Source organism: Rhinoraja longicauda, chromosome 34 (assembly GCF_053455715.1).
Source record: "Rhinoraja longicauda isolate Sanriku21f chromosome 34, sRhiLon1.1, whole genome shotgun sequence".
NCBI lineage: Eukaryota > Metazoa > Chordata > Chondrichthyes > Rajiformes > Arhynchobatidae > Rhinoraja > Rhinoraja longicauda.
The window spans coordinates 23,465,137-23,521,333 of NC_135986.1; the positions used below are offsets into that span (position 1 = coordinate 23,465,137).

Here is a 56,197-nt window from a genome sequence, read left to right on the forward strand (position 1 = left end):
TAAATCCCACCCCCCCCCCCCCCCACCCTGCCCCCCCCGAGAAAAAATGGTGCCTAGTCCATCCGGGTGATGCAGCCGATGTTATGAACTGGCACCGGGGGGTGGATAGACGATAGACAATAGACAACAGGTGCAGGAGGAGGCCATTCGGCCCTTCGAGCCTGTACGCACCGCCATTCAATGTGATCATGGCTGATCATTCTCAATCAGTACCCCGTTCCTGCCTTCTCCCCATACCCCGTGACTCCGCTATCCTTAAGAGCTCTATCTAGCTCTCTCTTGAATGCATTCAGAGACTTGGCCTCCACTGCCTTCTGAGGCAGAGAATTCCACAGATTTACAACTCTGTCTTCTCCTCATCTCCGTTCTAAATGGCCTACCCCTTATTTGTAAAATGTGGCCCCTGGTTCTGGATTCCCCCAACATTGGGAACATGTTTCCTGCCTCTAACGTGTCCAACCCCTTAATAATCCTATATGTTTTGATAAGATCCCCTCTCATCCGTCTAAATTCCAGTGTATACAAGCCTAGCCGCTCCAGTCTTTCAACATACGACAGTCCCGCCATTCCGGGAATTAACCTAGTAAACCTACGCTGCACGCCCTCAAAAGCAAGAATATCCTTCCTCAAATTTGGAGACCAAAACTGCACACAGCACTCCAGGTGCGGTCTCACTAGGGCTCTGTACAACTGCAGAAGGACCTCTTTGCTCCTATACTCAACTCCTCTTGTTATGAAGGTCAACATTCCATTGGCTTTCTTCACTGCCTGCTGTACCTGCATGCTTCCTTTCAGTGACGGATGCACTAGGACACCCAGATCTCGTTGTATGTCCCCTTTTCCTAACTTGACACCATTCAGATAATACTCTGCCTTCCTATTCTTACCACCAAAGTGGATAACCTCACACTTATCCACATTAAACCATGCGCCCACTCACACAACCTGTCCAAGTCACCCTGCAACCTCATAGCAACTTCCTCACAGTTCACACTGCCACCCAGCTTTGTATCATCTACAAATTTGCTAATGGTACTTTTAATCCCTTCATCCAAGTCATTAATGTATATTGTAAATAGCTGCGGTCCCAGCACCGAGCCTTGCGGTACCCCACAAGGTCATTTCGAACGGAGATGAGGAAAAACGTTTTCACTCAGAGAGTTGTAAATCTGTGGAATTCACTGCCTCAGAAGGCAGTGGAGGCCAACTCTCTGGATGCCTTCAAGAGAGAGCTAGATAGAGCTCTTAGGGGTAGCAGAGTTAGGGGGTATGGGGAGAAGGCAGGAACGGGGTACTGATTGTGGATGATCAGCCATGATCACGGTGAATGGCGGTGCGTACATGCTCGAAGGGCCGAACGGCCTCCTCCTGCACCTATTGTCTATTGTCAGTCTTACCGTCTCCGACTACATTTTATCTCTGTACTGCCCACTCCCCTGACATCAGTCTGAAGGCACGGTGGCGCAGCGGTAGAGTTGCTGCCTTACAGCGAATGCAGCGCCGGAGACTCAGGTTCCATCCTGACTACGGGCGCCGTCTGTACGGAGTTTGTACGTTCTCCCCGTGACCTGCGTGGGTTTTCTCCGAGATCTTCGGTTTCCTCCCACACTCCAAAGACGTGCAGGTTTGTAGGTTAATTGGCTGGGCAAATGTAAAAATTGTCCCTAGTGGGTGTAGGATAGTGTTAATGTGCGGGGATCGCTGGGCGGCGCGGACCCGGTGGGCCGAAGGGCCTGTTTCTGCGCTGTATCTCTAAAAAAATCTAGAAGGGTCTCGACCCAGAACGTCACCCGTTCCTTCTCTCCCGAGAGATGCTGCCTGACCCGCTGAGTTACTCCAGCACTTCGTATCTGTCCACGTTCTCCAGAGACGCTGCCCGACCCGCTGAGTTACTCTGTGACTGTCTTTGCTTTGAACCGCACTGTGTGATTGTCCCTCAGGTGAAGGAGCTGGGTGTGATCCTGTCCAATTGCAGCTGTCTGGCCCAAGACGTGGAGCGGATCTTCGGGACCTACTGGCACCTGGGTTCGGAGGGGGCCTCCATCCCGGCCTACTGGCCCAGCGCCTACACAGCCCTGTCCAGCAGGCAGAACCCGCTCAGGCTGAAGCTGAACGGCCTTGACGCCAGTGTCTACGTATCGGTGAGTTCCCGAGTCCTGTTCTCCGGGTTTTCCCTCTCCCCCCACCCCCTTCCCTTGTTACAGCAGGGGCTATCTACTCTATTCTATCTATCCACACACTCTCATTTGTTTGTTTGTTTGTTCCTGAACTACAGCCAACACGGTACACGATAGCGCGGCAATATTAGCCCCACCTTACTCACCGTCGTCCCTCTGGTGCTAATGGAAGAAGTTTCATTGAAATCGGGGTTATATTTTTAAAGTTATTCACATTTTAAAGTTTAAATCTATCTCCTAGGGAGGGAGGGGGGATGGATGGAGGTGGGGGGGGGAGGGAAGGGGGATGAGGGGGTGGAGTGGGGAGGGGGAGGACGGAGGATGATGGGGGGAAGGGGGGAGGGAGGTGGGGGAGGCGATGGAGGGAGGAAGGGGGATAAGGGGGGGTTTGAAGGGGGTGGAGTGGGGGAGAAGGAGGGAGGGGGAGGGAAGGGGATAAGGGGGGTTGAGGGGGATGAAGTGGGAAGGAGGGAGGGGGAGGAGGGTAGGAGATGGGGGGGAAAGGGAGGAGGGAGGAGTGGGGGAGGGAGGAGTGGGGGAGGGAGGAGGGGGGGAGGGAGGAGGGGGGGAGGGAGGTGGGGAAGGCGATGGAGGGAGGGAAGGGGGATAAGGGGGGTGGAGGGGGGAGAAGGAGGGAGGGGGGAGGGAAGGGGATAAGGGGGGTGGAGTGGGGGAGAAGGAGGGAGGGGGGGGAGGGAAGGGGATAAGGGGGGTTGAGGGGGATGGAGTGGGGAGTGGGGAGGAGGGAGGGGGGAGGGTAGGAGGGTAGGAGGAGCGGGGGAAAGGGAGGAGTAGGGGGGAGGGAGGAGTAGGAGGGGGGGAGGAGGGTAGGAGGATGGGGGGAAGGGAGGAGTGGGGGAGGGAAGGGGGTAAGGGGGGTTGAGGGGGATGGAGTGGGGAGGAGGGAGGAGGATGGGAAGGGAGGAGGAGGGGGGAGGGAGGTGGGGGAGGCGATGGAGGGAGGGAGGGAAGGGGGATAAGGGGGGTGGAGTGGGGGAGAAGGAGGGAGGAGGGAGGGAGGGGGAGGAAAGGGGTTGAGGGGGATGGAGTGGGGGAGAAGGAGGGAGGGGGAGGGTAGGAGGAGGGGAAGGGTAGTAGGGAGGAGGAGGGAGGGGGGGAGGGAGGTTGAGGGGAGGGGGAGAGGAGAGGGTGCTGCACCAATGCAGGAGAGTTTTGGGCCCAACGGCTCCACTTGGTCTAGTATCTATATACCAAAACTCTTGTTTGTTATCTTGTTTGTGACTGAACTTCAGCCAAAACGGTACACGTTTGCGTGACAATTTTAGGCCCACCTTACTCACCAATGTCACTTTAGTGATAATGCAAGTAGTTTCATTGAAATCGGTGTTATATTTTTAAAGTTATTCACATTTTTAAGTTTAAAAGGAGGGGGACGGGGAGGGGAGGGGGGAGTGGGGGAGAGGGGAGGGGGGAGTGGGGGAGAAGGGAGAGGGGGAGGGTGGGAGGAGGAGAGGGTGGGAGTGGGAGGGAGAGTGGGACTGGGAAGGGGGACAGCGGGGGTGGAGGGGAGGGGGATTGGTGGTGGGGGGAAAGGGGGGTTGGGGCAGAGTGAGAGTGGCGGTGGGGGAGGAGAGAATGGGGGTGGTGGGGGGAGGAGAGAGGGGAAAAGGGAGGTCGTGGGGACTTCAGTAAGGCATTTGACAAGGTTCCACATGGAAGGTTGATTAAGAAGGTTAAATCGTTGGGTATTAATAGTGAGGTTGCAAGATGGCTGAATGGGAGATACCAGAGGGTAATGGTTGACAACTGTATGTTAGGTTGGAGGCCAGTGTCTAGTGGAGTACCCCAAGGATCTGTGTTGGTTGGGTCCACTGTTGTTTGTCATTTACATTAATGATCTGGATGATGGTGTGGCAAATTGGATTAGTAAGTATCCAATTCCTTGTATACACTGGAATTTAGAAGGATGAGGGGGGATCTTATTGAAACATATAAGATAATTAGGGGATTGGACACATTAGAGGCAGGAAACATGTTCCCAATGTTGGGGGAGTCCAGAACAAGGGGCCACAGTTTAAGAATAAGGGGTAGGCCATTTAGAACGGAGATGAGGAAGAACTTTTTCAGTCAGAGAGTGGTGAAGGTGTGGAATTCTCTGCCTCAGAAGGCAGTGGAGGCCAGTTCGTTGGATGCTTTCAAGAGAGAGCTGGATAGAGCTCTTAAGGATAGCGGAGTGAGGCAGGAACTGGGTACTGATTGAGAGTGATCAGCCATGATCGCATTGAATGGCGGTGCTGGCTCGAAGGGCTGAATGGCCTACTCCTGCACCTATTGTCTATTGTCTATTGTCTATTGTATGCAGATGATACTAAGATAGATGGTGTAGTTAATAATGAAGTAGATTTTCAAAGTCTACAGAGAGACTTGGGCTTTTTGGAAGGGTGGGCTGAAAGATGGCAGATGGAGTTTAATGCTGATAAGTGTGAGGTGCTGCATTTTGGTAGGACAAATCAAAATAGGACGTACAGGGTAAATGGTAGGGAATTGAGGAATGCAGTGGAATAGAGGGATCTGGGAATAACTGTGCATTGTTCCCTGAAGGTGGAATCTCATGTGGATAGGGTGGTGAAGAAGGCGTTTGGTATGCTTGCCTTTATAAATCAGAGCATCGAGTATAGAAGTTGGGATGTAAAGTTGAAATTGTACAGGGCATTGGTGAGGCCGAATCTGGAGTATGGTGTGCAGTTCTGGTCGCCAAATTATAGGAAGGATGTCGACAAAATGGAGAGGGTGCAGAGGAGATTTACTAGAATGTTGCCTGGGTTTCAGCACTTAAGCTACAGAGAGAGGTTGAACAGGTTGGGTCTTTATTCTTTGGAGCGTAGAAGGTTGAGGGGGGACTTGATAGAGGTTTTTTAAATTTTAAGAGGGACGGACAGAGTTGACGTGGGTAGGCTTTTCCCTTCGAGAGTGGGGAAGATTCCAACAAGGGGACATAGCTTCAGAATTAAGGGACAAAAGTTTAGGGGTAACATGAGGGGTAACTTCTTTACTCAGAGGGTGGTGGCTGTGCGGAATGAGCTTCCGGTGGAAGTGGTGGAGGCAGGCTCGATTTTATTATTTAAGAGTAAATTGGATAGGTATATGGATGGGAGGGAATTGGAGGGTTATGGTCTGAGAGCAGGTAGCTGAGACTAGGTCAGAGAAAGTGGTCGGCGTGGACTGGTAGGGCCGAACGGGCCTGTTTCCGTGCTGTAATTGTTATATGGTTATATTATATGGAAAGGGGAGGTGGGGGAGAGTGGGGGTGGGGAGTGTGGGCTCGTCAGTCACACCCTCTCCCCTTCCCTGTCCCCCCCCCTCTACGAGGAATGGGCCCCACTTTGTCTAGTATATTACCAAAACTCTCATCTTGTTTGTTTGTTTGTTAGTTTGATTGTACGTACCCGAAATACAGATAGCGCGACCATTTTAGGCCCACCTTACTCGCCTTTGGCTTGCGGTTCAAATGGTTGTTATATTTTAACAGCGATTCACTTTTTAAACTTTAAAAATCACTTTTTAAACTTCAATAAATGCCTTGCCCTGCCCGTCAGCCGCACCTGCGCAGTAATACCTCCGTGTTCGACGTCACAATGGGAGCCCAATGGGTCCGCTGGGCCGACGCAGTTGGGGCCCGTTGATCTAACACAGATGCTCCCCGACTTGCGATGTTTCCACTTTGCGATAGTTAAATGCATTTCGACTCACGATATATTTTTCTCCGGTTTCCGATGGGTTTCCCGGAACGTAACCACATCGTAAGTTGAGGAGACAATAGACAATAGACAACGGGTGCAGGAGGAGGCCATTCGGCCCTTCGGGCCAGCACCGCCATTCAATGTGATCATGGCTGCTCATTCTCAATCAGTACCCCGTTCCTGCCTTCTCCCCATACCCCCTGACTCCGCTATCCTTAAGAGCTCTATCTAGCTCTCTCTTGAATGCATTCAGAGAATTGGCCTCCACTGCCCTCTGAGGCAGGGAATGCCACAGACTCACAACTCTCTGACTAAAAAAGTTTTTCCTCATCTCTGTTCTAAATGGCCGACCCCTTATTCTTAAACTGTGGCCCCTGGTTCTGGACTCCCCCAACATTGGGAACATGTTTCCTGCCTCTAACGTGTCCAACCACTTAATAATCTTATAAGTTTCGATAAGATCACATCTCATCCTTCTAAATTCCAGTGTATACAAACCTAGTCGCTCCAGTCTATCAACATATGACAGTCCCGCCATTCCGGGAATTAACCTAGTAAACCTACGCTGCACGCCCTCAATAGCAAGAATATCCTTCCTCAAATTTGGAGACCAAAACTGCACACAGTACTCCAGGTGCGGTCTCACTAGGGCCCTGTACAACTGCAGAAGGACCTCTTTGCTCCTATACTCAACTCCTCTTGTTATGAAGGCCAACATTCCATTGGCTTTCTTCACTGCCTGCTGTACCTGCATGCTTCTTTTCAGTGACTGGAGGACCTGTACTTACGTGTTGATGAGGGGGGGTGGAGTGGTGGAGGGGAGGGTGCTACACCAATGCAGGAGAGGGGTACACAGCATCTCGTTTATTTACCAAAGTTACTAAACATACATACAAACATACCACCCTCTGTGTAAAATAAGACAATAACAGCAGATGCTGGTACAAATCGAAAGGTATTTATTCACAAAATGCTGGAGTAACTCAGCAGGTCAGGCAGCATCTCAGGAGAGAGGGAATGGGTGACGTTTCGGGTCGAGACCCTTCTTCAGACTGTTGTCAGGGGGGCGGGACAAAGGAAGGATATAGGTGGAGACAGGAAGATAGAGGGAGATCTGGGAAGGGGGAGGGGAAGAGAGGGACAGAGGAACTATCTAAAGTTGGAGAAGTCAATGTTCATACCGCTGGGCTGCAAGCTGCCCAGGCGAAATATGAGGTGCTGTTCCTCCAATTTCCGGTGGGCCTCACTATGGCACTGGAGGAGGCCCATGACAGGAAGGTCAGACTGGGAGTGGGAGGGGGAGTTGAAGTGCTCAGCCACCGGGAGATCAGTTTGGCCAATGCGGACCGAGCGCAGGTGTTGAGCGAAGCGATCGCCGAGCCTGCGCTTGGTTTCGCCGATTTAAATAAGATGACATCTAGAGCAGCGGATGCAATAGATGAGGTTGGAGGAGGTGCAGGTGAACCTCTGTCTCACCTGGAAAGACTGTTTGGGTCCTTGGATGGAGTTGAGGGGGGGAGGTAAAGGGACAGGTGTTGCATCTCGTGCGGTTGCAGGGGAAAGTGCCCGGGGTTGGGGTGGTTTGGGTGGGAAGGGACGAGTGGACCAGGGAGTTACGGAGGGAACGGTCTCTGCGGAACGCAGAAAGGGGAGGGGATGGGAAGATGTGGCCGGTGGTGGGGTCCCGTTGTAGGTGACGGGAATGTTGGCGGATGATATGTTGGATCCGCTGGCTGGTGGGGTGGAAGGTGAGAACGAGGGGGATTCTGTCCTTGTTGCGAGTGGGGGGAGGGGAGCAAGAGCGGAGCTGCGGGATGTAGAAGAGACCCTAGTGAGAGCCTCATCTATAATGGAAGGGCAAGAGACTCTGTGCATCTTGGCTTGGCTTGGTGTCGGTGTGTAAATTGTCCCTAGTGTGTGTAGGAGAGCGTTAGTGTGCGGGGATCGCTGATTGGTGCGGACTCGAAGGGCCTGTTTCCACGCTGTATCTCTAAACTTTAAAAAAAATTAAACTTGTGTCTTCCCCCCTTCCCTCCCCCCCCCCCCCCCCCCAGAGTGCCCCTCCCCCGCTCTGCGCGACGGGCCGGACCAGCGACCTAGACGCCATCTTGCACGTGATCGAGGACGCCCGGGAGTTCGTCTACATCTCCGTCATGGACTTCCTCCCGCTCTGCAAGTTCTGCCACCCCAAGAGGTTGGTGTCATGGGTGGGGCTGAAGATGTCCTGGTCGGCTTGCTCCTGGGCCTGGCCAAGCTGGACGTCCGCGCCCGGGTGGCGTTAGAGAGGGACCGCGCGCTGCCCACGGGCACCCTGGGGGATTTCCGGGACCGCTGGGCACCGCGGGGGGGGGGGGGGGGGGTTGAATGGACCCCCGACAAGGATTGTAAGATAGTTGTATAACTGTTAATTGTTTGTCTTGTACTATGGTGATGGGCTCTGTTTTGGTTTTATTGTATTGCATATATTATTTTAATATTTGAATAAGTATTTTTGATAATTAAAAAAAAAAGAGGAGTGTGGGAGGAGACCGGAGCACCCGGAGAAAACCCACACGACCATGGGGACAACACACATGACCATGGGGACAACACACATGACCATGGGGACAACACACATGACCATGGGGAGAACGTGCAAACTTCATGCAGACAGCACACACGCATATACACAGACGGATGCACACGCATGGACACACACATATACACACACACACACACACACACACACACACACAGTCACACAGAGTCACACACACACACACAGTCACACGGACACACACAGTCACACACACACACATATACACACACAGTCACACACACACACATATACACACACAGTCACACATATACACACACAGACACAGACAGACACACACACACACATATACACACACACACACATATACACACACAGACACAGACAGACACACACAGTCACACATATACACACACAGACACAGACAGACACACACACACACATATACACACACACACATATACACACACAGACACAGACAGACACACACACACACATATACACACACAGTCACACGGACACACACATATACACACACAGTCACACATATACACACACGGACACAGACAGACACACACACACAGACACACATATACACACACAGTCACACCGACACACACACACACACACACATATACACCGACGCACGCACACCCAGAGTCACACATATACACAGACACGCACACACACACAGTCACATATACACACACAAAGTCACAGACACACATACACACACGCACACACACATATATACACACAGTCGCACACACACACACACATATACACACACAGTCACACACACAGATCACATACACACACACGCACACACACATACACACATACGCACACAGTCACGCACACACACATATACACACACACACACACACACACACACACACACACACAGTGCCGGCGGTCGGGATGGAACCGGGGTTTCTGGAGCTGTGAGGCAGCAGCTCTACCCGCCGCGTGAAGGACGTGCTGACCCGTGCGGCTCTCGTTGCCTCTCCCCCACCGCAGGTTCTGGCCGGCGATCGAGGACGGACTGCGTGCGGCCGCCTGTGAGCGCAAGGTGGCGGTTCGCCTGTTGATCAGCTGTTGGCAGCACACCTACCCCCCCATGCTGGTCTTCCTGGAGTCTCTCAGTGTCCTCGCCAAGCAACCGCTGGGCTGCCCCATCCACGTGGTGAGTCCAGTGCCCTTTGCCCCCTGCTCAGTAAGTTCATACACACCGATCAGCCAAAACATTCTGACCACTGCCAGGCACAGAGAATAACATTGATTATCTTGTTACAATGGCACCTGTCAAGGGGTGGGATATATTAGGCAGCAAGTGAACAGTCAGTTCTTGAAGTTGACGTGTTGGATGCAGGAGAAATGGGCAGGAGTAAAGACCTGAGTGACTTTGACAAGGGCCAAATTGTTATGGCCAGACGACTGGGTCAGAGCATCTGTGAAACGGCAAGGCTTGTGGGGTGCTCCCGGTCAGCAGTGGTGAGTACCGACCGACCGACCGAGGTCCGAGGAGGGACAAACCACAAACCGGCGACAGGCAGGGTGTTGGGCGCCCGAGGCTCATCGATGCGCGAGGGGCAACGAAGGCTGTCCCGCCTGGTCCGAACCGACGGAAGGTCGACTGTGGCACAAGTCACGGGAAATGTTAAAATGGTGGTGACGGGAGGAATGTGTCACAATACACAGTGCATCGCACCCTGCTGCGTATGGGGCTGCACACGGAGGACCAACAACATGTTAGGAAGGTGGGCGTAATGTTTTGGCAGATGGTCGGCGTATGTTCTAGGAGCAGAATTCGGCCATTCTGCCCATTTAGTTTAGTTTAGAGATACAGCGCGGAAACAGGCCCTTCGGCCCACCGGGTCCGTGCCGCCCAGCGATCCCCGCACCCTAACACTATCCTACACACACTAGGGACAATTTTTACATTTGCCCAGCCAATTAACCTACATACCTGTACGTCTTTGGAGTGTGGGAGGAAAGCGAAGATCTCGGAGAAAACCCACGCAGGTCACGGGGAGAACGTACAAACTCCGTACAGACGGCGCCCGTGGTCGGGATCGAACCCGGGTCTTGGTGCTGCAAGCACCTGAAGGCAGCAACTCTACCGCTGCGCCACCGTGCCGCCCTGAAGTCTACTCCCCCATTCAATCGCGGCTGATCTCCCTTTCCCGCTCGACCCCATTCTCCTGCCTTCTCCCCATAACCCCTGACATTCACTAGCAGGGAGAGTCTAGGACCAGAGGTCACAGCCTCAGAATTAAAGGGCACACTTTTTGAAAAATGGGGTGAGGAGAAATTTACCTTGTCAGAGGGTGGTGAATCTGTGGGATTGGTTGCCACAGAAGGCTGAGGAGGCCAAGTCAGTGGGTATTTTTAACACGGAGATTTGTCGGCTCTTGGTTATTAAGGGCGTCAAGGGTTACGAGGGGAAGGCAGGAGAATGGGTTTGAGATGTTCGGAAGCTGTAGGGGCAGAATTAGGCCATTCGGCCCATCACATCCGCCCCGTCATTCAGTCATGGCCGATCTATCTTTCCCTCTCAACCCCTGACACCCGCACTAATCAAGAACCTATCGATCTCTGCCTCCACGGCCTTCTGTGCCAATGAATTCCGCAGATTCACCGCCCTCTGACGAAAGCAGGTCAGGCAGGAGAGAAGGAATGGGTGACGTTTCGGGTCGAGACCCTCCTTCAGACTTTCTCTCCTGTCTCCCATCCCTTCTCTCCTGAGATGCTGCCTGACCTGCTGAGTTACTCCAGCATTTTGTGACACCCTGCACACTGGAGGTAAATTTACCTCCATATGTCCATAAGTTATAGGAGCAGTTATAGACCATTAGGTCTACTCTGCCATTCAATCATGGCTGATCTATCTTTCACTACCCCCCATTCTCCTGCCTTCTCCCTGAAATCTTTGATCCCCTCACGAATCAAGAATTTGTCATCTCTGCCTTAAAAATATCCATTAACTTGGCCTCCAAAGCCATCTCTGGCAATGAATTTCACAGACTCACCACCACCCGACTAAAGATCTCCTTTCTAAAGGTACGTCCTTTAATTCTGAGGCTGTGCCCTCTGGTCCTAGACTCTCCCACTGGTGGAAACATCCTCTCCACATCCACTCTATCCAGGCCGCTCACTGTTGGGTAAGATTCAATCAGGTCTCCCCTCGTCCGTTAGGAGGGAGAGATAGATCAGCCATGATGGAATAGAAAACATAGAAACATAGAAAATTGGTGCAGGAGTAGGCCATTCGGCCCTTCGAGCCTGTACGCACCGCCATTCAATGTGATCATGGCTGATCATCCAACTCAGTATCCCGTACCTGCCTACTCTCCATACCCCCTGATCCCTTTAGCCACAATGGCCACATCAATCTCCCTCTTAAATATAGCCAATGAACTGGCCTCAACTACCTTCTGTGGCAGAGAATTCCACAGATTCACCACTCTGTGTGAAGAAATGTTTCTCATCTCGGTCCTAAAAGACTTCCCCCTTATCCTTAAACTGTGACCCCTGGTTCTGGACTTCCCCAACATCGGGAACAATCTTCCCGCATCTAGCCTATACCAATCCCTTAAGTTTTTTATATGTTTCAATAAGATCCCCCCTCAGTCTTCTAAATTCCAGCGAGTATAAGCCTAGTCTATCCAGTCTTTCTTCATATGAAAATCCTGCCATCCCAGGGATCAATCTGGTGAACCTTCTCTGTACTCCCTCTAAGGCTAGAATGTCTTTCCTCAGATTAGGAGACCAAAACTGTACACAATACTCCAGGTGTGGTCTCACCAATGCCCTGTACAACTGCAGCAGAACCTCCCTGCTCCTATATTCAAATCCTCTTGCTATGAATGCTTACATACCATTGGCTTTCTTCACTGCCTGCTGCACCTGCATGCCTGCTTTCAATGACTGGTGCACCACGACACCCAGGTCACGTTGCATCTCCCCTTTTCCTAATCGGCCACCATTCAGGTAATACTCTGCTTTCCTGTTCTTGCCGCCAAAGTGGATAACCTCACATTTATCCACATTAATGGCGGAGTGGACTCGATTGGCCGAATGGCCTAAATCTGCTCCTAGAACTTATGAACGTCCCGCCCACCTGCCTTGTCCCCGTAACCTTTGACGCCCTTGCCGACCAAATCTCCGTGTTAAACAAAACTTGGGGAAATATTCCTCGGGAACTGTTTTGGGAGTTATCCATCCACCCACACGTTGTTTTCATGTCCTCTATTGCAGAAAATCTTTCAGATTTCATCCACAGAGGAGCAGCTGAGAATCCCCTACAGCAGGGTGAACCACAACAAGTACATGGTGACTGACCGCGTGGCCTACATCGGTGAGTCGGTAGGGGGCGTGGGCTGGTGGGGGGCAATAGAAACCAGAGATACTAGAGGAGCAAGATAGACCACTCGACCCTAAAAACCGTGGTACTTCACGGCGGCCATTTTAGTGAGCAGAAACTTGCAGAAACGTTTGAAAAGAAAAATAACAAAAATCTGTGAGTTGATAGATGGGATATATTCTGCATTTTAATGGTATCATCAAACATATTGTTCCCTCAAAACACTGATTACACTGCGAGAGGCAGGTTCTGCTTACTAAAATGGTGGACATTATGCTCCTTTGCGTACTACACTTCAGTATGGGCGATTTTCCCACCTCAGTTCTAAATGGCCTCCCCTTTATTCTAAGACTGTATGTGGCCCCTGATTCTGGACTCCCCCAACATTGGGAACATTCCCACTTGTTCCTCTAGTATCTTTGATAGAAACATAGAAAATAGGTGCAGGAGGAGGCCATCTGGCCCCTCGAGCCAGCACCGCCATTCACTGTGATCATGGCTGATCATCCACAATCAGTAACCCGTGCCTGCCTTCTCCCCATATCCCTTGATTCCGCTAGCCCCTAGAGCTCTATCTAACTCTCTCTTAAATTCATCCAGTGAATTGGCCTCCACTGCCCTCTGTGGCAGAGAATTCCACAAAATTCACAACTCTCTGGGTGAAAAGGTTTTTTCCCACCTCAGTTTTAAATGGCCTCCCCTTTATTCTTAGACTGTGTGTGTGTGGCCCCTGGTTCTGGGCTCCCCCAACATTGGGAACATTTTTTCTGCATCTAGCTTTTGTAATTTTGTACGTTTCTGTCAGATCCCCTCTCATCCTTCTAAATTCCAGTGAACACAAGCCCAGTCTTTCCAATCTTTCCTCAAATGACAGTCCCGCCATCCCGGGGATTAACCTGGTGAACTTACGCTGCACTGCCTCAATAGCAAGGACATCCTTCCTCAAATTGGGAGACCAAAACTGCACACAATACTCCAGGTGTGGTCTTGCCGGGGTCCTGTACAACTGCAGAAGGACCTCTTTATTCCCTTGACTCAAATCCTCAAATAATCTTTCCCCTACACTCTCTTATCCTGCCTCTCCTCTCCCCCCCCCCCCCCCCCCACTCCCTGCGTTATTATGCAGGAACGGGGTACTGATTGTGGATGATCAGTCATGATCACATTCAATGGCGCTGCTGGCTCGGAGGGCCGAATGGCCTCCTCCTGCACCTGCTTTCTATGTGTCTATGTTATACCTGGAGTACTGTGTGCAGTTTTGGTCTCCAAATTTGAGGAAGGATGTTCTTGCTATTGAGGGCGTGCAGCGTAGGTTTACTAGGTTAATTCCCGGAATGGCGGGACTGTCGTATGTTGAAAGACTGGAGCGGCTAGGCTTGTATACACTGGAATTTAGAAGGATGAGAGGGGATCTTATCGAAACATATAAGATTATTAAGGGGTTGGACACGTTAGAGGCAGGAAACATGTTCCCAATGTTGGGGGAGGCCAGAACCAGGGGGCCACACAGTTTAAGAATAAGGGGTCGGCCATTTAGAACGGAGATGAGGAAAAACTTTTTTCAGTCAGAGAGTTGTGAATCTGTGGAATTCTCTGCCTAAGAAGGCAGTGGAGGCCAATTCTCTGAATGCATTCAAGAGAGAGCTAGATAGAGCTCTTAAGGATAGCGGAGTCAGGGGGTATGGGGAGAAGGCAGGAACGGGGTACTGATTGAGAATGATCAGCCATGATCACATTAAATGGCGGTGCTGGCTCAGTAGACAATAGGTGAAGGAGGAGGCCATTCGGTCGTTCGAGCCACCACCGCCATTCAATGTGATCATTGCTGATCATTCCCAATCGGCTCGAAAGGCCGAATGGCCTACTCCTGCACCTATTGTCTAAAATGCTGGAGTAACTCAGCGGGACAGGCAGCGTCTCTGGAGAGAAGGAATGGGCGACGTTTCGGCTCGCCCGTTCCTTCTCTTCAGAGAGGCTGCCTGTCCCGCTGAGTTACTCCAGCATTTTGTGTCTACGTTAAGCTAAACCTCTATCAGAGGGCGGTCACGGTGGCGCAGCGGTAGAGTTGCCGCCTTACAGCGAATGCAGCGCCGGAGACTCGGGTTCCATCCCGACCACGGGCGCCGTCTGTGCGGAGTTTGTACGTTCTCCCCGTGACCTGCGTGGGTTTTCTCCGGGCGCTCCGGTTTCCTCCCACGCTCCAAAGACGTGCGGGTCTGTAGGTTAATTGACTGGGTGTGTGTATGTAGGATAGTGTTAGTGCGCGGGGATCGCTGGGCGGCGCGGACCCGGTGGGCCGAAGGGGCCTGTTTCCGCGCTGTATCTCTAAATCTAAAATCAGCGTCCTTCCCCCCTCCTCTCCCTCCGTGTTCTTTGTTCGACGCAGGCACCTCCAATTGGTCTGAGGACTACTTTATCCGGACCGCCGGCGTGGGGCTTGTGGTGAATCAGACGGGGAGCGGAGCCGGTGAGACCGGCACGTTGCAGAGCCAGCTACGGGCCGTGTTCCTGCGAGACTGGAACTCCAACCGCACTCTGGAGCTGGGCGGCAAAGGCATCGACAAGTGCCTGCACCCCCAGGGGCTGGGCGCGTAGGGAAAGCAGCCGGATGAGAGTGTGTGGGTGGGGGGGGGGGGGGGGGGGGGGGGGGTGGAGAAGGAGCCGAGAGAGCCCTTATTCGGGAGATTGGGGTTAGGAGGGAGGGATAGATCGAACGCGCGGGAAAGGAATCTGCAGAATCGAAACGTCGCCCGTTCCTTCTCTCCAGAGATGCTGCCCGTCCCGCTGAGTTGCCCCAGCGTTTCGTGTCGGCCATCATTGAATGGCGGAGTAGCCGAATGTCCTCCTTAAGCTCCTTTCACTTACGAACTTTATTCTCCTTCAGAATTGCCCCCTTTTTTTCCCCCCGACATTTACTCTTTTTTTTTAGACGGATTCCTGATCAGTGCGGGTGTCAGGGGTTATGGGGAGAAGGCAGGAGAATGGAGATGGGCGGGAGAGATAGACCAGGGGTTAGGAGGGAGAGATAGACCAGCCATGATTGAATGTCGGAGACCTGATGGGCCGAATGGCATATTTCTGTTCCTATCACTTATGACCTCTCCCTCTCCCTCTCCCCTCCCCTTCCCCCTCTCCCTCTCCCCCCCTCCCCCTCTCCCTCCCTTTCCATCCCCCTCTCTCCCTTTCCCTCCCCCCTCCCCTTCCCCCTCCCCCCTCCCTCTCTCGCCCTCTCTCCCTCTCCCCCTCCCCTTCCCCCTCTCCCTCTCCCCCCCTCCCCCTCTCCCTCCCTTTCCATCCCCCTCTCTCCCTTTACCTCCCCCCTCCCCTTCCCCCCTCCCTCTCTCGCCCTCTCCCCCTCTCTCCCTCTCCCCCTCCCCTTCCCCCTCTCCCTCTCTCCCTCTCCCCCCCTCCCCTTCTCCCTCCCTTTCCATCCCCCTCTCTCCCTTTCCCTCCCCTTCCCCCTCCCCCCTCCCTCTCTCGCCCTCTCCCCCTCCCCCTCTCTCTCTCTCTCTCTCCCCCCCTCTCCCTGTCAGGGGTTACAGGGAGAAGGCAGGAGATTGGGGTTAGGAGGGAGAGATAGATCAGCCATGATTGAATGTCTGAGACTTGATGGGCCGAATGGCATATTTCTGTTCCTATCACTCTCCCTTTCCCGCTTCCCCTCTCCCTCTCCCTCCCCCTCTCCCCCTCCCCTCCCCCTCCCCCTCTCCCCCTTTCCCACCACCTCCCCCTCTCCCACCCTTTCCATCGCCCTCTCTCCCTCTCTCCCTCCCCCCCTCCCCCTCTCTCCCACTCTCTCCCTCTCTCTCACCCCCTCTCCCACTCCCTCTCCCACTCCCTCTCCCCATTCTCCCTCAATACCTTCCTTAAAGGACGTTCTTTTAGCAAGGAGATGAGGAGGAATTTCTTTAGTCAGTGGTGAACCTGTGGGATTCTTTGCCACAGACGGCTGTGGAGGCCACAAGTCAGTGGACATTTTTAAGGCAGAGACAGACAGATTCTTGATCAGTGCGGGTGTCAGGGGTTATGGGGAGAAGGCAGGAGAACGGGGTTGGGAGGGAGAGATAGATCGGCCACGATTGAATGGCGGAGTTGACTGGATGGGCCGAATAGCCCGATTCTGCTCCTTGAACTCATGAACTGAAAGGAAAAGTTGTTGTTGGTCTCCCCGCCGACCTCTAAACACACGATTCTGACAATCGGGTTGACAACAATGAAAGGTTTCGAGTCAGCAGAAGTGGATTTGAGCGTAGTGTCACAACACAATAATCTGCCTGAGTCAACTCTTCACATTGATTGCTGAATGCGTGTCGTTTTTTATTTGGTCTTTGAAGCCTGACTGCAACGGCAGTGTTGAGGATTTAGTAATGCAGATGCTGGTTTACCAAAGAAAGACACAAAGTGCTGGAGTAACTCAGCGGGTCAGGCAGCGTCTCTGGAGAGCGTGGATAGGTGACGTTTTGGGTCGGGACCCTTCATCCATCTGCCGATCGAAAATCTCCCACCCTCGCCTGAATCCACCTATCACTCGCCAGGCTTTGCCCTGCCCTCTCCTCTCTTCCCACCCCACGCACCCCCCCCACATTCAGTCTGAAGAAGGGGTGGCGTAGCAATAGAGTTGCTGCCTCACAGTGACAGAGACCCTGGATCGATCCTGACTACGGGCGCTGTCCGTACGGAGTTTGTACGTTCTCCCCCGTGACCCGCGTGGGTTTTCTCCGGGCACTCCGGTTTCCTCCCACACTCCAAAGACGTGCAGGTTTGTAGGTTAATTGGCTTCGGCAAAGATCGCAAATTGTCCCCCAGTGTGTGCTGGGATAGTGTTAGTGTGCGGGGATCGCTGGTCGGCGCGGACTCGGTGGGCCGAAGGGCCTGTTTCCGCGCTGTATCTCTAAAATAAACTGAACTAAGGGTCCCGATCCGAAACGTCACCTCTCCGAGTTCTCCAGAGATGCTGCCTGTCCCTCAGAGTTACTCTACCCACGTTCTCCAGAGATGCTGCCTGTCCCTCTGAGTTACTCTACCCACGTTCTCCAGAGATGCTGCCCGTCCCGCTGAGTTACTACAACACTTTGTGTCTTTCTTTACCATTGAGGAGTGCTCTCGGCTGCCATCTTAACAGAGGCAGTAACCTGCTTCAACATGGTACCTAGTTCACTCAATGCATTTCCACTTGTAGATAGCTACACAACTCGCCCATGCCGACCAACATGCCCCATCTACACCCGGAGAGTTGTGAATCCGTGGAATTCTCTGCCACAGAAGGCAGTGGAGGCCGATTCACTGGATGTTTTTAAGAGAGAGTTAGATGTAGCTCTCAGGGCTAGCGGAATCAAGGGATGTGGGGAGAAAGCAGGAACGGGGCACTGATTCTGGATGATCAGCCATGATCATATTGAATGGCGGTGCTGGCTCGAATGGCCGACTCCTGCACCTATTTTCCACGTTTACGCTAGTTCCACCTGCCTACGTTTGGCCCATTATAAGAATCTTAGGGGGTTAGGAAATCATCCAGGATTGATTGCTACCTTGTCTCGACGTGTCGCTAAGTCTGCAGTTTGCTAACTTCTAGCACCTTTAACAACACATGTGCAGGAAGGAATTGCAGATGCTGGTTTATACTGTAACTCAGTGGGACAGGCAGCATCTCTGGAGAGAAGGAATGGGTGACGTTTCGGGTCGAGATCCTTTTTCAGACTGACCCATTCCTTCTCTCCAGAGATGCTGCCTGTCCCGCTGAGTTACTCCAGCATTTTGTGGGTCTGTCAGCTTTTACAACACCTCATGTCTCTCTGCCCGTCTGACTACTAATTCTCTGACTTTGAGGACAGGCCATTATGACGTTCAATGATAAAGTGTCACCAGAAGGAATACTTTTTGAAATGTATAAATATATTTTCTTATTCTATTTTTGAAGTTTTTTTTTAACCGAAATGTAGGATTTATTTAGCTTGCTTAAGTCATTTCTATGCGCCTTGAATTTTTATGAATATTGAGTAGCACTTAGAGAGTAGAAACAAGGAACTGCAGATGCTGGTTTACCCAAGAAAAAAGCGCAAAGTGCAGGAGTAACTCAGCGGGTCAGGCAGCGACTCTGGAGAACATGGAAAGGCGATTTTGTTGGGGGTCGGGACCCTTCTTCAGACTGATTGCGGGGGGGGCTTGTATACACTGGAATTTAGAAGGATGAGGGGGGATCTTATTGAAACATATAAGATAATTAGGGGATTGGACACATTAGAGGCAGGAAACATGTTCCCAATGTTGGGGGAGTCCAGAACAAGGGGCCACAGTTTAAGAATAAGGGGTAGGCCATTTAGAACGGAGATGAGGAAGAACTTTTTCAGTCAGAGAGTGGTGAAGGTGTGGAATTCTCTGCCTCAGAGGGCAGTGGAGGCCAGTTCGTTGGATGCTTTCAAGAGAGAGCTGGATAGAGCTCTTAAGGATAGCGGAGTGAGGGGGTATGGGGAGAAGGCAGGAACGGGGTACTGATTGAGAGTGATCAGCCATGATCGCATTGAATGGCGGTGCTGGCTCGAAGGGCTGAATGGCCTCCTCCTGCACCTATTGTCTATTGAAAGGCAGGTCAAAGCCTGGCAGGTAATGTTAAACAGGTGGGATTTTCTTTTTGAAAGTCAGATGGTTGGCTGACAAAGGCCAGAGATGAAAAGACAGAAAGTGTGAGATAACAGGATTGAAGAGCTGTGAAATGTGAAGCTAGAGGAAGGAATGCAGGTGGAAGGGAAAGGAGGGGTAGAGGAGGGGAGGAGAGAGATTGGTGTGAGTTCAGATGGGGCAGGGAGAAGGGAATGAAGGGGGGAGATGTGAAAGAAAGAAGGGGTGGGAGTTTTATAGTCACCTAAATTATCCACCTATCGCTCACCAGGCTTTGTCCTTCCCTCTCTCTTCCAGCTTTCTTTCTCTTACCCTCCCCACCCACAACAATCAGTCCCGACCTGAAACGTCACCCATCCACGTCCTCCAGAGATGCTGCCTGACCCGCTGAGTTACTCCAGCACTTTGTACCTGTCTACGTTCTCCACAGATGCTGCCTGACCCACTGAGTTACTCCAGCACTTTGTACCTGTCCACGTTCTCCACAGATGCTGCCTGACCCGCTGAGTTACTCCAGCACTTTGTACCTGCCCACGTTCTCCAGAGATGCTGCCCGACCCGCTGAGTTACTCCAGCACTTTGCGCTTTCTTTTGTAGAGCAAGAATCAGTCGGACCCTTGTTTATCGAACGCAAAGATCTACGCTTGGTCACGTGATTTGGAGTGGAGAATTTAAGAGCACTTGCATAATTGAAGCATTATTTCATGAAGCTTATTTCCAATATAAATTTTAATCCAGTAAATCAGATTATTATCGACGTTGGCATCCTGCAAGGGGTTGGTGACTTCTATACTCCATTTCACACAACTGGAGTCTCATTTACTGAACTTGAGACAAAATTGTGGAGTACAGAGGCAAATAAATGAATGATGGGTCTTTGTCCCAAACATTATGAAGGCACCACTTGGGGCTAAAGGAAACAAGGGATATGGGGAAAAAACAGGAATGGGGCACTGATTTTAGATGATCAGCCATGATCGTATTGTATGGTGGTGCTGGCTCGAAGGGCTGAATGGCCTACTCCTGCACCTATTAGCTATGTTTCTATGCTCTATCCCCGGGCCTCAGTTCCTCTGCTCAGTTCCCGCATTAAAGGAGCTTTACTGTAGAGAGGACAAAACAGGAGACCGGGTTCGATCCTGACCACAGGCGCTGTCTGTACGGAGTTTGTACGTTCTCCCCGTGACCCGCGCGGGTTTTCTCCGGGTGCTCCGGTTTCCTCCCACACTCCACCAACGTACACGTTTATAGGTTAATTGGCTTCGTTAAGAATTGTAAATTGTCCCGTGTGTGTGTGTGTGTGTGGGATAGTGCTTTTGTGTGGGGATCGCTGGTCGGCACAGACTCGATGCGCCGAAGGGCCTGTTTCTGCGCTGTATTTCAAAAGCCTGAGGCCTAGTTTCTGGCCCAGTTGAATGGGGATGGGTTGCCAACTTTCTCACTTCCGGCTACTTATTCAAGCTTGTTTAAAGTTTTGTGACATTTATAAAATGATTTGATTTTCCAGTTCTTGCCTAACAGCCTCCACCACCGTCCCCATCCACACTGACCACACTCAGTGTGTAAAAAAATATTGACCCGCACATCTCCTTTAAACTTTTCCCCTCGCACTTTCGACTATACCTGTACGTTTCTGTAGATGTTCAGTTTAGAGATACAGTGCGGAAACAGGCCCACCGAGTCCACCTACCCTATGTATTCCCCTCATGATCCTACACCCCTTTATCAGATCACACCTCGTCCTCCTGCACGCCGGGGAATAAAATCCCAGCCCTGCCCAACCTCTCCCCGTAGCTCAGGCCCTCAAGTACCGGCCAACATTCCCCTAAATCCCTGCATTGATTCCAGTTTAACCAGATTGCAATCGAGTTTGAAACACGTTGCACTCAAATCTTGACTGAAAAATATCTCTGCTCTTATTTCATCGGAGATTGTCCATGATAGATTTGGAAAGTAATGTGAATGTTGTTTTGCTCATTTGCCGAACTGGAAAAGTTCTCGTGGGCTGGATCGTATGCTTGGGGATCCTGCACTGATCCAAATACTTCCCACATAAGGGGCAGCCCCGTTAGTAGCTGCAGAGGTTAAGTGCGCCCTAGCTCTTTGTTTGAGCATGGCAGGACCTAGTACTCTGTACTATGGCTCAGAGATGCAGCTCGGAAGCAGGCTCAACGAGTCCGCACCGACCAGTGTAGTTGCCCTGTACACCAGCACTATCCACACCAGCGATAATTTGCCTATTTTACTGAAGCCAATTAACCTACAAACGTGTACGTCTTTGGAGGGTGGGAGAAACCGGAGATAACCCATGCAGTCTCAGGGAGAATGTGCAAACTCCGTACAGACAGCACTCAGGATTAGGGTTGCCAACTGTCCCGTATTAGCCAGGACGTCCCGCATTTTGGGCTAAATTGTTTCGTCCCGTACGGGACTGCTCTTGTCTCGTATTAGGCCCAGGGGGCCCAGACACTATAGGCCCTGATGCTGTAGGTCCCGACAGTTTAGGTCCAGACACTCTAGGTTTCTGACATTTTAGCTCTGGACAGTGTAGGCCCGGGCGCTGCCTAACAGAGGTTGCGTAGCAACCCGCCTCCCGGCCCAGGCGGCCGCCATTGGTGGAGCACGTGGCCGCTGGCTGGCTGAGGTCACGTGGGGCGCGCGCGGTGACGTCACCTTGTCCCGTATTTGGGAGTGAGATAGTTGGCACCCCTACTCAGGATCAAACCCGGGTCTCTGGCATTGCGAGGCAGCAACTCTACCGCTGCGCCACTGTTATTAAGGGGTTGGACACGTTAGAGGCAGGAAACATGTTCCCAATGTTGGGGGAGTCCAGAACAAGGGGCCACACAGTTTAAGAATAAGTGGTAGGCCATTTAGAACGGAGATGAGGAAAAACTTTTTCAGTCAGAGTTGGGAATCTGTGGAATTCTCTGCCTCGGAAGGCAGTGGAGGCCAATTCTCTGAATGCATTCAAGAGAGAGCTAGATCGAGCTCTTAAGGATAGCGGAGTCAGGGGGTATGGGGAGAAGGAAGGAACGGGATTGAGAATGATCAGCATGATCACATTGAATGGCGGTGCTGGCTCGAAGGGCCGAATGGCCTCCTCCTGCATCTATTGTTATATAGGACGTCCAAACCTTTGGGGGAGGAAAGACAATAATCCTGTTTTTAAGGGCTGGCAGAGCAGCTGCCCCACAGCGCCAGAGACCCTGATCACGTGTGCTGTCAGTACAGAGTTTGCACGTTCTTCCTGTGACTGCGTGGGTTTTCTCCAGGTGCTCCGGTTTCCTCCCACGTCCCAAGGACGTGCAGGCTTGTAGGTTAATTGGCTTCTGTAAATTGCCCCGAGTGGATGAGAAAGTGGGATAACATAGAACCAGTGTTAAGGTGAGCGATGGTCAGGTCTGATTCCACGCTGTATCTCTAAACTAACCAAACCTAAACGGCAGAGTTAGCTGCTGCAAAATTCTTTTGTTACAATAAATTATGTGAATTTGTTGTCCAAATGCTGTTTAGAATGCTTCCGAGTGAAAGATTAGAAATGCTTGTGTGAAATAAAGTGATTTTTGCATCTTTCTTGAGATTACCTGCATGTTTTTTTTGGATGATGAAATATTTAATTACTATGAATATATCCTCAGGGCTGAAAGGACAGAGGCTATAGGTTTTCATGCCAACATGTTGCGATATGGGAAAGGTATATCCAACACCACTGATTCCTCAGCACTGCAAACTACACCCTAATCTGTCAGGCAGTGTTAGTGATTGTCCTATATCCACAATAGTGTTAGAATGGCAGCAGAATTATCTTCTTTTAGTTCAGAGACCCGGGTTCGATCTTGACTACGGGTGCTGTCTACAGAGTTTGCACGTTCTCCCCGTGACCTGCGTGAGTTTTCTCCGGGAGCTCTGGTTACCCCCCACACTCCAAAGAGGTACAGATTTGTAGGCTAATTGGCTTTGGTAAAATTATAATTTGTCCCTAGTGCATGTAGGATAGCGTTAGTGGACAGGGTGATCGCTGGTCAGCACAGACTCGGTGGACGGAACAGCCTGTATCTAAACTAAACTCTATTGGGAACAGCAATGCCTGGTGTTTAATTTCCTGCAGCAGCATCCAAAGGCTGGCAGCATGGTGTTCAGTGAACAATCTTGTCCTGAACTCCTCCAAAACAAAGGAACTTATAATTGACTTCAGGAAAACCAGTGTAGAATACGACCCACTCTACATCAATGGGGTCTGTGTGGAAAGGGTACCCGCTTTCAGGTTCCTGGGTACGCACATCGCAGAGGATCTTACCTGGTCTACCATCACCACAGTGAAGAAGGCACAGCAGAGATTCCACTTCCTGAGGATCCTCAGGAAGAACAACCTGCAGGAGAAGCTCATGATGTCCTTCTATCGCTGCTCCATCGAGTGTGCTGGCATACTGTATAACCACATGGTATGCCAGCTGCTCAGAAAAGGACAGGAAGGCCCTTCAGAAGGTCATCACGACGGCCCAGAAGATCATCGGCTGCTCACTGCCCTCCCTGGAGCACCTGTTCAGCCTACGCTGCCTCAGTAGAGCAGGCAAAATAATAAAAGATCCATCCCACCCCGGCCACCGTCCGTTTGTTCATCTGCCCTCTGGTCGACATTTCAGGTCGATCAAATCCCGAACAAACAGACTTAAGAACAGTTTTTACCCCAGGGCCATACGAGAACTGAACACTACCTTCTGCAATAGGCAACACTGTTAAAAAATCTTTTGTACTTAATATAATTGTGTTTATTTGTTTTTGCATTTATTGCATATATGTTTGTACGCACCGTCAGGATTGGCTATTTTTTAATTTCGTTGTACTCGTTGCAATGACAATAAATGAATATTATTATTATTATTATTATGACAGTATTAAAGCTTAGGAAAAAAAACTGCAGATGCTGGTTAAAATCGAAGGTAGACACAAAAAGCTGGAGTAACTCAGCGGGTAAGGGAGCATCTCAGGAGAGAAGGGATGGGTGACATTTCGGGGGGAGACCCTTCTTCAGTCTGAACTACACCCTGGTTGCTTAATGGTAATCTGTCAGGCAGTATTAGTGATTGTCCTATATCCACAATAGTGTTAGAATGGCAGCAGAATTATCTTCTTTTAGTTTAGGGTGACGGGGGATAAGGGGGAAGTCTTTTAGGACCGAGATGAGAAAGTTTTTTTTCACACAGAGTGGTGAGTCTGTGGAATTCTCTGCCACAGAAGGTAGATGAGGTCAGTTCATTGGCTATATTTAAGAGGGAGTTAGATATGGCCCTTGTGGCAAAAGGGATCAGGGGGTATGGAGAGAAGGCAAGTACAGGATACTGAGTTGGATGATCAGCTATGATTATATTGAATGGCAGTGCAGGCTCGATGGGCCGAATGGCCTACTCCTGCACCTATTTTCTATGTTTAGGGTGACATGATGGCGCGGCAGTAGAGCTGTTGCCTCACAGCGCCAGGGCCCCGGGTTCGAATCTGAAGAAGGGTTTCAACCCGAAACGTCACCCATTCCTTCTCACCCGAGATGCTGCCTGACCCGCTGAGTTACTCCAGCTTTTTGTGTCTGCCTTCAGTCTGAAAGCTTTGTATATCTTGCTATTCACTCTGAATTGTGGGGACAACCCAATGCACCAGAGAAACCAACAGTTCAGAGTGTTGGCTGGATCTTAATCCAGTTCAGAGTTAAACTTTCTATAGTTAAAACAACGGGCTCAGGACAACACCCTGCCTTTTCTCGAGCATACTTCAACAGTAGGGACAGGCTGCAATCTGATCCAAGGCCACATTCCTTTTCTGAACATTTTAATTCTTTTTTTAAAAAACGTTGGCAGCAGACCAATTCATATCTTGTGCTTCATTCCGCTTCTAATCCGTTTACTCAAACCGATGAGTAAACAGTGGAAAACCTAAACAGTTTTCATCTCCACGCATAAGACATTAAGTCGCATCTTTTTACAGCGTTTGTCGTCCAAATTAAAACATCAGCACAATTCTAGAGCAAAGGTTTTTTTATTTTTTATTAAACAGGAAACACAAAGGGATCGTGTGGCTTACAATTCCTTTAAAAATAGAGAAAAAAAGCAAAATCCATTCGAGGACCAGCAAGTCAAAGATATTTTGAAACTGGGGAATTAGAAATTGTTTTAACAATTGGTCTTGTCATGGAGGCATCTGATTCATTTAAGAGCCAGCCAACACCCTAAACCTCAATTAGTTCTGAATTTAATCAAACGACCACCAGGAGGAGCCAAAGAGCTCAAAATGGAATTATCACCGCGGTGGATATTGGAAAGATCAGTCTTTCCTTCGAATGTTCCACAGGACTTGGATAGGACTGACAACGATTACGTGCTTCCACGCATGCACAGAGAGCAGGGCTGGGCTGCTTTGAGTTTGGAGCAGGCCCAATCGAGGTTTGTAGGGCAGTGAGGTGCAGGACAATTAGAAAGGAGATGAGGAATTTCTGAATTTCTTAGTCAGAGGGGCGGGGAATCTGTGGAATTCATTGCCACTGACGGATTGGGTGGCCAAGTCAATGGGTATTTTTAAGGCGGACATTGACAGATTCTTCATTAGTACGAGTGTCAGAGGTTATGGGGAGAAAACAGGAGAATAGAGGCAGCGATGATGGAATGGCGGGATAGACTTGATGGGCCGAATGGTCAAATTCTGCTCCCAGCACTTCTGATATTTGCATTGCACACCATTGATATAAAAAATATACAAACAGGTTCAAGACTCCAGTGAAACCCCTCTCTCTGTTGAACCACTAACGCCTGCCTTTGGGCCGAGAAGGATCACCGTGGCTAATCCAGGGAAGTTAACTCGAGGATATCGTAGCTGCAGCCGACACGGCCGTTTTAAACCAGGTCTTTTGGCTTGGTCCTGGGAACGGATCCGCACCCACAGGCTCGGGGCCCAGGAGGAGGTGTGCCGACATTGAGCGGGTTGGGAGAGGTGGTGTGAGGCCGTTGCACTGGGGAAGGCGAGCGGTCACCTTCAGAGTCCGTATCCGCTCCCCCCCCCCCCAGGTGGCTCAGCGCGGCCTGTGGTAGCTTTAGCTCACAAGTCCTGCGGAGAGAGAGATAAAAAAAGATGGGGTGTTTAACCATTAAGCAAGTGAGATCCGCCCATATGTTCTATATTGTTCTATAATACTTGGTGGGTGCACAATAAATGAGAGGGCTAGAATACAAAAAGAGAGATGTAATGCCGAGGCTCTACAAGGCGCTGGTCAGGCCACACTTGGAGCACTGTGAGCAATTTTATGCACCATATCTGAGGAAGGACGTGCTGGCTCTGGAGAGGGTCCAGAGGTGGTTCACGAGAACGATCCCAGGAATGAGTGGGTTAACGTATGATTGTCAGCACTGGGCCTGTACTCGCTGGAGTTTAGAAGAATGAGAGGGGGGGGGGGGACCTCATTGAAACATACAGATACTGAAAGGCCTGGATAGAGTGGATGTGGAGAGGATGTTTCCACTAGTGGGAGAGTCGAGGACCAGAGGTCACAGCCTCAGGATTAAAGGACGTTCTTTTAGGAAGGAGATGAGAAATTTCTTTAGTCAGAGGGTGGTGAATCTGTGGAATTTTTTGCCACAGACGGCTGTGGAGGCCAAGTTAGTGGATATTTTTAAGGCAGAGATAGATCGATTCTTGATTAGTGCGGGTGTCAGGGGTTTTGGGGAGAAGGCAGGAGAATGGAGATGGGAGGGAGAGATAGATCAGCCATGATTGAATGGCGGAGTGGACTTGATGGGCCAAATGGCCTCATTGCGCTTCTATCGCTTATGAGCTTATGACAATATCTCCTGCCTCCCAAGCTGATGGCTCCGAGACGTTGCAGGGGCTTTGACTGTCAGCACAAATCCTGCTGAGTCTCTGGTTAGGAAAGATTCATAGAATCATACAGGCCCTTCGGCCCAACTCGCCCCCGACCAACATCTACACGAGTCCCACTTGCCCGCATTTGGCCCATATCCCTTGAAACATATCCTATCCATGTACCTGTTTTTTAAACAATTAAAACCTGCCTCAACTACCTCCTCTGGAAGCTTGTTCCATACACCCACCACCCTGTGTGGAAAAAGTTACTCCTCAGGTTCCCATTAAATCTTCCCCCCCCCCACACTTAAACCTATGTCCTCTGGTTCTCGGTTCCCCTACTCTGGGCAAGAGACTCTGTGCGTCCACCCTGGTCTTGGGTTAAACTAGTTCATATTTACCCCCACCCCTTCCCACACTGACCTTTCTGTCCTGGGCCTCCTCCACTGTCAGAGTGAGGCCCAGCGCAAATTGGAGGAACAGCACCTCATATTTCGCTTGGGCAGCTCACACCCCAGCGGTATGAACATTGACTTCTCTAACTTCAAGTAACCCTTGCTTTCCCTCTCTCTCCATCCCTCCCCTTCCCAGTTCTCCGACCAGTCTTATGGTCTCCGACTACATTTTATCTCTGTTTACTTTTTTACCTTCTCACATCTATTCTACATTTTCCTTGATCTCCACCCCCTTTGTCCTGTTTCCACACTTCCTTATCTATGTCTCCCTCTCCCCTGACATCAGTCTGAAGAAGGGTCCCACCCCAAAACGTCACCCATTCTTTCTCTCCAGAGATGCTGCCTGTCCCGCCAGGTTACTCCGGCATTTTGTGTCTACCTTCGTTTTAAATCAGCATCTGCAGTTCCTTCCTACACAATATTTACCCCCGCCCACTCGATTACAGCAAACAATCCTCCCCACTTCCCCCTTCCCCTCATGGTCTGTTATAGCAAGGGTTTTACTGTATTTGGAACGGAGATGAGGAAGGGATTTTTCAGTCAGAGAGTTGTGAATCTTTGGAATTCTCTGCCTCGGAGGGCAGTGGAGGCCGGTTCTCTGGGTGCATTCAGGAGAGAGCAAGATGGAGCTCTTGGGGATGGCGAAGTCAGGGGGTGTGGGGGGAGGGCAGGAACGGGGTACTGATTGAGAATGATCAGCCAATGACACATTGAATGGTGGTGCTGGCTCGAGGGGCCGAATGGCCTCCTCCTGCACCTATTGTCTATAGTAGGTTCAAGGGGAAGGGGAAATGATTCAATAGGAATTTGAGGGGTAACTTTTTCACACAAAAGGTGGTGGGTGTAAGGAACGAGCTGCCGGAGGAGGTAGTTGTGGTAGGGACTATCCCAACATTTAAGAAATAGTTGGACATGTACATGGATAGGACAGGTTTGGAACTTGGACTCTTACTTGCTGGAATTTAGAAGATTGAGGGGGGATCTTATAGAAACTCACAAAATTCTTAAGGGGTTGGACAGGCTAGATGCAGGAAGATTGTTCCCGATGTTGGGGAAGTCTAGAACAAGGGGTCACAGTTTAAGGATAAGGGGGAAGTCTTTTAGGACCGAGATGAGAAACGTTTTTTTCCACACAGAGAGTGGTGAATCTGTGGAATTCTCTGCCACAGAAGGTAGTTGAGGCCAGTTCATTGGCTATATTTAAGAGGGAGTTAGATGTGGCCCTTGTGGCTAAAGGGATCAGGGGGTATGGAGAGAAGGCAGGTACGGGATACTGAGTTGGATGATCACATTGAATGGTGGTGCAGGCTCGAAGGGCCGAATGGTCTACTCCTGCACCTACTTTCTATGTTTCTATGTCTATGTATTCCAAATGTGACCTCACCGCCACCTTACAAAGCCTTACTTAGCCTGTCTACCATAACTCTCCCTGTTACTTATTCCCAGCCGTCCTTGTCACCGTCTCCAGCTAGCCCTTCCACGCACGGTACTAGGAAGCACAGTGAAGACCATTCCACGCCTGTAGCCTCCGGTGGCCACAGGTTTCGGCATCTTATTGTGCACCCAGAGCAAGTGGAGGCTTCCACCACATAAATCAGATGGGCATGCAGCAGGGCAGCACTTGTACTCACCGAGGTAGTCATCCATCAGAGAGCCAATGGCAAACTGCAAGAAAGAAAGCACCATTTAGTTTAGTTTAGAGATTCAGAGCGTAAACAGGCCGTTCGGCCCACCGAGTCCGCACCGACTAGCGATCCCCGCACATTAACACTACCCTGCACAAACTAGGGACAATTTTTACATTTACCAAGCCAATTAACCTACATTCCTGTACGTCTTTGGAATGTGGGAGGAAACCCCAGATCTCAGAGAAAACCCACGCAGGTCACGGGGTGAACGTACAAACTCCTGGTCAGGATGGAACCCGGGTCTCTGGCGCTGCGAGGCAGCAACTCTACCGCCGTGCCAAGGTGCTGTCCTTACTTTCCAAGATAAACTAATCTCATCTGCCTACATATGATCCACACCCCATGCATTCCCAGTTTATCCATGTGCCGCTCTAAACGAATTGACCAAAGTTGTTGTAGTGGGAGGGCAATAGTCTGTTGTGCTAGCCAATATCCCGGCAGCCATTGCCACAGTCTACAAAATACAGGTGTGTATACTTACAATGTCATTTTTATCCACTCTGGTTCCCACAACTTTCAGTCGAATTTCGTCGTCTTGCTGGATGACTATGTCCTTGAATAAAAGTTCCAGACAGTTAGAACGGTCTTGTTACCAAACCCGGCTGACAACCTTTACACGCAAAGCACCATCAGGAAAAGACCACCTGCTCTGTTTATACACCAATGAGCCAAAACATTATGCCCACCTGCCTAATCTGCTGTTGGTCCTCCGTGTGCAGCCCCATATGCAGCAGGGTGCGATGCACTGTGTATTGTGACACATTCCACCCGTGACCACCATTAACATTTTCTGTGACTTGTGCCACAGTCGACCTTCTGTCGGTTCGGACCAGAGGGGATAGCCTTCGTTGCCCTCGCGCATCGATGAGCCTTGGGCGCCCAACACCCCGTCACCGGTTTGTCCTTCCTCGGACCACTGTCGGTCGGTACTCACCACTGCTGACCGGGAGCACCCCACAAGCCTTGCCGTTTCAGAGATGCTCTGACCCAGTCGACAGGCTGTAACAATTTGGCCCTTGTCAAAGTCGCTCAGGTCTTTACTCCTGCCCATTTCTCCTGCATCCTGCAACTTCAAGAACTGACGGTTCACTTGCTGCCTAATATATCCCGCCCCTTGACAGGTGCCATTGTAACAAGGTAATCAATGTTATTCACTTCGCCTGTCAGTGGTCATAATGTTTTGGCTGATCTGTGTATGTAATCAGGTGGAGGGAGGTAAGATACTAGTGAGGAGATCCTGGGCCAGAGGAGAGGAACTTGGACGAAAACAATTCCTCAAAGCTCCTAAAGTGGGATAATCCCCGCCCGAGAGATCTCTGTCTCCAAGGATTGGATGCAAGATCTTGATATACAATCGGGGGAAGGCACAAAAAAGAGGTGGACCAGGGGCTGAAAGACCAATGTTTGAGAAACATGTGGACAAGTACATGGTAGGATGGGTGTAGAGGGATATGGGCCAAATACAGACACGTGGGACCAGTGCAGATGGGGCTAGTGTAGATTAGGCATGATGGCCGGTATGGACAAGTTGTTTCCATGCTGTATGACTTTTAAGGGTGAAATTGGACGGAAAATTCTTCCAAGCCTTTGATATTGTCCCCATAAAATTCTAACAAAACCTGGGTGGCACAAGACGGAGAGGTTTGTAGGTTAATTGGCTTTGGTAAAAATTGTAAATTGTCCCCAGTGTGTAGGATACAGGGATCGTTGGTCGACGCAGACTGGGTGGTCCAAAGGGCCTGTTTCCGCGCTGTGTCTCTAAACTAAACTCAAGGTGCTCCTTGGAGGCACGTGGAGACACGGCAGCAGAGTACCACCCTACAAAGTAATCCAGAACCTCACCACGCTTTAAAGCAGGTACTTGCGGTGGTATAAGAAAATAACTGCAGATACTGGTACAAATCGATTTATTCACAAAATGCTGGAGTAACTCAGCAGGTCAGGCAGCATATCGGGAGAGAAGGAATGGGTGACGTTTCGGGTCGAGACCCTTCTTCAGACTGATGTCAGGGGGGCGGGACAAAGGAAGGATATAGGTGGAGACAGGAAGATAGAGGGAGATCTGGGAAGGAGGAGGAGAAGGGAGGGACAGAGGAACTATCTAAAGTTGGAGAAGTCGATGTTCATACCACTGGGCTGCAAACTGCCCAGACGAAATACGAGGTGCTGTTCCTCCAATTTCCGGTGGGCCTCACTATGGCACTGGAGGAGGCCCATGACAGAAAGGTCAGACTGGGAATGGGAGGGGGAGTTGAAGTGCTCGGCCACCGGGAGATCAGTTTGGTTAATGCGGACCGAGCGCAGGTGTTCAGCGAAGCGATCGCCGAGCCTGCGCTTGGTTTCGCCGATGTAAATAAGTTGACATCTAGAGCAGCGGATGCAATAGATGAGGTTGGAGGAGGTGCAGGTGAACCTTTGTCTCACTTGGGTCCTTGGATGGAGTTGAGGGGGGAGGTAAAGGGACAGGTGTTGCATCTCGTGCGGTTGCAGGGGAAAGTGCCCGGGGTTAGGGTGGTTTGGGTAGGAAGGGACGAGTGGACCAGGGAGTTACGGAGGGAATGGTCTCTGCGGAACGCAGAGAGGGGAGGGGATGGGAAGATATGGTGGGGTCCCGTTGTAGGTGACGGAAATGTTGGTGGATGATATGTTGGATCCGCTGGCTGGTGGGGTGGAAGGTGAGAACGAGGGGGATTCTGTCCTTATTGCGAGTGGGGGGAGGGGGAGCAAGAGCGGAGCTGCGGGATGTAGAAGAGACCCTAGTGAGAGCCTCATCTATAATGGAGGAGGGGAAGCCCCATTTTCTGAAGAACGAGGACATCTCGGAAGCCCTAGTGTGAAACACCTCATCCCGGGCGCCGATGCGGCGTAGACGGAGAAATTGGGAGTAGGGGATAGACTTTTTGCAGGGGACCGGGTGGGAAGAAGTGTAGTCCAGATAGCTGTGCGAGTCAGTGGGTTTATAGTAAATGTCCGTCACTAGTCTGTCTCCTGTGATGGAGATGGTGAGGTCCAGAAACAAAAGGGAGATGTCGGAGATAGTCCAGGTATATTTAAGGGCAGGATGGAAATTGGAGGTGAAGTGTATGAAGTCAGTGAGTTCTGCATGGGTGCAAGAGGTAGCACCAATGCAGTCGTCGATGTAGCGGAGGTAGAGTTCGGGGCTGGGGCCAGTGTACGTCTGGAACAGGGATTGTTCGACGTACCCGACAAAGAGGCAGGCGTAGTTAGGGCCCATGCGAGTGCCCATAGCTACGCCTCTGGTTTGGAGGAAGTGGGAGGAGTCAAAGGAGAAGTTGTTGAGGGTAAGAACCAGCTCTGCTAGGCGGAGGAGAGTGTTGGTCGATGGGGATTGGCTGGTTCTACGGTCGAGGAAGAAACGGAGGGCTTCGAGACCATCCTTGTGGGGGATGGAAGTGTAGAGTGACTGGACATCCATGGTGAAGATGAGGGAGTGGGGGCCTGGGAACCGGAAGTTATCGAGGAGATGGAGAGCGTGTGAGGTGTCTTGGACGTAGGTGGGGAGGGATTTAACCAGGGGGGATAGGATGGAGTCGAGGTAGGTAGAGATAAGTTCGGTGGGGCATGAGCAGGCAGAGACAATGGGTCTGCCGGGACAGTTCTGTTTGTGCAATTGTGTACTTGCGGTGGTGGTAGGTACCTGGAATAGAAGTACCGGTTTTAAGGACATTCGGGGGCCGTTGTGGAGAGATTATGGTCACAACGCCATCAACCACCGACAAAAGCAAATGAAAAATAATCAAATGAAACAGCAGAAATCAGAAATAAAAAAACAGAAAACTCAACACCAGGCAGCGTTTGTGGAGCAATACAACACAAGTTCCTTATTGGGTGGCAGTGGTGCAGCGGCAGAGAGCCAGCTTCGATCCGGACTATGGGTGCTGCCTGTGTGGAGTTTGCACGTTCTCCCTGTGACTGCGTGGGTTTTCTCCGGCTGCTCCGGTTTCCTCCCACACTCCAAAGACGTGCGGGTTTGTAGGTTATTTGGCTTCTGTAAACTGTCCCGAGTGCGTTTAGGATAGTGCTAGTTTATGGGGTGATCGCTGCTTGTCGCACTCAGTGGGCCGAAGGGCCTGTTTCCGTGCTGTATCTCTAAACTAAACCATAAAAAGTTAACACATTAGGTCAAGGACCTATTTTTAGTTTAGTTTAGAGATACAGCGCAGAAACAGGCCCTTCGGCCCACCAAGTCCATGACGACCAGCGATCCCCGCACACTAATACTATCCTACACACCAGTGCTTCTTTAAACTTGTTGTTCGTCCTTTGGGTTCGAAGATGACCATGACTTTACTTTCAGTTGGAGGATTGGTGACTGTGGGTCCGGAAGTGACTGGTGAGGCTAATCCGGGCCCGGAAGGCACGCCCACACGTAGGACATAATTGGATGGGTGCTGATTCACCCTTGAGTCTTTATCACAAAATTTCATTCACCCGTGACTAAATTTTCTGCTGCTTTTTGGGGATAATTTTCGTCTTATTCTCCCGTGTGAGAATTAAAAAAAAAAAAACAGAATAAATTAAGTTATTCACCCCTCTAGTTTCATTCACCCCAAAATAATTTCATTCACCCTTGGGTGAACCATTCACCAGTTTAAGAAGCACTGCTACACACACTGGGAACAATTTACAATAATACCAAGCCAATTAACCTGCAAACCTGTCTTTGGAGTGAGGGAGGAAACCGGAGATCCCTGAGAAACCCCATGCAGGAAGAACGTACAGACAGCACCCATAGTCAGGGCCCATTTCCTAATTCTGATGAAGGCTGTTCACACTGCAATGTTGAAGTGATAATGGGTGCCTGACCTAACGTGCACCATATATATATATCTCCACCGATGCTGTCGATTCTGACATTTCATGCTTTTCATTTCTGATGAGGACTCTTTATACTGAAATGTTCAACCAGGTTCTTTCTCTGATCTGCTGAGTATTTCTGGGCATTGTCTGTGATTTTTAAAGATTTCAAGGAGCATCTTCAGTATTTCATGCACTTTTAGCGAGATGGTCAAACTTGGCTTCAAAGGGTTTGACTTTAGGTAGGACGGCGATCTTGAGGGGTCACGGCCGCCCCGATCTGCCTTAACCGCATCCGTGCTTTTAATCTTGACCATGTCAGCAAAGCAAACTATTCAAACGTAGAGTGCACGAACCACGAGCGGCGTTCATTTCTCATTGAAGACTCCACGTTCACGATAACAGCGGAGTCACTGGACTTTTCCCCACATTCTTTGCCAGTCTCCTGCAGCAACCCATCACGATCCCCCCCCCCGGTCAATTGGACATCTTCTATGTACTAAAACTCTCGTTTGTTTGTTTGTTTGTTCCTGAACTGCAGCCAAAACGGTACACGATAGCGCAACAATTTTAGGCCCACCTTACTTACCGTCGTCCCTTTGGTGCTAATGGAAGAAGTTTCATTGTTATATTTTTTAGGTTATTCACATTTTAAAGTTTAAATCTATCTCCTAGGGAGGGAGGGATGGGGGTGGAGGGAGGGATGGGGGTGGAGGGAGGGAGGGAGTTGGGGAGGGAGGGAGTGGGGGAGGAGAGGGTGCTGCACCAATGCAGTAGAGGTTTGGGCCCAACGGGTCCACTTGGTCTAGTTGGGGAATAAAAGTGCGGCCCATTCCTTATTCATTACCACCACTAATAATAATAATCTTTTTTCTATTCCTAAATCAACAAAGCTAGAGGAGACACAATAGATTGCACATGCTGGAATCTCGAGCAAATCACAAAAATTGCTGGAGGAACTCAGTGGGTCAGTGAGCACCTGTGGAGGGAAATGGGCAGATGACACTTTGGGTAGGGACCCTTCTTCAGATACAAAGGGTCCCGACCAGAAACATTGCCCGTCCATTCCCTCCACAGATACTGTCCGGCCCGTTGAGTTGCTCCAGCTCTTTATATTTTGCTTGAGCAACTGAGGATTCTGAGCATAGAGTTTTCAGTAAATTATTTGCCATCCATTCACCATACCTCATCGCCGGTCTTGTAGCAGGGAGGGTTGGAATTCGGGTCAAATTCCATTTCTGATGGAATAGACTGGGAAAGAAAACACAAAGATTAATCACTTAAAAACAGACTAAAATCAATGTTACGGCCTACCAACAATGCAAACTCACAAGACTTTAAATCTCTATTTGTTTTTTTTTTAAAGTTTAGTTTGGTTCAGAGATGCAACGCGGAACGTACAAGATATCTTATCGAAACGTATAAGATTATTAAGGGGTTGGACACGTTAGAGGCAGGAAACATGTTCCCAATGTTGGGGGAATCCAGAACAAGGGGCCACAGTTTAAGAATAAGGGGTAGGCCATTTAGAACTGAGATGAGGAAAAACTTTTTCAGTCAGAGAGTTGTGAATCTGTGGAATTCTCTACCTCAGAAGGCAGTGGAGGCCAATTCTCTGAATGCATTCAAGAGAGAGCTAGATAGAGCTCTTAAGGATAGCGGAGTCAGGGGGTATGGGGAGAAGGCAGGAATGGGGTACTGATTGAGAATGATCAGCCATGATCACATTGAATGGCGGTGCTGGCTCGAAGGGCCGAATGGCCTCCTCTTGCACCTGTTGTCTATTGGAAACAGACCCTTCGGCTCACCGAGTCCGCACCGACCCCCGCACATTCACACTACCCTAGACGCACTAGGGACAATTTTACATTTATACCAAGCCAATTAACCTATAAACCGGTAAGTTTTTGGAGTGTGGGAGGAAACACTCCACAAACGTGCGGGTTTTGTAGGTTATTTGGCTTTGGTGGAATTGTAAATGGTCCCGAGTGTATGGGATGGTGCTAGTGTGGTCGGTGCAGGCTCGGTGGGCCGAAGGGCCTGTTTCCACTCTGTATCTTTAAGGTTTAAAGTAAAGTTATGCCACTTTTATAGAAATAGGTTTGCTAGATTACACAGAAGACACCATGCCAGAACAGGCCCACTTGGCCCACCCGGTTGGTGCAGTGGTTACACTACACAAAATATTTTTCCAGTTATTTACCTCTTGCGTATTTCCTTACAATTCTTTTTTTTAAATGCATCCTTTTTTAAAGTGTTTTTAGTTTAGTTTAGAGATACAGGGCGGAAACTGGCCCTTCGGCCCATCGAGTCCGCGCCGACCAGCGATCCCCGCACGTCAACTCTATCCTACACACACTAGGGACGATGTACAATTATACCAAGCCAATTAACCTACAAGCGAGCACGTCTTTGGAGTATGGGAGTAAACCGGAGCACCTGGAGAAAACCCACGCAGGTCACAGGGTGAACGTACAAACTCCACATGAACACGCACACATGGTCAGGATCGAACCCGGGTCTGGCACTGTGAGGCAGCAACTCTAACGCTGTGCCACTGTTTTGTTTTGTGTCAACTAAACTCTATTTGTGGGGGGAGGGGGGGGGGAGGGGGGAGGTAGTGCTACTAATGTCTGGGCAAAGACCTTCCATTAATGCTGTGCAGAATTTGTAGCCTGCTCTTTATGCCAACCTAGCTGTGGGAGAGAGAGTTCCACATTTGCAACAGCCTCCGAGTATAGCCTTTCCTCGAATACTTCAGGGGATTTGTTAGGCGTTCTCTCTCAGCTATGTACTCTGGCATTGGCTCCACCGCCCACACATCCTCGCAAGAGAGCTCTCTTCTGTGTCTGCTGTAGCCAACAGTTACACAAGTTTAAAACAAAAATTCCCTTAATTCTTCTCTTGGTTAAGGAGGTTTAGCCAGTTTAGTTTAGTTTAGTTTAGAGATGCAGCGCACAAGCAGGTCCTTCGGCACACCAATTCCGTGCCGACCGCTAGACTACACGCTAGGGACAGTTTACAATTTTTTACCGAAGCCAAATTAACCTAAAAAAACCTGTACATCTTTGGAATGTGGGAGGAAATCGGAGCACCCGGAGAAAGTTGCTGGGGTTAAGAGGAGGGAGTGGGATTTACAGATTCTTTTATAGTGACTGTTGTAGTCATTGGTCAGAAGGCAAACAACAGTACAAGCAACAGCACAAAAGGACTCAAGTGGGGGAGTTGTAATATTTGGCAATTCAAAGGCCTTGTGGTGACTATTACTCATAACAGCATATCATTTCCATACATTTGTAATGAAACAATGTCAAAACTCTCAGCTGCCATAATGGGACTGACACCCACACACACTGGATTGACTTGTCTAGAAACTTTACCAGTTAACAGTATTCCAGTGCCTGCTGGCTACAACTTACATGTTGGTTCATCCGTAACAGAGGACTCTCTGATTTACAGGCTCAGGCTATTCTCTGCCCCCTGGCACAACACAGCGGACACAAAAGAACAGGGACACACTTGGAGGCGGACGATAGACACAAAATGCTGGAGTGACAGCCTCGCTGGAGGGAAGGAATGGGTGACGTTTCGGGTCGAGATCCTTCTTCAGACTTAGGAAGGAACTGCGGATGCTGGTTTACACTGAAGATAGATGGAACCGCAACAGCGGGTCAGGTAGCATCTCTGGAGAGAAGAAGGGTCTGAAGAAGACGGACATCAAGTGCTGCCGGAAGGTCATCAACTGGGTGAAAGACTCTCTTTGGTCTGGCTGAATCTTGTTGGCCTCCCAGCAGAGAGATGTCCGGTTGGGGAATGTCGCTGACTGGCCCGCTCCAGACTGCAGGAGTACATGCTGAGGGACACGCAGCCAACGCCAAGGCTCTGTGGAGGGGGGGGGGGGGGGAGAGGATCACAGTTTAGGGTCCTTCCGCTGCTGGACATTGGGTGGGGGGGGGGGGGCAGAGTCTGGTTGGGGCACCCCTCAAACAAGGAAAGGGATATCACACCCGGGGGAGTGGGGTTGGGAATGGGGCATGAGTTGCAAGGGTTTTGTTTAATGATAGGTGCAAACATTACCGAGTATGGCACTAATAAATGAACAGACGCTAAAAACGTCTAAAGTGTTTTTGCATAGTTTTTTCTAAAATAAATTCCGAGTAAAGTTTATTTTTGGAGAAAAAAAACTTACATGTCTGGAGATGAAGCAGGACATGGGACCAATTTCAGTGAAGAGTCCAACCTAGGGGGCAAAGAACATAAGACCATAAGACGTGAGTGCAGAATTAGGCTACTCAGCCCATCAATTCTATTCTGAATAAAGGCTCATGAAGCTGGAGTAACTCAGCAGGTCAGACAGCATCTCTGGAGAAAAGGAATAGATGACGTTTCGAGTCGAGACCCTTCTTCAGACCCGAAACATCATATCCCCCTTTTCTCTAGAGATGCTGACTGACCCGCTGAGTCACTCCAGCTTCTTGTCTATCTCGGTTTAAACCAGCATCTGTAGTTCATTCCTACAATAGACAATAGGTGCAGGAGGAGGCCATTCGGCCCTTCGAGCCAGCACCGCCATTCAAAGCGATCATGGCTGATCATTCTCAATCAGTACCTCGTTCCTGCCTTCTCCCCATACCCCCTGACTCTGCTATCCTTAAGAGCTCTATCTAGTTCTCTCTTGAATGTATTCAGAGAATTGGCCTCCACTGCCTTCTGAGGCAGAGAATTCCACAGATTCACAAACACATAAGTTTTTCCTCATCTCAGTTCTAAATGGCCTACCCCTTATTCTTAAACTGTGGCCCCTTGTTCTGGACTCCCCCAACATTGGGAACATGTTTCCTGCCTCTAACGTGTACAACCCCTTAATAATCTTATACGTTTCGATAAGATCCCCTCTCATCCTTCTAAATTCCAGTGTATACAAGCCCAGAACGTTCCACAGATTCACAACTTTCTGACTGAAAAAGTTTTCCTCATCTCCGTTCTAAAAAAGTTTTTCCTCATCTCCGTTCTAAAAATGTTTTTCCTCATCTCCGTTCTAAAAATTTTTTTTCCCTCATCTCCGTTCTAACTGGATTGGAGGGTTTCAACTACAGGGAGAGGTTGAATAGACTTAGATTGTTTTCTCGAGAATGTTGGAGATTGAGGGGAGACCTGGTAGCAGTACATAAAAATTTTGAGGCATAGAGAGGGGTAGACAGTCAGAACCTTGTTCCCAGGGCGGAATGTCGAACAATAGAGATAAGGTGAGAGTTTAATGGAGATGTGCGGGGGAGGTTTTACAGAGCATAGTGGGGCCCTGGAACACGTTGCCAGGGATAGTGGTGGAGGCAGATACGATAGTGGAATTTAAGAGACTTTTAGACAGCACATGGAAGTGTGAGGAATACAAGGATATAAATCATGTACAAGTAGATGAGATCAGTTTAACTTGGCATTACGTTTGGCACAAACATTGTGGACCAAAGTGTTCCTGTGCTGTACGTTCTAAAGACCAAGCCCCCTGAAACAAAGGGGAACAGTATGCATCTGAGCTATTAACCTGAAGTGGTAATAATTTCTCTGTCCACAGACCGTAATCTAGGCTGCGCAGTTAATTTGAGTGTAGATTAGATTTACAGCATGGAAACAGGCCCTTCGGCCCACTGAGTTCACGCCACCAAGCATCGATCACCTGTTCACACTAGTTCTACGTTATCCCACTTTCTCATCCACTCCCTACGCACGAGGGACAATTAACCTGCAAACCCGCATGTCGTTTCGATGTGGGAGGACACCAGAGCACCTGGAGGAAACCCACGTGGTCGCAGGGCGAGCCTGCAGACTCCACACGGGAAGAACCAGAGGACAGGATCGAACCTGGGATTCTGGCGCTGTGAGGCAGCTGCACTACCAGCCGTGCCACTGTACCGCCCCTGATTTTAAAATCAGTTCCTTTTTTTGCACCATTTTCATTTTTAATTACTTAACTCATGGGTAAAGCAACTCTTGCATAGATCACATTATCTAACATTAGTGGTGCCTTGAAGGATATTGGGAGGAATGACAGCAAACATAGCTATTTCTCTGCAAACAATGAATAAAGTTGGATTCATGGAGCAGCAGATCGCATCCTCTGATCGCCACCACGTACTTTTGGTTTAAACAAAGCCTGATGTAAACGGAGGAACAGTGGCAGGTGAACTCGCTGGTCTTCAGATACAAAGTGCTGGAGTAACTCAGTGGGTCAGGCAGCATCTCTGGAGGACATGAATAAGCAATGTTTTGGCTTGGGACCCTTCTTCAAACTGATTTTGGTAGAGGGAAGAAAGCTGGAAGAGAGATAGGGCATGAAGTGATAGGCTGGCATAAAGCGCTGGAGTATCTCAGCAGGTTAGGCAGCATCTCTGGAGGAGATGAATATTATATTGGAAAGTCAGCAACTAAGTATTAAGTTTAAAGCTGAGTGATTGGACTGCTGCCAACAGACACAAGCTAATTCTTGCTAAATGTTTAAGAGCAAAGCCAGAAAAGGCTTCATACCAATAGACAAAGCTGACAGCTGCTCAATGAAATGTACCCTGCATTGTGAAGTAATGTTTATTCTCTGCCCTCCTGCAAATAAACAGCGAGAAAATAATAGAACAATCCTTTGTTTAAAAGGTTTGGGTGTTGGCACAGCGATAGTGTTGCTGTCTCACAGCGCCAGAGACCTGGGTTTGATCGCTGGAACATGTTGGTCAGTGTGGGCAAGTTGGGCTGAAGGGCCCGTTTCCACGCTCCATCACTTTATGACAGGGTGCTGTCTGTATGGAGTTTGAACGTTCCCCCGTGACCGCGTGGGTTTTCTCCGGGTGCACCGACCGGTTTCCTCCCATACAGGTTTGTAGGTTAATTAGTTTAGAGATACAGCGCGGAAACAGGCCCTTTCGGCCCACCGGGTCCGCGCCGACCAGCAATCCCCGCACATTAACACTATCCTACGCCCACTAGGGACAATTGTTTTTCACATTTACCAGGCCAATTAACCTACATAACTGCACGTCTTTGGAGTGTGGGGGGAAACCGAAGATCTCGGAGAAAACCCACGTGGGTCACGGGGAGAACGTACAAACTGCGTACAGACGGCACCCGTAGTCGGGATGGAACCTGGGTGTCTGGCACTGCATTCGCTGTAAGGCAGCAACCCTACTGCTGTGCCACCGTGACCACCAAATTGGCTTCTGTAAATTGCCCCTAATATGGAGGACAGTGCCGGCGTATGGGGTGATCGTTGGTCGGCACGGACTTGCTGGGCCGAAGGGCCCGTCTCAGCGCTGTATCACTAGAGTCAAAACGTTTCACATAACTGCACCCAGGAGCTAGGGTGAAATAAATACAGCAGGACATTACCTTGTTAACCTGTGTGACCACGGCATCGACAACCTCTCCCTTAAAGGGGCGGAAAACAATGGCCTTGTACTTGACAGGGTACAGCACGAATCCCCGACCGGGCTGAATTACGCCTGCACCAATGTTGTCTATGGTAGTGACTGCGATGACAAATCCATACCTGCAAAAGCAAGGAATAAAAAACATAATGTAGTAGTCTACAGCACAGTTTGGAAGGATATGGACCAAACGCAGGCAGGTGGGACTGGTATCTCTGGAACATGTTGGTCAGTGTGGGCACGTTCGGCTGAAGGGCCTGTTTCCACGCTCCATCACTTTATGACAGATCAGCTACAGTACATGAATTGGTCAGCTCGATTAGCAGGCTCAGAATAAAGTCCTACATTCGAACACAAAGAACTGGAGTAACTCAGCGGGTCATGCAGCATCTCTGGAGGTCGTGTGTAGGAAGGAACTGCAGATGCTGGTTTAAACTGTCGATTGACACAAAAAGCTGGAGTAACTCAGCAGGACAGGGAGCATCTCTGGAGAGAAGGAATGGGTGACGTTTCGGGTCTCGACCTCTGAAGAAGGGTCTCGACCCGAAACGTCACCCATTCCTTCTCTCCGGAGATACTGCCTGTCCCGCTGAGTTGCTCCAGCTTTTACGTCTATCTCTGGAGGTCATGACCTAGTCATCCTACTAGTTCCACCTTGTAACCTCATTGTTAGCACATCTTCCCCAGTCAACAATGGGCCATGGTGGGCTCCACCCTTCCTGAGATCATCCGTTGCCATCCCTGTTTTGTTCTGGCCTTCCCTATCTTTCAGTATGAAGAAGGGTTCCGAACCGAACCAAAACAAAACCTATTCCTTTTCTCCAGAGATGCTGCGTGACCCGCTGAGGTACTCCAGCATTTTGTGTCCATGGACAGGTGGCATTTTGGGTTGGGACCCATCTCCGCACCTTTTGAGTCTGAAGAAGAGTTCCAATCTGAAATGTGTAGGAAAAAAACTGCAGGTGCTGGTTTAAAATCGAAGGTATACACAAAATGCTGGAAGGACCCTTCAAGAAGGGTCTCGACCCGAAACGTCACCCATTCCTTCTCTCCCGAGATGCTGCCTGACCCCGCTGAGTTACTCTGGCATTTTGTGTCTACTCCCAATCTGAAATGTCGCCTATTGCGTCTGAAGAAGGGTCCCAACCCGAAATGTCACCTATTGCCTCTGAAGACATGTTTGACCCGAAATGTTGCTTTCCTGTGTCCTCCAGAGAGGCTGCTAAACCTGCTGAGTTACTCCAACATTTGTGTTCTATGCAAGATTCCAGTATCTGTGGTTCCTTGTGTTTCCAAAGTCCTACATTTGTTTAGTTTGATCGGCAGGCTCGGAATAAAGCCCACACAATATAAACATAATATAAGCAGCCATAGTGCTAGTTGTCTGAAAGAGCTATTCCTGTCCTTCTGCTCTTTCCCTGTCACATTATAATATTAAAAAGAGCCTCAGGGATCCCAAAAGTTTGAACAAGTTTTATCTCGTAGATATTTTAAATATGGTAACCTCATTCAAGACTGGGTGGAACCTTGGATTTTTCAAACATGGGAGGACACAAACATTTTTAACCTCCCTTCCCAATCCCTTATCCCTGTCTTGGGCCTCCTCCATTGCCAGAGTGAGGCCACACACAAACCGGAGGAACAGCACCTCATATAAGCTACCTTGGGTAGCTTCTTATTCACAAAATGCTGGAGTAACTCAGCAGGTCAGGCAGCATCTCAGGAGAGAAGGAATGGGTGAAGTTTCTGGTCGAGACCCTTCTTCAGACTGTAGCTTACAACCCAACACAGTATAAACATTGAAGTCTCCAACTTTACATCAACTCTACAAAACAACTGCCCATCTTCCCAAACTCTCTCCTCCCCTCCACCTGTATCCCTTACACTAGCTGCACAATTAGCTCGGCAATCCTCTTTGCGTCAGGATTTGCAACTCTCTAATCTTTTTGTCACACACTTTGTGTGTTCATCTCTGGCTTTTGTCCAACTTTCTGCCTATCAAAACCCCCTTCGCCTATGTTTATCTATGACCTGCAAGAATGTGACCTGGCCCTCCACTCTTCTAACTTTCTTTCCACCCACCCCTGCAATCAGTCTAAAGGGTCTGAAGGGTCCCGACTTGAAACATCACCTGACCATGTTCTCCAGAAATGCTGCCTGAGTTTCCCCAGCATTTTGTTTTTTCTCCTTCCCAATAGAAACAGGCCTTCTGTGGTCATAAATGATATCCCCTTTAGACTTGACTTTACTTTAGACTTTACAGCACAGAAACAGGCCCTTTGGCCCACCGAGTCCGCACCAACCAACAGTCACTCCATATACTAACACTATCCTACACACTAGGGATAATTTTACCAAAGCCCATTGACCTACATATACCAAGCCAATTAACCTATAAAACCAGCTTGTCTTCGGAATGTGGAAGGAAACCGGAGCACCCGGGGTCAGAGGGAGAACATACAAACTCTGTACAGGCTGCATACGTAGCCAGGATCAAACCAGAGTAGCACCTCTACCCGCTGCACCACTGTGGCTCCCTGATAAACGGCCCACGCAAAGGGCTTGCACAGGCAATGGTTGACACTGCTAAAACAGCATTTTGTGGCGGTCCCTGGATATTAGGCCACTCCTAGGGTCAGTCCCCTCGGCACATGACGGACAGGGTCGAGGGACTGCCCACAGGCCACGGGGTTTCTACTCAGGGCTTTTTGGTGAGTGTTCATCCCTTCAGTGGAACTCGTTGTGAGTGGATGATCACAACCTGCATTAAAGAACTTTCACAACCTGCCTGGTGTCCAGCCTATTTCTGGCCACTACATTGGTGACCCCGACGTTCATCACGCGTCGTGATGGACCAGAAAAATGCACAGCCGGTCCCGAAGCCGTCGTGCTAAAGCTCCCGACTTTGTGGACCGAAGAGCCTGATGTCTGGTTCCAGCGGGCAGAGGCACAGTTTCCGTGACGGTGGATGAAACCAAATATTTCTACGTCGTCGGCGCTCTGGACCAGGCAACTGCAAGGCGAGTTATACCTTACCTCCGCGCCCCCCCCCTGGCAGCTAACAAATATGCGGGCCTCAAGGCCCTGGTCTTCAGGAGGCTGGCCATAACGATTCCGAGCGGGCAACTCGGATTCTGCGTAAGTAGGGCCTCGGTGACCGCCGGCCGTCGGCCCTCCTGGAGGACATGCTCGCCCTTATGGGCGACCATGAGCCCTGTTTCCTGTTCAAACATGCTTACCTTCGGCAGCTCCCAGCCGACATCCGCCTGCAGCTCGCCAGCGATCTATTCACCAACACGGAGGCGCTGGGCGAGCGCGCTGACCAGCTGTGGATGGCCCGTCAGGAGGAACTGGAAGCGCTGGCTGTTGTCTCAGCAGCGTCGGGAGGCGCACAGCAGGTCGGGGCCTCCGTCGACCGCGTCTCAGGGCGACCTCCACGGCGAAATCCGGCCGCCATCGGGCACCCCAGTGCAGGCACGTCGTCCCCGCACGGCCCGCCGGCAGTTCCTTCCGACGCGAGCAGAGGTCGCTGTTGGTCGGCCCAGTTGGCACCATCGCTTATACCACCGAACACCAGCAGAGGGGGCTGGTGCTATTATCACCGCCGCTGGGGACCAACAGCCGAGCAATGTCACCTGCCTTACGCCTTCCCGGGAAACGTAGGGGCCGGCCGTCAGTGATTCCCTCGGCCGCCGGCCAGATCCATCGCGTGTTCGGTCGGGATCGCCGCACCGGGGGTCGATTCCTCGTGGACACCGGAGCGGAGGTGAGCGTCCTGCCTCCTTCCATCGCCGACATCCGTGCGGGCAAACGCGGCCCCCTCCTCACTGCGGTGAACAGGAGCCCTATTAGTACTTACGGGGTCCGCACGCTCGCCCTCAACTTCGACCATAGCTGGTTTTCGTGGGGGTTTGTCATCGCCGACGTTTCCCAGCCGCTGCTGGATGCCAACTTCCTGCGAGCGCATTCAATGCTCGTGGATGTCAGGCGGCAGCGCCCGGTGCACTCCAGCACGCTGGAGCCGGCCTCCCTGCACGTTGGACCCCTGTCGTCCGTGGATACGACTTACTGAGGTGGAGGTCGGCTGGGGGCTGTGGCGGCCGCTCGCCTTTTTTAGCAGGTACCTCAGCGGCACTCAACGACGTTACAGCGCTGTTGATCGTGAGCTCCTCGCCCTGTACCTCGCCGTACGCCACTTTCGGTACTTCATGGTCGGGAGGCCCTTCACTACCTTTACAATTACAAGCCGCTCACCTTCGCATTTGCCAAGGTTTCAGATCCGTGGTCTGCGCGGCAGCACGTGTCGGAGTACACCACCTCAATCCGATTCATGGAGGGCAAGTAGAACAGGGTGGCAGACGCCTTATCTAGACCCGCGGTCCACACCGTTCTTCAAGCGGCCGGCTGTATTGACTATTCCGCCCTGGCAGACACACAGCTGGTGGACGAGGAAATGGCCGCCTATCGCACGGCAGTTTCGGGCCTGCAGCTGGAGGACATTGTCTGTGGTCCAGGGGGCGCAACGCTGCTGTGCGATGTCTCCACTGGCCTGCCACGGCCCATCATCCCCGTCGCCTGGGTGTTCGAGGTGTTCAACGGGCTTGCCGATCCCTCCATTCGGTTGACGACGGCCCTCGTAGCCTCCCGCTTCATGTGGCACGGGCTGTATAAGCAGGTTGCACATTGGGCATCCCGTGCCAGACCGCCATGGTCCAGCGACACGTACGTGCCCTTCACTACCTTTACAATTACAAGCCGCTCACCTTCGCATTTGCCAAGGTTTCAGATCCGTGGTCTGCGCGGCAGCACGTGTCGGAGTACACCACCTTAATCCGATTCATGGAGGGCAAGTAGAACAGGGTGGCAGACGCCTTATCTAGACCCGCGGTCCACACCGTTCTTCAAGCTGCAGGGGTTCGGCGCCCTTCGGCAGCGGTTCGACCACATTCACGTGGACATCGTGGGGCCGCTACCGCCATCCTGGGGCATGACCCACCTCTTCACCGTGGTCGACCGCTTCACGCGGTGGCCTCAGGCTATTCCACTGGCGGACACCTCGACAGCCACCTGCACTCGGGCCTTGGCGGCGCACTGGATCGCCCGGTTCGGGGTGCCGTTGGGCATAACGTCCGACCAGGGGGCCTCAGTTTAGGTCGGAACTGTGGTCGGCCATGGCACGCCTCCTGGGAGTTCGCCTACACCACACTACAGAGTATCATCCACAGGCAAACGGCATGGTGGAACGGTTTCACCGCCAGCTGAAGGCTGCCCTGAAGGCTCGGCTCACTTGCCCAGACTGGGTGAACGCCCTGCCGTGGGTTTTGCTGGGGATCCGCACCGCACCCAGAGAAGACTTGGCCTCCTCCTCCGCCGAGTTGGTGTATGGGGCCCCGTTGACAGTTCCCGGGGAGTTCATCCCACCGGCACAGGGCCAAGTGGAGCAGCCTTTGGACACCCTGCAAGGTCTTCGGCAGACGGTGGGCAGGCTGGCGCCGGTGCCCACGTCTCGTCATGGGTCCTTCCAACCGCACGTTCCTCCTGCTCTGGAGGACTGCCAGTTTGTTTTCCTGCGCAGGGACGCTCATCGGACACCTCTCCAGCGGCCGTACGAGGGCCCCTTCCAGGTCCTGCAACACGGCTCGTCCACATTCGTCCTGGACATGGGGGGGTCGGAGCAAGACCGTTTCGGTTGCGTGGCTGAAGCCAGCGCATGTTGACATTGATCGGCCGGTACTGGTCGTGCGGCCCCGCCTGCGAGGTTGCCCTCCGTCTAGGTTACCTCCTTCAGTGTCTGCTCCGTCCCCTCCACCTGTCGTTCGGCCGCCGATTCCTGCGCCGGGCGTGCTGCGCATCCGGGCTGGTCGCCTCGTGCGCCCTCCTGTCCGTTTCGTACCTCCGGTTCTTGGGGGGGGGGGGCCTGTGGCGGTCCCTGGATATTAGGCCACTCCTAGGGTCAGTCCCCTCGGCACTTGACGGACAGGGACTGCCCACACACGGGGTTTCTACCCAGGGCTTTTTGGGGAGTGTTCATGTCATGACCTTTCTGTCATGGGCCTCCTCCAGTGCCATAGTGAGGCCCACCGCAAATTGGAGGAACAGCACCTCATATTTCGCCTGGGCAGCTTGCAGCCCAGTGGTATGAACATTGACTTCTCCAACTTTAGATAGTTCCTCTGTCCCTCTCTTCCCCTCCCCCTTCCCAGATCTCCCACTCTCTTCCTGTCTCCATCTATAATCCTTCCTTTGTCCCGCCCCCCTGACATCAGTCTGAAGAAGGGTCTCGACCCGAAATGTCGCCCATTCCTTCTCTCCTGAGATGCTGCCTGACCTGCTGAGTTACTCCAGCATTTTGTGAATAAATACCTTCGATTTGTACCAGCATCTGCAGTTATTTTCTTATACTATCCCTTCGGTGGAACTCGTTGTGAGTGGATGCTCACAACCTGCATTAAAGAACTTTCAAAACCTGCCTGGCGTCCAGCCTATTTCTGGCCACGTCCAGGCCACTACAATTTATTACTCGTTCTTGTGGTCCCAAGAGTCACTAGTGTTGCGGCGCAAGGGTCAAGTGGACAAATTGGGAGCCTCCAGCTACCAAAAGGGCAGCGGACACCTTTGTAATACAAACTGCACCAGGTCCATTTGCTGGCCCATTCTTCTGCATCTATGAATGGTTAGTGAATACCTGCCACGACCGTGATGAGCAAATCCAAACAAAACAACTAAAAAAAAAATCACAGTGTGAGATTTACACGGGCAGGTTTTATTCCAATTGCAAACATAGCAATCACAATGGAAAAAGGGTTGATGGAAAATAACTGTGACAAAAACACAAGACACTTTTGCAGACGAGACAATATTTTTTTTATGCACAAAAAGCTGGAGTAACTTGACGGGTCAGGCAGCATCCTTGAAGAACATGGATAGGTAACATTTCAGATTGGGACCCTTCTTCACATTGAAGAGAAGGGTCCTGCCCCAAAATGTCACCTATCCATGTTCTCCAGAGAGGTTGCCTGACCCACAGAGTTACTCCAGCACTTTGTGCCTTTCCTTGGTAAACGAGTATCAGCAGTTCCTTGTTTTTATATTTTTTGGGCAGACACAGTTTAGTATATGGATTTTAAACAGGAACATAGTGCTGGAGTAACTCAGCAGGTCAGGCAGCATCAGCAGAGGACATGAATAGCTGATGTTTCAGGTCAGGACCTTTCTTCAGTTACTCCAGCACTTTGTGTTCAATGCAAGCTCTATAAGGAATCTGCAGTTCCTTGCGCCTCCATTATAAACAGGACCGGTTGTTCACTTACTTTCCAGTGCAGGTTCCTTCCACCTCAGTGAAAAGCTTCTGTTTGACGGTATTGAGGAGATTAGGGCCAAAGTATCGAGGGTGAAGCAGGATTTCATGTTCCAAAGAAATCTGTATTTACAAGGAAAGAAAAACGTGGCAAGGTTAGAAATTTATATTTTCAAGGAGCTTCAGAACGTTTTTAAGACAGCAAACAATTATACATTCAATGGAGGTGTTTCTTGCCCTCCATTATCAGGCTTTCGAACGTTACTTCCATAAACTCGGGCAATGTTCCATTTATCTCTACCTCATTGAGGACAATGGACTTTGCTTGTGAAACTGATGTGCCATAATGTTCAGAACTATATCCTGCACTCTGTACCTTCCCCTTTGCTTGATCTATTGAACTGATTGTATGTACAAGTGGACCCGTTGGGCCCATTCCTCGTAGAGGGGGAACAGGGAAGGGGAGAGCGTGTCGTCACTGAGTGAGCCCTGGACTCACAGCCTCTCCTGTATTGGTGTAGCACCCTCAACCCCCCCACTCAATTCCCCTTATCCCCCCCTCCTCTCCCCACTGACCAACTCCATCCCCCCTATCCCCCCCACTTGTCCCTTCCCTGCCCCCTCCCCACCCTCACTCCCCCCTCCCCACCCTCACTCCCCCCTCCCCACCCTCACTCCCCCCTCCCCACCCTCACTCCCCCCTCCCCCGACCCCCACCTCCCTCCCCTCCCCAACCCCCTCTCCCCTCCTCCACTGTACCCCTTCCCCTGTTCCCCAATGCCCCCTCCTCGACCCCCTCCCCCACTCTCCCCGACTCCCCCCCACCCTCACCCTCCTACCCCCACTCCCCCTACCCTTACTCTCCCCCTCCTCCCCCTCTACCCCCACTACCCCCACCCTCCCCTCCCCTCACTCGGCCACCACGCCCACTCCCCTCCGTGGAGCTGTTGGCTGCGAAAGGCACTTATCAGTGCCCGTGCGTTCAACGCTGACTGCCGACGTGCGAGTCTCTTCCGGGGCGGGGACGGGCGAGAGGGGAGAGGAGAGGGGCGAGAGGAGAGGCAGAAGGGGAGTGGCAGAAGGGGAGAGGCGAGGTGAGAGGTGCGAGGGGAGGGGCGGGGGCGCTGCCGGCGGCCATCTTGTTTTGGCGCGTGAAGAGCAAATGAAGTGGAACGTGGAGCATTGTGATGTCATACGCTGAGGACTTTCAGAAAATGGGTTAGAAAGTGAATTTTTAAACTTTAAAATCTCTCTAACGTTAAAAATGTAGTTCAATTTGAATGAGAGTTGTTACATATTATGCCCAGGATAATGGTGAGTAAGGTGGTGCAAAAATGGTGGCGCTATGGTGTACTGTTTTGGCTGTGCGATCCATAAAAGTTATGCTTTGCACAAAAAAACATGCACACGGACAGAGAGTTTTAGATAGAGAGATGGTACATCTGATCTGTTTGGAAAGCATGCAAAACAAAGCTTTTCACTGTACCTCAGTACATGTGACAATAATAAACCTAAACCTAAAATCCCAAAACTGACAAACTGAAATAAAAAACAATTGTTTTACAAATGTCTTTGAGGGGGTGGAAAGAAGCTTGGCCTATTTGCAACTTGAAAGCCAGAGTAATGTTCCCTGGGAGTTATAAGTACTCATTCCAGAGCACCACACAACGCCAGTTGAAATTTATAAGGCAGCTGATTTCCATCTACAGCTTAAAAGAATTACCAGAAGTATTGAAAACACAGAATTCAATGGGGACTTCAATGCCACGCACAAAGTGCAGCTGAACCAGGTTTTTGCCAGACTAGGTCGTCTGCAAGTGGCGAGAGCATAAACGCACGAGATTGCACAACTTGGTATTGTTCTCATCAATCTACCCGTTACAAATGCATCCATCCGTGACAGCAGTGTAAGAGCACAGCACTAAGCAGGCAAAGTGGCTCATTTATATCAAAGGCGCCTTCTATTGTGCTGCCATGGCACCACTACCCAGGACAGATCTTAGAGTTACATGTTACAACATTGAAACAAGCTCTTCGGCCCAACTCGTGCATGCTGACCAAGTTGCCTGACTGAGCATTGCCTTTATTTCACCCATGCCCCTCCAAATCTTTGCTATCACGTACCTCTCCAGATGTTCTTTAAACACTGTAATCGTACCTACCTCTACCACTAACCCTGCCAGCTAGTCCCATGTGCCCACTTGTGAAAAACGTTCCACTTCGGAGACCCTTTAAATCTTTTCCCTTTCACCGTAAACCTCCATCAGGTGAACACGTAATTTTAATTGCACCTTACAGTATATGACAATAAATTAATTTGATTAAAAATACACAGCATGGAAACTGGCCCTCCAGCCCACGCTGACAATAGACATAAAATGCTGGAGTAACGGAACGGGACAGGAAGCATCTCTGGAGAGAAGGAATGGGTGACGTTTGGGATCGAGATCCTTCTTCAGATGAATCACCCATTAACAGTAGTTCTATATTATCCCACTTTTGCATCCACTCCCTACACATTATGTATGTATGTATATGTATGTATGTGTGTGTATATATAAAAATATATATGGTATATGTGTGTGTGTGTGTGTGTGTTTATATATCTATATATATAAAATATATCTATATAAATATATATATATATATATACACACACACACATATACATAAATACACACACACACATACGTGACAATAATACACTTGATGTATTTTTCTTATAAGGTTTCCCATTTGTAAAAACATATAACAATAGTGCAAAAAACAATGCACCTAAGTGTATGTAATTCTGAGCTTATTTGGAGGTTGTAGTGTTTAATAACCTGATGGTTATTGGGAAGAAGCTGCTTCTGAACGTGGACATTATAGTTTTCAGGCTCCTCTCCCTTCTTCCCAATGCCAGGGTGGTGTGGATCTCTGATGATGCTGGCTCCCCATTTGTGGCAGCGACTCCTGTAGATGCCTTCGATGGTGGGGAGGTCAGTACTGGGTAGTGTTCACCGCTTTTTGCTATCTTCTTCGTTCCTGTAGGTTTGAGTTCCTGAATGAGTTCGAGAGAGTGTTCATTGACATACCAAATCTTCTCAGTCTGAAGAAGGGTCTCGACCCGAAACGTCGCCCATTCCTTCTCTCCTGAGATGCTGCCTGACCTGCTGAGTTACTCCAGCATTTTGTGAATAAATACCAAATCTTCTCAATCTTCTAAGGAAGTAGAAGCATTGATTGGCTTTCTTTACACCAGGAGTCCAGAGATGTGCATGCCCAGGCACTTGAAATTGTTTACTCTCTCCCAACGCTGACCCATTGATGAAGACAGGTTTATGGATCCTCGACCTTCCTCTTCCAAAGTCAACAATCAGTTCCTTTGTTGTACTGATGTTGAGAGCAACGTTGTTGTTCTGGAAGTTTTTTTTAACGTCGACCGATATCCCTCTTATACCCTGTCTCACCGTCACATGTAATTCGTCCAAAAACAGTGGTGTCGGCGAATTTGAACTGTGTCCGGCTACAGTCACGAGTATGGAGTGAGCAGTGCGGGGGGGGGGGGGGGGGAGCTGAGCACACAGAATGAAGATGAGGGGGAATTACCTGAGCCAGAGGGTGGTGAAGCTGTTAAATTCAGTTCCACAAACAGCTGTATAGGCCACATACATCACACACATACATATATATGTACACACACGCGCACACATATACATACATATCAGGATGCATCACAGCGTGTTTGGGAACAGCTGCATCCAGGACCGCAAGAAATTGCAGCAAATTGTGGACGCATTCCAGGCCATCACACAAACCAACCTCCCTTCTATGGACTCCATTTATACCTCTCGCTGTCTCGGCAAGGCCAGCAACATAATCAAGGACGAGTCGCACCCTGGCCACTCTCTCCTCCCCTCACCCATCAGGCAAAAGGTATAGAAGTGTAAAAACACACACCTCCAGATTCAGGGACAGTTTTCCCCCCAGCTGTTATCAGGCAACTGAACCATCCTACCACAACCAGAGAGCAGTGCTGAACTACTATCTATCTCTTTGATGACCCCTGGACTATCCTTGCACTAAACGTTATTCCCTTATCATGTATCTAGCACGCAACAAAAAGCTTTTCACTGTACCTTGGTACACGCGACAGTAAACTAAACTGAATACACACGCAGATACATATATACACGCACACATATATATACACACGCACACATATATATACACACGCACACATCACGAGCACATACATCAAGCACACAATCACACACATACATCACACCCACATCACATTAACACACATCACACACATACATCACACCACACACCCACATATACATCACACCACACACAATCACACCCACATATACATCACACCACACATAGTCTGAAGAAGGGTATCGACCCGAAACATCACCCATTCCTTCTCTCCTGAGATGCTGCCTGACCTGCTGAGTTACTCCAACATTGTGAAATAAACACCATACACATCACACCTACATACATCACACCCACACATCCATCCATCACACATACACATCACATACATCACACCGTACATACATCACACGCCACATGCCTCACATGCCACACATGCATCACACCACACATACATCACACACACACCACACATATGCATGCATCACACATACATCACACCACATATACATGCATCACACGCCACATGCATCACACACGCCACACATACATCACACCACACACATGCATCACACCACACATGTATCACACACACCACATATGCATGCATCACACACATACATCACACACCACATACACGGTAGCGCAGCGGTAGAGTTGCTGCTTTACAGCGAATGCAGCGCCGGAGACTCAGGTTCGATCCTGACTACGGGTGCTGCACTGTAAGGAGTTTGTACGTTCTCCCCGTGACCTGCGTGGGTTTTCTCCGAGATCTTCGGTTTCCTCCCACACTCCAAAGACGTACAGGTATGTAGGTTAATTGGCTGGGTAAATGTAAAAATTGTCCCTAGTGGGTGTAGGATAGTGTTAATGTGCGGGGATCGCTGGGCGGCACGGACTTGGAGGGCCGAAAAGGCCTGTTTCCGGCTGTATATATATGATATATGATGATATGATATGATACATCACATAACCGTACATGGATCACACACACCACATGCATCACACACGCCACACATGTGCATGCATCACACACACATGCATCACATACTTGCATCAAACACCATGCATGCATCACACACACCACACATGTGCATGCATCACACACATGCATCACACATACTTGCATCAAACACCATGCATGCATCACACACCACACATGTGCATGCATCACACACCACATGCATCACACACACCACACATGTGCATGCATCACACACCGCATGCATCACACACACCACACACGTGCATGCATCACACACACATGCATCACACATACTTGCATCACACACCACATACATCACACATGCATCACACCGTACATACATCACACACGCGCATCACACACCACACATATGCATGCATCACACACACCACACATATGCATGCATCACACACACCACACGCATCACACCCACACAATAAACATACACAAACAATAATAGTGCAAATTGACAAAACCAATGCCTCTACGTCTATGTAGTTGGGAGCTTATTTGGAGGTTGTTGTGTTTAACAGCCTAATGGCTGCTCCTGAACCTGCACGTTAGTTTTCAGGCTGTTTTCCCTGAAATTGAAAGCAAAAAACTCGCCGACTGGTCCCCCCGTCTTCGTTGCATTTCGATTTCATTGCATTCATTCATTCTTCAATCAATAGATAAATAAATACATAACCGGAGTGTGCTCACATGGTAAAACATCGCTCGGTCGCACAGCCAGGCTGAATTTGTGAAGACGATGCCGGTTTAACGAACTCGCCGCGCGCCTCAACCCGGCCCGCGCTCTCTGCGCGATGACGTCAGCCTGTGCGTGATGACGCAAGGTTCCGGCAGCGCGGTGACGCAACCTGTGATCGGCGGCGGCGACGTGGTGACGCGTAGCCCACTGCTGCCGCGCGAGTCGAGTCCGTTGACGCTCGTGCCCATTTTCTGGCGGGCATTCTCAACTCTTCTTCCTCCCGCCCGCCGCCATTTTCTCATTCCTCCCCCACGACACGGCGGTACAGCTCGACGCCCCCGAAGCCTCCCGTCGGGCAGCCAAGAGGTGAAGAGGTACAACGCGTAAACAGGCCCGTCGGCCCACCGAATACGTGCCGATCACCACGTTACTCCAGCTTTTTGGCCTGACCCGCTGAGTTATAGACAATAGACAATAGGTGCAGGAGGAAGCCATTCGGCCCTTCGAGCCTGTACGCACCGCCATTCACTGTGATCATGGCTGATCATTCTCAATCAGTACCCCGTTCCTGCCTTCTCCCCATACCCCCTGACTCCGCTATCCTTAAGAGCCCTATCTAGCTCTCTCTTGAATGCATTCAGAGAACTGGCCTCCACTGCCTTCTGAGGCAGAGTATTCCACAGATCACAGCTGGAGTTATTCCAGCTTTTTATGATAACCCCGAACATTAACATTATCCTACAGACAAACACACACACTAGGGATAATCTATATACTAAAACTCTCGTTTGTTTGTTTGTTCCTGAACTACAGCCAAAACGCTACACGATAGATAGCGTGACAATTTTAGGCCCACCTTACTCACTGTCGTCGCTTTGGTGCAAGTGGAAGACGTTTTGAAATCGGTGTTATATTTTTTAAGTTATTCACATTTTAAAGTTTAAATCTTATCTCCTAGGGAGGGAAGGGAAGGAGGGGAGGAGAGAGTGCTGCACCAATGAATGCAGGAGAGGTTTGGGCCCAACAGGTCCACTTGGTCTAGTTTATATATAAACACACACACACAGGGTTTGAAGAAGGGTCTTGACCCAAAATGTCACCTATTCCTTCTATCTAGAGATGCTGCCCGTCCCGCTGAGTTCCAGCATTTTGTGTCTATCTTTGGTTTAAACCAGCATCTGCAGTTCCTTCCCCCCTCCCCAACAGTCTTTTCAGGTGAGGCAGAGATTCACTTGCACCTCCTCCAACCCCATTTACTGTATCCGCTGTTCCAGGTGTGGACTCCTATATATCGGCGAGACCAAGCGCAGGCTCGACGATCGTTTCGCTGAACGCCTCCACTCAGTCTACCTAAACCAGCCTGATCTCCCGGTTACTCAACACTTTTAACTCCCCCTCCCATTCCCACACTGACCTTTCTGTCCTGGGCCTCCTCCACTGTCAGAGTGAGGCCCAGCGCAAATTGGAG

General features: G+C 50.3%; 2 protein-coding genes across 2 annotated transcripts in view; one reads left to right on the plus strand and one right to left on the minus strand.

The window, feature by feature from the left end:
• Nucleotides 1–15,375, plus strand: part of pld7 (phospholipase D family, member 7) — a 27,766-nt gene extending 12,391 nt beyond the window's left edge. Inside the window, exons 2-6 of the mRNA XM_078428138.1 lie at nt 1,941–2,141; nt 7,933–8,072; nt 9,435–9,600; nt 12,675–12,774; nt 15,167–15,375. Coding sequence (XP_078284264.1) covers nt 1,941–2,141; nt 7,933–8,072; nt 9,435–9,600; nt 12,675–12,774; nt 15,167–15,375 — 816 coding nt within the window. The remainder of the gene's footprint in view (nt 1–1,940; nt 2,142–7,932; nt 8,073–9,434; nt 9,601–12,674; nt 12,775–15,166) is intronic.
• A 10,021-nt stretch (nt 15,376–25,396) lies between these two features.
• On the minus strand, nt 25,397–54,869 carry polr2g (RNA polymerase II subunit G). Its single transcript, XM_078427631.1, has 8 exons — nt 54,741–54,869; nt 48,921–49,030; nt 41,573–41,732; nt 38,391–38,441; nt 35,387–35,452; nt 29,865–29,936; nt 29,327–29,360; nt 25,397–26,487 (listed from the first exon to the last, which is right to left on the minus strand). The coding sequence occupies exons 1-8, from the start codon at nt 54,750–54,752 to the stop codon at nt 26,474–26,476; spliced, it is 519 nt and encodes a 172-aa protein (XP_078283757.1). The 5' UTR covers nt 54,753–54,869; the 3' UTR covers nt 25,397–26,473.
• Nucleotides 54,870–56,197: the final 1,328 nt, after the last annotated feature.

Bases quoted from the DNA above. Each gene is read 5' to 3' on its own strand.
- polr2g (XM_078427631.1), bottom strand. The intron at 38,442-41,572 runs GTAATGTCCTGC...TTTGCCCCCTAG, and splicing joins TGGTCACACAGGTTAACAAG to GTTGGACTCTTCACTGAAAT. The intron at 29,361-29,864 runs GTAAGTATACAC...TCTTTCTTGCAG, and splicing joins GAGTGGATAAAAATGACATT to TTTGCCATTGGCTCTCTGAT.